The 72089-nt window shown below is 37.8% G+C and overlaps 2 protein-coding genes, 2 long non-coding RNA genes and 2 other non-coding genes across 6 annotated transcripts; 5 read left to right on the top strand and 1 right to left on the bottom strand.

The window, feature by feature from the left end:
* The first annotated feature begins 11497 nt into the window (after nt 1–11497).
* LOC141637839 (uncharacterized) lies at nt 11498–12415 on the top strand. The gene has a single exon (XM_074447258.1). It carries the CDS (start codon nt 11498–11500, stop codon nt 12413–12415), a length of 918 nt encoding a protein of 305 aa, XP_074303359.1.
* Nucleotides 12416–42280: 29865 nt separating this feature from the next.
* Nucleotides 42281–42387, top strand: LOC141645273 (small nucleolar RNA Z107/R87). Its single transcript, XR_012544855.1, has one exon. It is a non-coding gene; the product is annotated as a small nucleolar RNA Z107/R87 (small nucleolar RNA).
* A 332-nt stretch (nt 42388–42719) lies between these two features.
* LOC141645459 (small nucleolar RNA SNORD96 family) lies at nt 42720–42815 on the top strand. Its single transcript, XR_012544941.1, has one exon. It is a non-coding gene; the product is annotated as a small nucleolar RNA SNORD96 family (small nucleolar RNA).
* Nucleotides 42816–44657: 1842 nt separating this feature from the next.
* On the top strand, nt 44658–46168 carry LOC141637813 (uncharacterized). The gene is made up of 4 exons (XM_074447241.1): nt 44658–44969; nt 45042–45267; nt 45354–45750; nt 46015–46168. The coding sequence occupies exons 1-4, from the start codon at nt 44658–44660 to the stop codon at nt 46166–46168; spliced, it is 1089 nt and encodes a 362-aa protein (XP_074303342.1).
* Nucleotides 46169–55121: 8953 nt separating this feature from the next.
* On the top strand, nt 55122–56637 carry LOC141628961 (uncharacterized). The gene is made up of 2 exons (XR_012537208.1): nt 55122–55444; nt 56256–56637. It is a non-coding gene; the product is annotated as an uncharacterized LOC141628961 (long non-coding RNA).
* A 2217-nt stretch (nt 56638–58854) lies between these two features.
* Nucleotides 58855–68604, bottom strand: LOC141628957 (uncharacterized). The gene is made up of 2 exons (XR_012537207.1): nt 68319–68604; nt 58855–59280 (listed from the first exon to the last, which is right to left on the bottom strand). It is a non-coding gene; the product is annotated as an uncharacterized LOC141628957 (long non-coding RNA).
* Nucleotides 68605–72089: the final 3485 nt, after the last annotated feature.

The following is a 72089-nucleotide window of genomic DNA, read 5'->3' as shown; positions in this document are numbered from 1 at the left end:
GGTGTGGGAGCCCAGATTGTCTCTCGGCTTCCCACCAATTTCATGTAAACTTTTATTTTTATTTTAATGAAAGCTGCGCGCATCCCTTCATAAAAAAAAAAATAAAAAAATAATAATAATAATAATAATTCCCTTCAAAAAATAATAATAATAATATTTAATAATAATAATAATAATAATAATAATAATAATAATAATAATAATAATCGGCTCCTTTCTCTCTCTAAAATCTCTCTACTTCTAAATCCTCTCTATTTCTGGTAACGCAGGGTGGTTCACCTTGGCTCTCTGAGCGGTTACCATGCCACGGGGCCGGCCGGCCAAGAAACCGGTTGCTCCACCGGTGGCTACTAATGAAGAGGTGGATGAGGAGGAGCAGTATGTAGCCCCTTCTATCCCCTCTAGGGTTACGCTTTCGGAAGTTGTCTCGCACGCTGCATCATCGAGCACGAAATCGGTACCCCAGAAGGAGACTACGAAAATTCCACCGCAGAAAACCTACTCTCAGATGTTGAAATCATCTACTAGTAAAGGTATGAGCCTGTCTTTCATTAAACCTGGTGAGAATGGTGTTGATATTGTGGAATCGGATATTCAGGAAGAACTCGAGTATTGGAAATACACACTTGTTGGGACTGTTTTGGGGAAATCTACTTCTGTTATTGAGATTGATACACTTGTGGGTAAGTTCTGGAATCATGTCACTACTCCGCAGGTTTTGTATTTTGCGAAGGGCTGGTTCTACTTTAGGTTTTTCTGTGAGGAGGATATGAACCTGATTAAAAATGATTCTTGGAATCTTAATGGCTTCCCCCTGGTTTTCAAAGATTGGAGTCCTACAATTGTGGAGGAATTAACACAGGTCTCCACTGTTCCCATCTGGGTTTTGTTTCCCAATTTAGACCCATGTTTTTGGTCTGCTGCTGGGCCTAGTAAAGTTGCTAGTTCGGTGGGTAAGCCTCTTTGTGCTGATGAGGTTACTACTGAAAAAAGTAAGCTTGCCTTTGCCCGAGTCCTTATTGAGGCAGATATTTCTAAGGAGTTACCTGGTGCTATAGTGAATACTCCTTTTAGAGGGCGTATCTTACAAAAGGTGGTGTATGAATGGATTCCTTACTTTTGCACCAAGTGCAAGAAGATTGGTCATACTGTGGATAAGTGTAGGGTTGGGCAAGTGGGTAGGAGGAATCAGGTTTACAAGCCTAAGCCTACTGTCCCACAACCTGCTCCAGTGCCTACTGTTGTTCTTGAGGAGGTGCCACTGCCGACTTCTTCTGGGATCTGCTGCGTTGCTCTGCTGAAGCATGCCCATCGACTCCTGTGGCTAAAGGTGGAACTGTGACTAGTCGATACTCCCCCGATTCTCATTTGGATGAGGAGGGGTTTGGGAAGTCTCAGGCAACAAGTCAGGTGCTCCCGCATAGTAAAGCAAGTGTCTCTGTTAATTTGGGCAATAGATTCCAGGAATTAGCTGTACCTGAGCAAACTGAATCTGGTCAAGTTTTGGGGTTAAGTAATGGTGAAGAGGCTACTATTCTGGTTGATCCTGGACCTGAGGGAGGCCAGGTTCTCCCTGCCCAATGAATATCCTTACATGGAACATTAGGGGGTTGAATGACCCTCTAAAGCAACATGAGGTGTTAGACCTTATGTTGGCTAATAAAGTGGATGTAGCTTCTATAATTGAAACTCATGTTAGGGATGTTGCTATTCATAGAGTCTGGAAGAATAAGTTAGCTAGATTTCAGTTAATTAATAATAATGACTGCCACTCTAATGGTCGTATCTGGGTGCTTTGGAATCCTTCTACTGTCTCTCTTAGGGTTTGTGGGAAGACTGCTCAACATGTTCATTGTCAGGTTGTGCACCTTCTCACCCAGAAGTCCTATGAGATGACTTTTGTGTATGCGTTTAATCTGGGAGTTCACAGGAGATCCTTGTGGTCTACTCTCCAGCACATTGCTGCTAATGTCTCTCACCCTTGGTGCTGCCTAGGGGACTTCAATGTTACTCTTAGTGCTGAGGAGAGGCTGGGAAGTGAGCAGGTGCATTATGGGGATATGGAAGAGTTTAAGGATTGTTTGGATTTGTGTGGGCTTGTTGATCACCCTGCCACTGGATGCTCCTATACTTGGTCTAACAGGCAAGGGGAGCAGCTGAGATGGGCTAAATTGGATAGGGTTCTTGGCCATCATAGCTGGTTGTCAACTATAAGTTCTACTGCTAGTTTTCTGCCTGCTGGCATTTCTGACCATTCCCCTATGCTAGTTCAGGTGGACTTGGGCATTCAGAGGAGGGGGAGCACCTTCAGGTACCTTGAGTGTTGGTCTCTTTCTCCTCACTTTACTCCCTGTCTGCTTAGTTGTTGGTCTGGTCAGGCTAGGGGAAGTAGGATTAGTGTCTTGTTTCAACAGCTTAAGGCACTGAAATTGGGTCTTAAACAGTTGCATAAGAAGGAGTATAGTGGCATTAGGGGTAGGATTAGGGATGCTAAGGAAGCTTTATGCTCTTGGCAAACTCAAATTCAAGCTGACCCCCTTAATCCCACTTTGATTGACCAGGAAAAGCTTTTAATCCATAGTTATACTGTTTTGAGAAAAGCTGAGATAGGCATTCTGAAGCATAGGGCCAAGGTGGAGCATAATAACTTCAGTGATGATAACACTCGCTATTTTTATGCCTAGATTGCTGAGAGAAAGTCTAGGAACACTATTGGTTCTCTTAAGGATGTGGATGGCAGGATTTGTAAGGGAACTGAGGAGATTGGGAGTGCCTTTGTTGGGTTTTATAAGAGCCTACTTGGGTCCTCTTCACCTGTTCAGCCTATTCCCTCTGATCTTTTTACTGCTGCTGTTCTGGACTCCACTCAGAAGCAGCAGCTGGTGCTTCCCTTCTCTGATCAAGAGCTTATGGATGCCCTTAAGTCCATTGACAGGTATAAGAGTCCTGGGGTTGATGGCTTTAGCTCTGGATTCTTTCTGGATGCCTGGGAGACTATTGGTACTGATTTTAAAGCAGCTGTCCAGGAGTTCTTTGTGAAGAGAAATATGCCCAAAGCTGCAAATGCTACTCTTCTTGTGCTTGTTCCTAAAACTGATATACCTTCCTCTGTTGTGGACTATCGCCCTATTGCCTGCTGTACCACGTTCTACAAGGTCATCAGTAAAATGCTGGCCAACAGACTAAGGGATGTGCTCCCTAATCTGGTAGGATGGGAACAGGCTGCATTTGTCAAGGATAGAGATCTGTTTGAGAACTCTGCTTTAGCCCATGAACTCACTGCAAAGTATAGTAGAGCTCGCCTGACACCCAGATGCCTGCTGAAAGTTGATATCAGGAAGGCGTTTGACTCAGTTAATTGGGATTTCTTATGCAACTGCTTGGGTCTTTTTGGTTTTCCTGAGATTTTTGTGAAGTGGATTAAAGCTTGTATCACTACTCCTTTCTTCTCTCTTGCTGTGAATGGAGGGGTGGAGGGCTTCTTTAAGGGTCAGAGAGGGCTTCGTCAGGGGGATCCTTTGTCTCCCTACCTTTTTGTCCTTTCAATGGAGGTGCTCTCTAGGATGCTCAGGAAGCTCCCTTTTTATCCTGGGTTCTCCTATCACCCTAAATGTGTGCAGCTTCATCTTACTCACTTGGTTTTTGCTGACGATCTTCTTGTGTTTACTAGGGGTGATCTCCCATCTGTGGTTGCAGTTGCTTCTTGCCTTGATGAATTTGCTGCTATTTCAGTCTTGCTGCTAATCCTCTTAAAACTTGTGTTTATTTTGGAGGGGTCACCAGCAATGTTAAAGGTCTTATTATGGCTGCTACTGGTTTTAGTGAGGGAGAATTCCCATTTAGATACTTGGGTCTTCCCCTTTCTACCTCACGGTTTACAGCTGCTATGTTCAAGCCTATGTTGGACAAAATCCGTGGTAAAATTATGCATTGGGCCAACCACACACTGAGCTATGCTGGGAAGGTTACTCTTCTAAATTCTGTGGTTTTTGGAGTACAAAATTTCTGGGGGGCTAGTATTCTTTTGCCTAAGGGTATTGTCAAAAAACTTCAGAAGATTTGTAAAGATTTTTTCTGGGGCATTGCTGAGGGTAAAAGAAGACTTGTCTTTAAGAAGTGGCTTGATTTTTGCCTCCCTAGAAGGGAGGGGGGTATGGACATTAAGGAAATTTTGAGTTGGAACAAAAGCCAAATGGTTCGTTGGGTTTGGAAGCTTGTTTACAAGCCTGACTGCCTTTGGTCAGCTTGGTTCAAGCATTATGTCTTGAAGGGGCCGTCTATATGGCAGGCTACTAGTACCATTTCTCATTCCCAGGTTCTGGAAGTCCATTATTGCCACTAAGGATATGCTTGTCCATCTTCTTTGGGTGACCAAAACGGGGAGGAGGTCTTGGAAGAGTGTACTCGACATGGCAAGTTTCAGGTGAGTCAGATCTATCATAGTATCAGGCCTAAAGGGAATATTGTTGGCTGGTATAGGGTCATTCATGACGGTTCTGTCTTGCCAAAGCATGCTGTTATTGGGAGCTTGGCTTGCCAGAATAAGCTTTCTACGTTAGATAATTTTCATAAAAGGGGTTACTGTTTGGCAAATAGGTGTGTGCTCTGTGGGTGTGAGGAGGAAACATTGGCTCATTTGTTCTTTTCTTGCTCATTCTCTGCTGAGGTTTGGAATGCCGTTTGTAGGTGGATGGGTCATTTTGATCCTCCTGTCCTTTTGGCTCAGGTGCTGCACTGGTTCTCTTTGTATAACCGTGGGGCTGCTCGTGGGAAGGTTCAGAGGAGATGTTTGCTAGCTTGCACTATCTATGTGCTATGGAAGGAGCGTAATGATCGCATTTTTAAAGATAAGAGGTCTGACTCTAGAGGGTTATGTCGTAAAATTTGCTATCTTGTGGCTACTAGAATGTATCATTTAGCTTAGTTGGCTTGTATGGTTTCTTTAATTAGATGGCTACATGGTAGCTGTCTTCTCTGGCTGTTTGGAATTAGTGGGTCTGTAATGTTTTCCTAATTATTAATGAAAGATCCCTTGCATTTTCTGCAAAAAAAAAAAAAAATAATAATAATAATAATAATAATAATAATAATAATAATAATAATAAAGAAATATAACTAAAAACACAAATAAAGATTATAAAATACTTTATTTATATAAGTTAATATTTTCGTACACATTACCTAATACATAAAAATAAAAAGTAAATCACATCACTTTTTTTTTCTTTCTAATCATCTAGTTCCATATTATCATCTTCCTCGTCACTTTCTTCATCTTCATTTGAGCTCACCCCGTCAAATCCATTGCCTCGCCAAATGTTCTTGACTATGTTATTTCGCACCTTGTACATAGCTTTTTTCCGCTTCTTATCAAACATGCCTAAATCTTTTGTCCCTAGAACGTTCTCATGTTGTATAACAGGTATCCCATGAGTGTGCATCCGTATAAAATTATGAAGCGTGAAATTATACTTAGGTGACATTTGAGGCATAACTTTTAACACCTTCCACCTTTTTTTCAATTGACCAAATGCCATTTCAACTTTCATTCTCAATGACGAATGTCGGTAATTAAAATGCTCTAACATACCTTCGGGGGATAGGTAAGAATTCGGTTTTAAATAAATGTTTTTTTTTTGAAAAAATTATATAGAATAATAATTAATCTCGGATTGTTTATACAACCGATTTGAACGAAAATTGTATCTATTTTTTAAAACTCGTCAATATTATGAAACTTATTATTCTGCTTAACTTTTCTGAACTTAATTTTGCTGAACTTTTCTGAACTTAATTTTGCTGAACTTAACTTAACTTAATTTTGCTGAACTTTTCTGAACTTAACTTAATTTTGCTGAACTTAACTTATAGAGAGTGACTTTAAGTCCAAAAGAACAGGGCCTTAGTTGTAAATTATCTGATGCTACCTAGTCGAGTACCTTACGTTGTTACTTATAGAACATTATAAATTATTCTTTTACCGTTGTCAAAAAAAAATTGTATCCCCTCATAATACTCAATTCTTATACCATACACCCAGGTGTATGGTATTTCCTACTCTCACTAATAAAATTAAAATAAATAAAATTAAAAGATAAAAAAATCACTCACAATATTAAGCAGTTAACAACGCTTATCATAAACCCTTTTTCCTCCCCTTTCATACCTAGATCTTTCATACTTGCAAAAAAAATTATGCATAAAATTTAATTTTTCTTCCAAACCTATTAGTTTTGAAATCTTAGATTTGGATTTGGATTGATTATCTTCTAACCTATCAGGTAAGTGTTTGATGAATACATGTCATCTAGCGTAATATTCATCATATGACACTATTATATTCAATTTGAGTTTAGTGAATATGAGAGTAAAATTTGATGAATATGTATTATGGAATGTCATATTCACAATATGACACTATTATATTCACTTTGAATTCAGTGAATATGATAGTGTAATTTGATGAATATGTATTATTTGGTGTCATATTCACAATATGAGACTATCATATTCACTTTGAGCTCAGTGAATATGATAGTATAATTTGATGAATATGAGAGATTTAAAGTCATATTCACTCAATGACCCTATTATATTCATTTTGATTTCAGTGAATATGGTGGTTTAATTTAATGACTATAAATTATTAACTTCGTAAATTTGAGTACGACCAAATGAAACTATATATTTGATGAATTTTATATGTTTTTTAAATTTATAAGTTGAGTAATTTGGAAAATAAAAAGAAACGTAAATTGAACAAGTAGTGGGTAGTTATTCATCTACTGGGTAGTTAACTATTTTCTTCTTATTTTATTTTTTTAATTTTTTTATAACTTTTATGGGAGTATCTTACTCCCTACACCTCGGAGTAGGATATAATTTGTCCATAATACTTGGGTGTTAATTAAGACTCTTCGTGTTATAAACACGGAATATAATTACCTAGGTGTTTTCGTGTTTTGATACTAATCCCTTCTTCCAGTTTTTATTTTTACAATTGATTTATATATTGATTTGTTCCAGTTTAATTCACCATTTGCAAATTTAAAATATCGGTCGTGTATAATTGGTCTCTTTTAAAACGGATATACTTATTTTAAGATTAAAATGGGTCAAATAACATCCCACTTAGTTCACAAATTCTTGTTTCAGACGGACACTTTTCGTCTTATTTTTCAGACGGGTATATGTGACCATTTTATAGTTAAATGTAACCACAATTGTATAGGCAGCGTTACAGCTTATGGTAACTGGTTTTTCAATAGTAATCACATTTAACTGTAAAATGGTTACAAAATCCCGTCTTATTATTTCAGACCAAAAAGGCCATCTGAAGCAAGACGCATTGCACTTAATTAGATAAGACAATTATTTTACTAGTCTCTAAAAGCTTTGCTTTTGTCCTTTACCTTTTATTTGACTCATCTTAAGTTACCTTCTATTTGACTCGTCTCAAGCAAATGAAAAACACAACTTCCAAGGAAAATGTTGGACCCTAAACGGGTCACCAACTATCTTGGGCCCAAATCTTAGTTAACCGACTTGCATGTGTTTGTAGAATTTAAGGAAAAATGCAATTCTTTCATAAAACCAAACTTGAGATAAATAGTAGATCTAAAGGAGGGTAATTAGTGAACATGGGTAAATAGGGTGAGTTGTAATCTTGTAAAATATGATAACTTGTTTGTCTAAATAATACTTCCTCCATTCCATTGAATTGTTTACGTTTGTTTTTTGGACACTATTCATAAGTGAGAAGAATTTTCAATACAATTGCTAATGTATAACATAAAAGATAGTCATGTGAGATCTTGTTTAAATCGTATTACCGAGTGCATTATGAAAATCAATTTTTTATAATTTTTAATGATATGTAACTAAAGATATGAACAAAATAAAATAAGTATTGGCATACGTGCATAAAGCAAACGTAAACTATCATATGGAACAGAAGAAGTATTGTAGAAAGCCACATCGAATCCACGTCAATGCCATGTCGGCGTATTTTAACCATGTATAACAGGTGAAAAAGTAAGTATATTTCGCGAATCTACATAGTATAAAAGTTGGGTTTTTCTTTGGCCTCTGATTGGCCGATGGTTTTGAGAGAATTTGGTGTATATGGGACCCCCCATGATTTATTCAACATTTAATTACTCTCTCTCCTCTCCTCTCAATTTCTATTTATTAATCTTATTCATATATTCATATTCATAGGTTAAAAAGTTTATGATAAAAAAAATTAAATACAATCAATCTTACACTAAAGATAAAATAAATGGAAAATTATACAGAAAATTAATACAAACTGGATAGTTACTTTTTTCCAGAAACTTTTACTTTCATTTTTTCTAAAACTTTGTAAAACTTTTTTCTAAAACTTTTATCTAAAACTTTTACTCCCTCCAATTTCATTTATTGTTCCTCTTTCCCTTTGCATCCATTTTTTTTATTGTTCTCTCTTTCCTTTTTTGTACAACTTTGTGTGGTCCAAAATCAATTTGATGTGGGGTCATGTATATTGTGTGGTCCAAATTGATTCTCTTATTTCTTATGCCAAAAAGAAAGGGGAACAATAAATGAAATTGGAGGGAGTAGCATTCATGACGATAAATCAAACAAGATCTCACATGACTATATTTTGTCTTTTAGATTAAAAATAATATCGAAGGAAAGGAAAATATCAAACAAGTACTTCATTAATATAGAAAAAAAACTAAATATAAAAATGCTAAAAAGGAAAAAAGTCTTTAAAACAAATTTTAATATTTTCTCGGAACAAAAATACAGCGATGATTTAATACTAACAAGAGCATCAGATCTACAATAAATTGGGATAAATTAAAATTGAGAGAAAATAAGAGACACTTTTAAATGCAAATAATAAATGAGGGAGAAAGAGAAGAAGTACACATAGGCGGCAACATAAGTAAGGAAATAATTTTTTAGGGTTTGTTTTTGTTTGCACAATATATAGATGTACATTAGTATGTAATTCATAAATGGGCTTTGTTTTTGTTTGTAGTGGTTGTAATTCATCATTTACGTCATTTATTATTCAATTAGTGTTGACCGTTTTATACAAAGGTAGAATAAAGAAGGTTGAAAACATTTGTTCCTCAAAAAAAAAAAAGTTATTAAAACGAAAATATTTGTTGGTGAATAAAAATAGTTACTAAAACAATGCGTTCTAATAAACTTATGTAGAACCGTCTATTTCAGTGTACACATTATATATACAGTGGATTTAGGGGGGGCTAGCAGGAACGCTCGCCTACTGGATATTAAGAATTTAGATTTCTTAGTTAAAATATTATAAATTTTTCAAGGTTTTACTTTATGACATTATCAGTTCGCCCCCGCTCAGATTTTCGTGCCCCCCTAACGGAGAATCCTAACTCCGCCACTGATTATACATCACTCATTTTACATGTATATTTTCTTTTGACTGGAGAAAGAAATATATTATATGGAGTAACAGGAATGTAACCATTAAACTAAATGTATACATTTAAAATATAATAGGTATATGAACCAATAAACTGCTCCTAGGGTTTCGCCTATGGAGATTTCGGTCTAAGCTCGTCTTTGTTCTTTCCTTCATCTCTTGGGGCTTCTTCCTTCCGTCTCGACGTGAGGATCTTTCTGGTGATAACGGTTTTTTTCTACTTCTTGCTTTTCGTTTCGTTTTTGTTTTCTTGTATTGTTGGCCTGTTTCGTTTTATCTTCGGCTATGAACCCTAATCGACGTGCGGGAAAGGAGATCATGGGGTGTGATAGTGGTGATTCTGGTGGCATTTTCGAGTGGGAACCGGGGGAAGGAAGGGAACAACAAAAACATAACCTAACCCTAGTGGGGAAACTATGGACGGCGAAAGGGGTAAATGCAAAGGCGGTGATTGATACTATGACCAAAGTATGGAGCTCAACTAAGCCGATTATAGGGAATATTGTTGATGCGAAGGAGAAACTCTTTATCTTCAAATTTCCTGATATCCGTGAGAAGGAGAAAGTGCTTGAAGGCCAGCCTTGGCACTTCGACAAAGCAGTGTGGTGCTTTAATGAACCCAATGAAAATGGCAAGATGACGGATGTGCCACTGTATCATCTACCTATATGGGTTCGTATTTATGACTTGCCCATTAGTGGGAGGAGCAATGAGAGTAATATCCAGAGGCTATGTGGACAATTGGGGACTTTTGTTGCGAAAGGGGAGGACGATAGTGATGGTGTGGATAGGGCCATAAGGATACGGGTGCTACACGATGTTCGACAGGCAGTGAAAGCATCTGTCACCATTAAAATGCGTGGAGGTGAGGTGGTTCGGTTTGATGTAAAGTATGAGAGGCTTCCCAATTTCTGCTATGGGTGTGGGTTGATGGGACATGGGGAACGAGATTGTGAGGAGGGTCCGTATGAGGAACACGAATTGCAGTTTGGGGATTGGCTGCGCGCTTCTCCGAGGAAGATAATAAAGGCTGCGGGCTCGGTATCTATGAAAGCTGCTAGGGATTTAAACTCTGTCTTTGATGCGGAGAAGAGGAAGAAAGAAAAGCTCGATATTGAGGCTATGATTAATAAATTACAAAATATTGCGGTATCGCTGAAACATAAGAAAGCTCAAAACCGAGATGAAGGAAGAGATGGTGAAGGTGCTGTGAGGAATGTGAGTGGAGGACAGGCGGAGGAGGGGGAGGTTTTGTTGATGTCCACTAGGGCTGCTGAGCAGGAAACGGGGAAAAGGGAGGAGAGCTTGAGGCAGGAGGAGAGGAGCTGGGTAGAGAGTCTTATGGGTGTGGCAGGGGGAGGCAAATGAATCCGCAGGGTGGCAAGTGGACGAGAATCCCGCGCACTGAGGTGAGGGAGGGGGGAAGAACGAACACAGATGAAAGTGGGGAGGGACATGGATCAAAAAGGAGAAGGGATGAGATGGTGAATGATGAGGAGGGTGTGGCGAAGAGACTTCATATTGACATGGATGTGTGTTCATCTGAGGCGGTGGTTGAGGACACTCAACCCCGCCGGGCCCAATGAGTTTTTTGAGCCTTAACTGCAGGGGTTTGGGCAACCCGGCTGCGGTAGGCGGTCTCTGTAACTTACTCCGGAAGGAGGCCCCGAGTTTTGTTTTCTTGTGCGAGACAAAACTTCGTAGTACAGAATTGCACAAACTTAGGAGGAGGTTAGTCGACTATGAAGGGTACGCCGTTGATTGTGTGGGAAAGTCTGGGGGCTAGCGTTATTGTGGAAGAAGTCATATGTTTGTTCGATTCTTTCTGTGATGGTGCACTACATTGATGCGGAGATTGGGGAAGGGGAGGAGCAATGGCGGGTTACAGGTTTTTACGGGTGGCCGGCGGTCCAAGACCGTCATTTATCATGGCAGCAGCTGAGAATTCTTGCATCGACATCTTTATTGCCTTGGTTGTGCTTGGGGGATTTTAACGAGATCCTTTATTCTACCGAGATGAAAGGGGGCTCGCGTATGCAGAGGTAGATGAATAATTTCCGGGATGCGGTCGATGAGTGTGGCTTAAGGGATCTCCCATATGAGGGGTACGCTTTTACGTTTGACAATGGCCAAGCAGGAGATGCGAATAGGCAATGTAGGTTGGACCGAGCTATGGTTAATGGGGGGTGGTCGGACAAATTCCCTTATGCTAAGCTGCTTCATCTTGATAGAGAGTGGTCTGACCACGCACCTATCAAGGTTCTGTTTAATGGGCGTGGGGAGTCCGAGGGGAGGGCTCCTAAGATGTTTCGTTTCGAACAAATTTGGGTAGGACAAGATGGGTGCGAAGAGGCGGTTAAGAGAGCTTGGGAGGTGGATAATAGAGAGCTCCTTAATTCCCTGCAGCGATGTGCGACTGAGCTTAAGGAATGGAAGGGAGGGACTATTGGAAAGGTTATGCGTGACTTACAAAAGAAACGTAAAAGATTGAAATTCTTGAATGAGGGTAGGCGGTCAGCGAGAGAGGTCGAGGAAAGGCGGAAAATTGTTCATGAAATTGCGGACCTACTGAGACAAGAAGAAACCTTTTGGAGACAAAGATCTAGAGCTTTATGGCTGCGTGATGGCGATAGAAATACAAAGTTTTTTCATCAAAAGGCAAGCCAAATAAAGGAGAAAAATAATATTGCTAAACTTATTGATGAGAGGGGCCGAGTGGTGAGTGATAGACAAGGGATGGCGGCATGTGCAGTTCGTTATTTTCGGGGATTGTTCACATCTGATCAACCGGAGAACTTTGAGGAGCTGCTCACAGGTGTGGAAGGGAGAGTGACGGAGGCCATGAATGAGGGCTTACAAGAAGAGTACCATGGAGATGAAGTAGTAGAAGCACTAAGCCAGATGCATCCTCTGAAAGCTCCAGGTCTTGATGGTATGAACGGTCTTTTTTATCAAACTTATTAGCATATCGTGGGACCTGCTTTGACCCGTTGTGTGCTGAATATCCTCAATGGAGCGCCGTTCCCGGAAGGTATGAATGAAACGAATATTTTCTTAATACCTAAGAAAAAGGCGCCGGATAAAATGCAAGAATTTCGTCCAATTAGCTTGTGTAATGTGGTTTATAAATTAGTTTCGAAGGTGCTTGCGAATAGACTGAAGAGATTTCTGGGGAATATTGTTTCGGAGAATCAAAGTGCTTTTACCCCGGGTCGACTTATTACGGACAATATTCTTGTGGCTTTTGAACTTTTCCATTATATGAAGAACTCACGGAGTAACGGGGGGCATATGGCGCTCAAGTTAGATTTGGCTAAGGCATATGACAGGGTAGAGTGGCGGTTCTTGGAGGCGGTATTGCGGAGCATGGGTTTCGATGGGAGGTGGGTTGATCGTGTGATGAGCTGCGTGACGACGGTCTCCTATAGAGTTTCGGTGAATGGGTCACTGTCTGAGAATTTTGTCCCGGAGCGAGGTATTCGACAAGGTGATCCTTTATCTCCCTACCTCTTTATTCTTTGCGCGGAAGTTTTGTCGAGCATGATACGAAGGAGTGTTGAAGCTGGGACTATTAAAGGGATTAGGGTGTCACCCCAAGCACCGATTGTTTCCCATTTATTATTTGCAGACGATAGTATCATTTTCACGCAAGCTAAGGAGGAGGAAGCGATTATTGTTCGTGACATACTGCGTGACTATGAACGGGCATCCGGACAGCAGGTCAGCCTCGACAAAACAACTATCTCCTTTAGTCGAGGTACTTCCAATGGCAGGCGTGAGCGGGTCCTGGGGATTTTGCAGGTTCGGGAAGTTAGGGAACAGGAGCGGTATCTCGGTCTTCCTACGGTCGTAGGGAGGTCGAAACAGGAGCTCTCCAAATTAATTCGGGATAAGATTAGTAAGCGGTTACAGGGATGGCGGGGTAAGCTGCTCAGTAAAGCGGGGAAGGAGATACTCATAAAGGCTATAGGCCAAGCAGTTCCAACTTTCGCGATGAGTGTTTTTAGATTGCCGGCTAATTTCTGTAACGAACTACGCTCACTTGTTTCGAACTTTTGGTGGGGCACGGACAATGGACGTAGAAAGATACCGTGGGTGGCATGGTCTAAAATGTGTCGGCCTAAATATCAGGGTGGCATGGGCTTTCGTGACTTCCATAAATTCAACCTGGCTCTCCTTGGAAAGCAAGCTTGGAGATTAATGACGGAGGATAGCTGCTTAATGGTGCGGGTTCTTAAGGGGAAATACTTCGATGGGAGGGACTTTATGGATGCTGATCTTGGGACTAATCCTAGCTATACATGGCGAGGAATATGGGAGGCTAAAGAGGTGATCCGTTTAGGAGCAAGAAGGCGTATAGGAGATGGCTTGAGCACACGAGTATGGAGTGACCCGTGGGTCCCTGGCACGAGTTCTATGCGTATAATTTCACCACGTGGAGCTGCTGCGAATGAGGACATGAGAGTGGCCGAGCTGTTTAAAGTCGATGGGCAAGGATGGGACCCGGATAAGGTAAACAATCTGTTTCTTCCTTTTGAAAGTGCTCGAATTCTACATATTTGCCTTAGTGATACTAGATCGTCTGATGATTGGTGTTGGGAGCCGGAGAAGTATGGAGAATACTCTGTGAGGTCAGCCTATCGGCTCTTGATGGCGGAGAGCCACAGAGAGGAGGCGGGTCAGTCGGTTTTTGAGAAGGAGAAATGGCTTTAGGGTAAGATTTGGAAAACACCAGTCTTGCCGCGAGTCAAAGTGTTCTTCTGGCAGCTATGCAACGATGCTATAGCTACCCGGAAGAATATAGCAGCCCGTATGGAATTGACGGATAATTCTTGTCCTCGATGTGCAAACTGTGTGGAGACTTGTCTCCATGTGGTTTGGGATTGTGGGTGGGTGGAAGGAATTTGGGAGGAGTTGGGAGTGGATGTCTTACCGGGGTCGGGATGTGGAGAGGTGAGGGAGTGGGCTGAGGCCGTTTTCAGAGGCTCGGATATGAGGGAGTGTGGGGTATTTATGACGGGGTGCTGGGCAATTTGGGAAAAGCGTAATAAGGTTCTCTTTGATGGAGGTGAATGGCGAGGTGATGAGGTCGTTCGGAGGACGAGGAAGATTTTGTGGGAGATGGAAGGTGCAATAGAGGGAAGGGAGAAGGGAGTGGGGAGGACGACGCAGGAGGATGGTGGGGGACATTGGGAAAGGCCAAGCGCGGGGTGGTGTAAAATTAATGTTGATGCGGGTGTGGCGGAGGGCATGGGGACGGGGTTAGGAGTGGTATGTCGGGATGACTCGGGTAGTGTGCTATGGGGGGTGGTTGTTCAAGAGGAGCGTGTGGTTTCCCCGGAAGTTGCTGAAGCGATGGCGGTTCTACAAGGCCTAAAAGAAGCCAAGCTCGCTGGAATTCCCTTTGTCGTGATCGAGAGCGACTGTCAAGGGGTGATCGAAGATTTGAAGAACCAACGGTCGGGAAGGAGTGAACTGTTTTTAATTTATCAGGATATTTTGCATCTTTGTACTTCGTTTAGTTCTATTTCTTTTACTTTTGTTCGTAGAAACTTCAATAGGGTGGCACATGGCCTTGCTCATTCTTTGCCATGGGCTACTGGTAGACGTAGATGGACTACGGACTTCCCGGACTGGTTGTTATCTTTGGTTTGCGATGATTTGAAAGTAAGGAATTAACCCTTATGGGTTTTTATCAAAAAAAAAAAATGTATACATTTAAAATACAACTTTAAACATTTTTCTTAAATAAATATAGTGTAGTCTTAAGATTTTTCACAAGTTTTTTATTAGTTAAGATTCAAGACAATAGTAGGAGTATATTGTATTTGACTTATTTAGTACATCCACGATCATTGTAGAGTTTATAATTTTCTCAATATAATGTTGTGCTACTGATCGTGTCATTCGGGTTACGAGTTAAACTCAGATCGTCAGTTTAAGTGTTGATTTGGGTATAAGTTGAGTCATTTAGGTCAAGTCAAGTTTTTTAAGTATATACTCATCAATTTAAACTGGCAAACAATTTAAATAAAAACAATATAATTGAATATTTGTAATTTTATAACATAATTTATATTATGTATGTTGGATACTATTAATTGTTTAAATTATAACTATGTGATTTTATTTTTAACATGTACGCATTTAGTCAAATTCTTGAATATTTTATCCCGTGCAATTTTTGCACGGGTTTAAAACTAGTTGGGTATATAAGGTTGGATTTATTTTGAATTAAAATATAATTTGGATTATTTTAAGAAAAACCCCTATAATATAGGATATTGTGCTAAATAATCCATATAAATATATGCAATTGTTTGGAAAATAAGAAATAAAATTAACATAGTACGATATTATCGCAAAACATTTAAAATGAAGTTTTGTCAATATACTAATGAGATGATAATTTTTTTTGTTCAAGTGAGCGCACTTATCCCGCGGGTGAGAATCGAGTTGGAGTAAAAAACTCTTACCACTTGAGCTAACTCTAGTTCTTCCTAATGAGATGATAATAGTTCTAGACGGAGTATAATATAGCATAGACGATGTATGTATAGGCCAAATATGTATTTATCTTATCTTAATAAAAACAATAACATTTAAAGGATTTCTATGCGTCCATGTCATCCAGCAAGTTTTTTTTTAATTCCTGAAATGGGGGTCCCACAGAAAAAAAAACTACGGAATTAATTAAAAAATAACGACTGTTTTGAAGTGTTGCGAAATTGTTCGGGACGTACTGATTTAATTATTCGTGACGTACTGATTTATTCGTGACGTCTGTTTTTTTTTCTGAATCGTGAAATGCGGGACCCACCACAAATAAGAATTTATTAAAAAAAAATAACCGTCACTGTTGCTATTTTGTATGTTGTTTTGGATATAAATGATTACGTTTATGATTTATACGAAAATATTTATGAATAATTTAACGAATTAACTATATATTAACGAATAACAAATTATGAATAATTAATATTATAATAAACAACAACAAATTACAGCAATTTACATTATAATAAATAACAGCAATTTACAAAAAATTGATACAAATACAAAAAAAAAATTATTCATAAACTACTTGAAAATACTATAAAAAAATATTCAGAAAAAGATAAAATGACGTTTAAAAAGTTCGACTTTCTAGATTTACATCTTTAATGATGTATTCCGTAAGAGCGTGCATAAATCATTAAGAGAAATACTTAAAATAATAGTTTACAGATATTCAAACTGGAAAAATTACTAAAAATAACTCATTAATATAAAATAAACGTGAAAAAAATGCTTCTAGAACGGAAATTAATTTAAAATGAGAATATTTGCTTGGAAAAAAATCTCAAAACATTAGATCTCTGAAATTAAAGAGTACACCAACAAAAATAAATTTTAAAAAGTGAAAATATCCTCAAAAACGGAAATTTCGACATAAAAATAATTATTTTAAATATTACCTTTTACAAAATTTGATAGACTTAAATATAATTAGCCAGCAGATCTATAATCTTCGAGTCAAAACAGGGAAATGAATGAGTATTCGGACCCATTGTGTTATATTAAGTCTTAATTAGTGAAATATGGAAAGATATTAGATTGAGTGGAGTGATTGTGATTTTTATTTTTATTTGGTCCTTGGAGTGGTTGTGATTTGTGAATGAAGAAGGATGAAAGAGAATTTCAGGTTGGTGAGCGAGATAGAAGTGAACAAGGTGAATTGTATTAGGGTGGAATTACATAGCAAGCTGCTGAACACAGAAAATGTCTAGGCCGTTTAGGTTAGTGGAAACGCAAGTTTTGGGTTTCTAATGGTTAGGTTATTATTTTAGTTGGGCCGATTGTTTAGTAAGGACTAAGTACCGACTATTTACATTAGGGTAGTACTCTATGTTTGGACTAGATTTCTCAAACGGGTTGGACTGGTCGGGTCCTGGGTCAAGCCATACGAATTTGATTGAAGTACGGGTCCTAACGAATACGGGTCTGGTCAAGTACGAATCAGTTCATACTGGTCATGGGCCGGTTTGGATCAGAATAGCGGTTAAAAAATAATTTCTAATACCTTTTTTAAAAAAATAATAATAATATTTTTTTTAAAAAAAAAAACCTATTTAAAATTAATATTTTAATCATATTAAATTCTTACATTAATTATATTTACACAATAATAAAAATAACATTTTTTATAATTATTAAATATTATAAAAGTCATATAAAATTGTTTTTTAATTGTATTTGTAATTTGGAGTACTTAAAATAATATTTTTTTTAATTATTTTTTCAAATAAAAAACATAAGCATTAATATTTTAATAAAATTCTTGATTTATCTTTGTCCCACAGGTCGCCCCGTTCAGGTCGGGTTTTAACCCTAAAAGAAGATGTCATTTCGGGTTCCTCAAAAAACGGGGTCACATCGGGTCAATATTTTAGTTCATTTGAGATATCGACTGCATAAAGATCATCGATAAATTACCACGCGTCATTGGTAAATTTTAAACCTTTTTCCCTGACTTTAAAACACCCCTTTATCTCTCCATTTTCACTTTTTAAACCAAAAATCAACGAATTAACTTAACAAACTACAAATCATTACTACAAATCCAGGCAACTACAACGTCCCTTTAACAACGCTTATTCACGAAAATCGCCATAAGACGTTGTAGAATGGATGGCGCGAATTTTACTAAACTTAATGACAACGGTTATGTGTTGATAACCGTTGTTATAGGTTTTAACAACGGGTCCAACTTGCACAACCGTTGTTAATATAAAAACTAATAACAACAGTTTACTCTGTAATACATTATAACCGTTGTTAATAATTTGGCGCAAAGTTAGTGAAAAGTAATTACAACGGTTATATATAAACCCGTTGTTAATACTTTTTAACAACGGTTTTCTAAGGACCCGTTGTTAATATATTCTCTAATGACAACGGGTTTATGTGTAAAAACCGTTATCAATACTTTCCATAATATAAACCACACAAACACAGATCAGCTACAGCCACAAACAAAAACCTAACACAAACACAAACATACACAAACACAAACACAAACACAAACACACACTTTCTCATCGTCTCTTTCTCTCTTTCTCATCGTCGCTTTATCATCTCCATCACTATTGTTGTCATCGTTTCTTACTTTCTCTAATTATCAGGTAAATATGCATGGTTTAATTTAGGTTTTGTCATCTCAGTCATTTTTTTCTTTCTCTAATTATTTCATTTGCATGTGTTTTTATCGATCATTATGTTCTTTCTCTAAGTATTATTCGCTTAATTAGTTTTGTCACTTGTTTTTTTCGTTTATTAGCTTGTAAAACAAATTAAATAAAATAAAACAAAGAAGAAGATGATGGAGAGGAATGCATAATAAACTTAATTAATATATATATATATATATATATATATATATATATATATATATATATATATATATATATATATATATATATATACATACATACATACATAAAAAAACGAATTACATTGCTAAAAATGCAGTTCTTAGATATGCATAGAGAGTCTTATTCTCTTCTCTGATATCCATCCTCTCCTCCTTTGTTATTTGGATGTTTCGTTCAGCAATAATTGCTATATCGTCATATAGCTGCAACATCTGCTGCTATGTCAAGCCATTTTGTTTGGCGTCCTTGAGTGCGATCCGAGCTTCCTCAAGGTAGCTCCTGAACTTGCCCTCGATGTCCAGCAACCGGCGGATGAAACTCTTGTTGTACTCGGTCATAATGCATGTATGACGGATGGTATCATTCATTGTTGAAGGAAGTTTGGAGTTTGTTTTAAAGATTTAGGGTTTGGAGTTTGTTTTAGCAGTTTAGGGTTTGGAGATAGTGAGATAATGGAATGGTGATTGAGATAATGCATGAATTTATACTTAGTAATGTGTCGTTTGAGTTATTTTTTAATTAATATATGTTTAGGAAGTTGTGCCATCATATCTGCTTCAAATCTCCCTTCTCATTCCATATATTGTCCTTTCATATGCAGGGATTTGGCAGTAATAATGCATGCATCGGAATTATAAGGGCCGTAATAATGCATGCATCTAGTAATATATAATTTAATTTTTTTTTAAAAAAAAAATCAACAACGGTTTTTTCAACTGTAACCATTGTTATATCTTTCCCACCAAAATTTAGTCACACTTTCCACAACGGTTTTTTCTACTTTAAACCGTTGTTAATAGTTTTCACAACGGGTTACTTAGAAAAATCAACCATTGTTAAAACCTTTAACAACGTCCGCTTTGTTATATAACAACGGTTTTTGACCGTTGTTATAGCCTGTATCTATAGTAGTGAATCTATACAAAATTAATGACACTTATTACTTTAATTTGATAATTACAAATAAAAAATTATGAATTATGAATATATTTCAAACCCATTATAATTAACGGTTCAATCAGCATAAAACCTTCATTTTTCACTATCCGACATTAGCAATGGTACGTTAATTACTCATATTGATTTATACGTATTCACACAAATGGTCTATAATTTGTGTTAATTTTTATAATATTTTTATTTTATTTTATCGGTGTCGTTTTTTTTAGATACACAATTACAAGGTTGAATTAGCATTTCATACTTTTCTAACTAAGAGGAAAGACCATATTTCAATAATATTCGAGGAATTTACCCTTATTCATAGTTGAAATACTACGGGTTGCTTTACTATATAAAATAAAAACAACAACCTAATATTGAGGTGTCAATCTCATATCTCATATTAAAAGTAGAGAACGTTTTGTGACTAAACAAAATTTTGTTTAAAAACATTGAATAAAGTTATAACATATAGGTGTTTTTTTTTTCAACTGAGATTTATAATTAACAGTCTTTAATATATAAACTTGATATAAAAATAGCATACCCGTGCATGAAATTCCGCTAAGCTTTTTTTATTAAAGAAAAAACATGATCATAGTGTCGTATTATGGAAACTCACAGAAACATTTCAAGCAAATACCGTGCAGCCACGTTACCTTATTACAATTTTTACACGTGTTTTAACCTATTATCATTATAAAAGAAATATAATGCTCCCTCCTATTCTAAATAACCCTCCCTATTTCCTTTTTCGTCTATTCACAATACTCTCCCTATTTCCTTATTTGGCAAACTTTTATACTTATTTTAATCACCTTACCCCACAACAATTGTTATACTACGGTTTTATGAGTCTCTGGGTACTCTATCGAGTAAGGGTGAGTTGCGTTTTTAAAATAGTTTCTGACATGTTGGGTACTCGATCGAGTAACGTTGATACTCGATCGAGTAAGGGGGCACTCGATCGAGTACCTCAGCTACTCGATCGAGTAGCCGGTTTACGGGGGATGATTTCTCGGGTTTTGTTAATAATGCGATTAAGTATATAATTACTTCCATCACTTTTATTTAAACACTTTTACAACCTAATTACTTTCAAAAGAGAAATCAAACTACGTTCTTCGCATCAATCGCATTGTTGGCAAATCCCGGAGCGTGGAAGGTCGGATTTTACCTTTCTTTATACCGTTGTGATCCTTGCGTCGAGGGTAAGATCTACGTACCGTTTTTATAGTATTTAGTCAAAGTTGGTTAAACCCTAATATTGGGATTTGGGGGTTTTGTTGTATTTTGTGATTGGTAGTGATTATATGTTTATATGTTAGGAGGAGGATTCGTAGAAGAAGCCTTTTGATATCAGCTGTGAGACCGTCTGATTGTGTTGCTTTCCAGGTAGGGTTTCCCTACTTAGTATTAGTCCCATAATGTGTTGGTGATGATTTGTGATTGTTGATTATTGTTATACGAGTATTGTGACGGTTGTTGGTTTGATTGCTGTTTAATGGTTGTGATTGTTTGTCTCTGGTTCTCGAGATGCGTTCTCGGCTGAGTGGAGTCACTTGCGGGAGTGGCTTCACGCCCTAGTTTCGCCCTCCGTGAAACCCGCCACGGGAGGGGATGTGCACATTAATGGGACAGGGTTATCGCTCGGTATGATGAGCGGGGCTTAGGTGGGAACGGCAGTGCGGTCCCCCACGACAGTGGTGGTCCAAAGGACGATCGGTGACGGAGATTGATTGGAGTGGATGTGATTGTGTGTGTGACCGTTTGAACTTGCTTGTTTCTTGTGTTGTTGGTTATATAAATTGTGTGATTAGTCTTGACCCGTTTAATGTTTTAAAAACTGTGGTGATCCATTCGGGGTGGTGAGCGATTATTGAGCGGTATGATATGACGCGTATAGGATAGCTGGGATGAGTCATCACGTGGCAGTTAGAAGTCTTCCGCTGTGTCAGACGATGTTTTATAGCTTTGATAGCTTTAGCAGTAGACCGTCTGAGAGTCTTGTATTTCTTTTTATCAGTTTTGGAGTTGGTATGTAATCACTTTAAACATTATTTACTTTTTAAGTATGTTTCGTTATTTTCTTATGATTATCATTGTCTCGGAGAACCGAGATGGTAGCACTTCCATACCTTAAGTGGTCCTGGTAAGGCACTTGGATTATGGGGCTGTTACAAAATGGTATCAGAGCAACGATCCTGAAACCTGTAACCAATGAACCCAATGAATATAGGGAGTCAAATAAAATGAACCCGGGGTAGAAGTTGTAGGAGCTAATGCAAAGACTTGGGAGACGTCCTAAAGTCGCGAACTCGCCCTACAATTTTGAACCGGTCACCATGGGATATGAGTCGGGATCGCTATGTGTTTATTTTGTGAATTGTGTACCAATATAGTGATGTGTGGCATGAATAAGTGTGATTTTGTATGTTGTTGGTTGAAAGCATGTTAGATGATAGTTGGTTTACCATGTTGATTGGAATAGTTGGAAAGGTATGTGAGAATGACGAATGATGTGGTGGAAAAAGGAAGTAGTTCATATGTGATAATATGTGATGAATAATGATGTTGCAGGATGAATGGTTTATAATGTGTATATACTAGTAACTTGTGATTAGGGGATTTGATATGATTTTACATAATTCGGTTTGCGTAAAGTTAGATAATAAGTTCATATAATTGTCTACTGTGGTATCATATGCACTTGTAAATGAAGAATGTGGTTGAAATAGATGAACTGATTGGAAAAGATGGAGTGTCAATTGCATGAGAATATGGATTTTGTGAATATGAATATGTTTAGATGACGAAGTGGAGTTGTAATATTGTTGTGTTAGTAACATGGAAATAGGATTTGTAATTGTATGAGTATGTTTTATTTTACGAAAAGTCATAAAATTAAAGCATGCGGTTAGTACACGATTAATGAGTTAAATAATATATGTGCATGATGGATGACTTTGAAGATAGTAACATGTGATTAGCAATACTGGTTTTATGAGTACTGAGTTGTTTTTGTCTACCTTGTTGTTGTTTAAGTCGTTTGGAAGTAAAAATCAAGTAGTTGTGTTTTTCGATTATAAAGAGGTCGTCTTTAAACTGTTATAACTTGAGATGTATAAATGATTTTAATGTGATTCCAATTGGAGGTGATAGCTTGTTGTTTTACGATTCTAATGATAGGTCACACGCCCAAAACGAACAAGAAATGAGTGAGTTATGACCGTTTTACGAAACCTGGACAGTGCTGAGAAATGCGTAGGGTACTCGATCGAGTGGGCCTTACTCGATCGAGTGCATCTTGGTACTCGATCGAGTACACCCTGGTAAAATTTGTTTTACGTGCTTCTGACCTTCACCTACTCGATCGAGTAAGTCCCTTACTCGATCGAGTGGCATGTACTCGATCTAGTGACCCCTATTTTGGGTCATATGCTTATCTTTAGACTTTGTTGCATATCATGTTTAATTCAAAAGTGTTATTTTGCTTCTTTATGCATTGTTTTACATGTATGTTGGTCTTGATGCGTAAGTTACCCAATATTGTGATGTAAGGAGTGGCATCTGTGGTGAGTATGAGTTCGGTGGGAGGACATGAGTTATATGTGGTTGTGATAGATAGTGGAAAAAGAAAAGAAGGATCGTTATGGCTTAATTGAGACATAGAGCATGTTCTCTGAGATGAGATGAGTGATATGATTGTGTGTTGAGTAACGTAAAAGCAAGTGAATATGGGCAAGGGATGATGTGAGTCTAAGGAACGTGAGAATGAAAGGATTGAGAGTAAGGATGTGGATAATGGCAACTTGAGATGTGTAAAGAATTATGGAGGAAGATGGTTAGGAGTCGTGTGGGTTAGGAGTATGCATAGTGAAAGTTCGTTTAAAGGGGTTGAGAAGAGTAATATATAGTGAACTTTGTGGAGACATGTCGCGAGGTGGATTTGTAGACAGTGAGTGAGTTTGGGAGATTTGGTTTATTAAGAGATGAAACTACTGTGTGATTTCCTTGGGTAATTAACGGTATGAAATGAATTCTGATTTCTAGAGAGGTACAAAGGAGATGCAATTGTTTGGACAGTGAACGTTGATTTTATGGATAGATTAGTGACAAGTGTGAGTGATAGCATAATAAGAGAAGATCCATGGTAAGAAAGAGTGAGATGATATCGGTATAAAATAATGGAATTTGAGTTTTGGAGCAACGAAAGGGTAATTGGATTACTAAAGAGTTAGCTAAAAGGAATAAGGAGTTGAACTATTAATTGGTATTGTTGAGTGTAAAGAGAAAAGAAGGATAAAAGTAAGCTGAGAAAAATGTTGACCAGAGTTATGTGATATAGAAGTAAGGAATCATCAAGATTTATGATATTATCATGAGGATATTAGTTAAGGGTTACATAGGAATTTCAGGACAACATGATTAATCATAAGTTTCGAGGAATTAAGGGAGTATGAAGTTGGTGGGGTATTTGCAAGATACGAGATTTTGGTGGAGAGTTAGATGATGATACAATTAAGGATAGTATTGGGAAGAATGTTGAGGTAATTGTGTTGATGGATTTGATGTTCGTTGTTTGGGATGTTAACCAAAGATAGAAAGAAATCGCGATATTTAGAGATGAGTGTAAGAGGTTTGATGTCCGGACAGCGGTAGTGTTATGGTTTGTGACTAGTGGTTAAGGGTGGTGATATATTAGAAAGGTAGTAATTCTAATGAGGTTGATTTTGTAGAGACCAGATTGATATGTATGGTTGTGAGAAAGTATAAGATGTGGTTATATGAGGCGGTTGTTAGTAGTTGAGTATTAATGGTATGGTTACAATTGGCAGGGGGTGATGGATATGCGAATGGGAGAATATGTTATGAGGGATATACGAGTTAAGCTCGGGTGAGGGGTAACTTTTATCAGGTGGTAACTTACGTGATCAGGATTGACTGGTTGTATGTGATTACGGGTCTGTGATATATATATAAATGTTTGTGTGAGGTTTTGACCTCACAAGACGTGATATGGTGTGGTTATCATAAAGTTGTTAGTTGAATGTTCTATAATGCATGTTGAGTACGCTAATCTACTTGAATGATGATTAAAAAGATAATAAATTGAGTGATCTGGCATGAATGGTTATACTTGTATGTATTCATGATACATGTCAATCTGTGATATGGTAAGGGGATGATATTCATGAGGTTATTACCTGTTTAATTCATAAAATATGTTGCGTTGTGATTTAGTAAAGTGGATTTGAGTAAGTTTTTTTTTCTTGTCAGAGAAGTTATTCTGAGTCAGCGTTTATGGGAATTGTATGCAGTTGTGATGTCTATCGATGTGGTTGTTGTGCCTCGGGTGGTGATCCGGGCACGGTACATAGTGTTGTGATGCGGGTATTTTCGCACCGCGCGGTGTGGTTTGTTGGTGGCGGTGTTGCGATGCCGTCACCGGTTGTGGTGGAGTAGGCGGGATGATTATGATACGAGTTGTCAAAAGTACATACCAGTCATACATAGATTGTTATTTTGTTTGATGTTGCTTCCTGTGAGTTTCAGTTTGTACAGATAGACAGTTGTTTTGTTATTGATGTTTCTTACCAGTTAAGTTTGGGAATCAGGGTAGAGTATGATATGAAATAGGGTTGTATATGTTTTCGTTGTTGTCATGGTATAATGATATTCTGTTGATGAGACACGGTTGTGAGAGGTTGTTACAGTAATTTTGATCTTGTTCTAGATAAGGCTTTAGTGGATATGGTAATGGCAAGTGATTTGTAAAACATGTGTGGTAATGACCTGAAAGATGCAGGTGGTTCATAATCCTTTGTTGAGACAGTGAGTGTAGGGTGTTGGGGGAATTAGTGTCATGTTAAGTTGTGTTTTTCGATTATAAAGAGGTCGTCTTTAAACTGTTATTATTTGAGATGTATAAATGATTTTAATGTGATTCCAATTGGAGGTGATAGCTTGTTGTTTTACGATTCTAGCGATAGGTCACACGCCCAAAACGAACAAAAAATGCGTGAGTTATGACCGTTTTACGAAAATTGGACAGTGTTGAGAAATGCGTAGGGTACTCGATCGAGTGGCCCTTACTCGACCGAGTACATCTTGGTACTCGATCGAGTACCCCCTTACTCGATCGAGTAACCCTGGTAAAATTTGTTTTACGTGCTTCTGACCTTCACCTACTCGATCGAGTAAGTCCCTTACTCGATCGAGTGGCATGTACTCGATCTAGTGACCCCTATTTTGGGTCATATGCTTATCTTTAGACTTTGTTGTGGGAAATAATCTGTATACTTCCCTTAATTTAGAAGGATTATAACGAATTTAACAATGATGATCAAAGGTCATAAACAAAATACATAAACAAAGTATAAAGGATTCAGAATTAACCTTCGGTCCTAGCAAAATTGGCCTAAGAACAATATCAAAATTGATATTCGCCTATCAGTTGCACCCAAGACGATATGAGATATGCCCTATTGATTGTGCTAGAATCGATCTAAAATTTTCTGTAAATTTTTAGTTGTTTTGTGTTTTTTCTGATGAGAGAGAGAGGCTAGGTCAAGAAAAAGAATTAGGGTCGAATAATTCTCTCCCTTTCTTTCTTATACTGGCCGGAAATTAGGATGAATAATACTTTCCTATTTTCGGCCCAACTGACCGAAATAAGGAGTATATTCTCCTTATTTTTGGTCTTTCTAAAAATATATAATATGTGTTGAATTGTCATCTAGTGAGGATCGAACCCAAGACCTCTTGGTTTGTGTACCCTCACTATTACCACTATACACATTCATCTTGTTGATATTAAATATAACTGATTATATTTAATTACGAATTAACAGATTAATTCGTCCAAGCTAATATTACATACATTTAATTAAATATAACTTATTATATTTAATTTACGAATTGACAGTTAATTAGTCTCAACTAATATTATTTAATTTTCATTAAATAATTATCTCATCAACACATTGACTAACTTTTTAGTCATTTTGGGCATCAATGTGATTATATTTCTATAACCACATTTCTCAAACACATCCTATAGGTGTGACCTTTAGGGACCAGTTGATCACCGCCATCTGTATGGTAATAACGTCAAACTTTCTAGCAAGCCAACCGTTATTACGTAAACGTTAATCAACTGATTAAATATACGAAGTATACCCTTGTGAACCTGTAAGAGATTTACAAATGTTATCACACTAATTTGTGGAGGACACAAGCTCCAACAAACTCCCACTTGTCCTCACAAGTGTATGTGCGATAACCGATTCTCATATCTTAAAATTTCTCCCACTCAATGTAAAACAATTTGCAAATCCGAATTTACAAAGGTCGTATTTTACAAGCGATCAATATCAAGAGTGGTTTCCCCGACTAGAGAGTAACTTAACTGATAAACGAATCAACATTCGAGCATGGCCATGCATTTCAGTTACAACTCCTCGAGTGGCCCTGAGAAATAACTATACCTGATAAGGGTTGGATATTTTCCTCAACTCGAATCCTGCGGATGTAAGCACAGTATGAAATGACCCAGAAAAAATCTACTTAGCCTCCAGTTATGGCAGACCGTAAGAAAGACACCAAAGTCACCCAAAACTGCCTTAATCTCAAGAGACAGTCGATAGTCAAAAGAATCGAATCTAGGAACACAATGGATGTCCTATCCACGACCTGGCACTGAATGTTCTTAAACATTTAGGACTCCATTACGTTGTCACAAAAAGTTGTCCTCCGAGGTATCGTCATAATCTCGTATCTGTGATCGATCAGTCAACCGTTTGACTTATGGCTCGTTGAACCCACCATCAATCGACTGCACCATATAATAGCCGGAGTTATCAGCTCACATTGGCGATTACGGACCAAAAAAAATATAATGTAATTCAGTTCACTTTGTGGCGTTCAATGTTGTCAGTACAATCCACATGAAAAACAAAAATATTATATATATAAAACGATGAAGTTATAAATAGTATATGAAAAAGATAATGTATCAAATCCATAATCAAGTACTACAACTCAGGAACATGTTTAATTTCCATGGAATTAACATGCCCTACATGCTTATCATAATTCAACGGTTTGGTGAGAGGATCTGCGATGCTATCATCCGTCGCAATATTGTCAATCACTATCTCTTCTTGCTCCACGTAATCACGGATCAGGTGAGCCTTCCGAAGTACATGTCTAGATTTATTGCTAGACTTTGGCTCCTTAGCCTGGAAGATGGCAACTCTATTGTCACAATAGATGGTGATCGGGTCATTCGAACTAGGAACTACCGAAAGCCCTTGTAAGAATTGACGCATCCATATCGCTTCCTTTGCTGCCTCCGAAGCGGCATAGTACTCGGATTCAGTAGTAGAATCTGCTACAACACTCTGTTTTGGAACTCTTCCACTGACCGACACCATTAAGAGTGAAGACGAACCCGGACTGAGATTTTGAATCATCTCGATCCGTTTGGAAGCTAGCATCTGCGTAACCGGTTGCGCATAGCTTAGTATCGCCTCCATAAGTCAATACCCAATCCTTAGTCCTCCGTAGGTACTTGAGGATATTTTTGACTGCTATCCAGTGTGTTTCACCTGGAGTCTTTTGGTACCGACTCGTCATACTCAATGCATATGCCACGTCTGGACGTGTGCATATCATGGCATACATGATCGATCCTATTGCTGATGCATAAGGAACACGACTCATGCGCTCAATCCCTTCAGGCGTCGTGGGTGACTGAGACTTGCTCAACTGCATCCCAGTCGTCATAGGAAGGTTCCCCTTCTTGGAGTTGGTCATGCTGAACCTCTCAAGAACCTTATCTAAATAAGACTCCCGACTAAGTGATAACGTCCGTCGTGATCTATCTCGGTCGATACGGATTCCCAAATTGCGTTGTGCCTCACCCAGATCTTTCATCTGGAAATGGTTCTTCAACCATTCTTTAACCGAAGAAAGGAGAGGAATGTCATTCCCAATCAAGAGTATGTCATCGACATACAATATCAAGAATACAATCTTGCTCCCACTCGACTTGATATATAAGCATGGTTCTTCGACCGATCGAGTGAAACCATACTCTTTTATCACTTGGTCGAAACGATGATTCCAACTCCGAGAAGCTTGCTTAAGTCCGTAAATGGAACGCTTAAGCTTGCATACTTTCTTAGGATGCTCAGGATCTATGAAACCTTCGGGTTGCACCATGTACAACTCTTCCTCCAAATAACCGTTTAAGAAGGCGGTTTTCACATCCATTTGCCAAATTTCATAATCATGAAATGTGGCAATCGCTAAGATTATTCGAATGGAACGTAGCATGACTACAAGTGCAAAAATCTCATCATAATACAATCCTTGCACTTGAGTGAAACCTTTTGCCACAAGTCGTGCCTTATAGATATCTGGTTGCGCGTCTACAGAACGCTTTATTTTGTAAAGCCATTTGCACTGTAGAGGTTTTACCTTATTAGGTAAATCAACTAGATCCCATACGTTATTCTCATACATGGAGTCCATCTCGGATTCCATGGCTTCAAGCCATAGCTTTGAGTCGGAACAGGCCATAGCACCTTTATAGGTTGCGGGTTCATTACTTTCTAGAAGTAAAACGTCATTCACCTCGACCATACCAATGTATCTGTCCGGAGGATGAGAGTCTCTACCCGACCTCCTAGGTTCCTCAGGAATATTAACCGTATCATCAGTTGGAGGTACAGCTTCCTCCATCTGTTCCTCGGTTGTTGGTTCTGGAATCTCCGACAGCTCGAAGGTTCTATTACTCGACTTGTTCTCGAGAAATTCTTTCTCTAAGAACGTCGCACTAGCCGCAACAAAAACTCGATGTTCGGTAGGCGAATAGAAGTAATGACCAAATGTTCCTTTTGGATAACCTATAAAGTATGTCTTGACCGATCGTGGGCCGAGCTTATCCTCGTGTCTCCACTTGACATAAGCCTCGCAGCCCCAAACCCGAATAAAGGACAAGTTAGGGACCGTTCCCTTCCACATTTCATATGGAGTCTTGTCGACAGCTTTAGACGGACTTCGGTTAAGTATAAGAGCGGCTGACAAAAGAGCATAACCCCATAATGAATCAGGCACCACCGTGTGACTCATCATGGATCGAACCATATCAAGTAAGGTTCAATTTCTCCGTTCGGACACACCATTCAATTGAGGTGTTCCAGGTGGAGTTAACTGCAAAACGATTCCACAGTCTTTCAGGTGTTGATCAAACTCATTTGAAAGATATTCGCCACCCCGATCTGAACGGAGTGCTTTAATCTTTCTACCCAGTTGGTTCTGTACCCTATTCTGGTATTCCTTGAATTTCTCAAAGGACTCACTTTTATGCTTCATTAAGTAGACATATCCGTATCTACTCAAATCGTCTGTGAAAGTGATAAAATATCTATAGCCATCTCTAGCGGTAATTGACATAGGTCCACATACGTCCGTATGTATGAGTCCTAATAGGTCAATAGCGCGCATTCCAACACCTTTGAAGGAAATTCGAGTCATCTTGCCAATGAGACATGATTCACACGTGCCATATGTAGAAAAATCGAATGCGGGAATAGTCCCATTATCGACGAGTTTCTTCACGCGTTTCTCATTTATGTGTCCCATTCGACAATGCCATAGATAGGTTTGATCTTTGTCACCAACCTTTAATTTCTTATTATTCATGTGTAATACTTCCGTGGTTTGATCTAAGATGTAAATTCCATTCATGGAAACTGCTTTGCCATAAATCATTTCATTAAAAGAGAAAATACAACTATTATCCTTTATTGAAAATGTAAAACCGTCTTTAGCAAGTACGGAAACAGAAATAATGTTCTTAGATAAACTGGGTACATAGTAACAGTTATTTAAAGATAACTCAAAACCACTAGGGAGTTGGATTACATATGTCCCCTTCGAGGCGGACAACTCGTGCTCCATTCCCGACTCGCAGGTCCACATCACCTTTTTCGAGAGGTATGATGTTCTTTAGGCCCTGCAAATGATTACACAGATGAGAACCACAACCAGTATCAAGTACCCAAGTTTCGAAACTTGCATGGTTAATCTCAATCATATGAATATAAGATGACATACCAACAGGAACGACGCGGCCTGCCTTGATGTCCTCAGGGTAGACGGAACAGTTCCTCCTCCAATGTCCAGTCTTGTAACAATGGTGGGACTCTATGTCACCGCCCTTGCTCTTTGTCTTGCTCTGTGAGCCACTAGTCTCACCAGACGCACTCTTACCGTTTCCTGGCTTCTTGAACTTTGGCTTACCTACAGCTAGGTCGCCATGAGCCTTGCCCTTACCTTTACTCTTGTTGTGAATCGTGAGAACATCCTGCTTCATGCTCCCACTCAATTTCATATCCTTCTCGGTCTGTACGAGAAGGGAGTGTAGCTCATGAGGACTCTTTTTTCAAGTCATTCATGTAGTAGTTCGCCCTGAAAAGGGCAAAACCATCGTGAAGAGAATGAAGCATTCGGTCAATGACAATGCTCTCACTGATTCTACAATTCAGTGTCTCCAGTTTCTCGACATTCTCAATCATGTGAAGAATGTGTGGGCTAACTGGTTGGCCCTTCTGGAGTTTCGCATCAAAGAAGCGACAGGTATGCTCATATGTAACGATTCTCGGTGCTTTTGAGAACTCGTTAGTGAGCGTAGTGAAAATCTTGTTTGCACTTTGGGCAATGAAGCGTCTCTGCAAATTGGTTTCCATTGGAAAGATGAGTACGTTCTTTATCGCACCCGCTTCCATAACGAAGTCACTATAAGCGAGTGACTCGTTGACTCCTGCATTTGGGCCTGGGTTGACCGGTATTGGCTCAGTTAAATACCTGAACTAACCGTCAGTAATGGCAGCATTCCGTAGTGCCGCCTCCCAGTCCGCAAAGTTGGACCCATCATTCTTCAGTCGCGTGGACTGATTCATTTGGTCCATGAACACTTTTAGCCAGGATGAACGATCTAGTGTGGCACTAGGCATTGGGATTGCGTTGTTTCCAGCCATTTGTTGTAACAGTATTATTGATAATAAACGTGTTCTACACTGCGAAAGAAGAATAAAAATAATAAGCATGTGCATCGTTTTGATTTTAAGTCTAATGAACTAATGTCATAACGCGAAGACTCAAAACATTTATACAATTGACCTCCCTCAAGAATTATATAAATGACCCCAAGACTCAATTCTCTGTAAATTGAAAGCTAACCTTTTAGCTAATTCTACCGTTAGAATTCTTGGTCGATAAATTTCTGTAAATACTATCTTTAGTCCATCACAATCACGAGAAACTCTTCGAACTATGATGTTGAGGTAAACTAAGTCAACACAACTACTTACCCAACGTAGAAGGGGTCATATTAGGCCTACCGACGAAGAAGGGATTCATAGTTGTTTGCCCTTATAAAGACTAATCTCAATTTCCGTTTTAGAGGAAGATCCCATCAACTTTATTTTAATTCATTTTAAGTGAACTATAATCTAGCATGCGAGAATGAATAAACTAAGGTGATGGCTTATAGACTGTGACATCTGCATGTCCATGAAAACTAACATACAACCTATATGAGTCAATTTTCATGCATTTTAGAAGTAGGTGGTTTGGTTTTAGGTGGAATATGATGCAATTACTAACATGTGAATGAAACGCAATAATAATGAAAAACGTAAAAAAAAAAAAACAGTAAAAGTCCTAATGTGGCCTATCCTATCAAAATGAACAATAAATACAAGTTTGGAATCCATCCTTGGACCCGAGAAGCTTGTCTTGATGTTCCATCTTGATCCATGTAGCGGGAGTGAGCTTGAATCTTCATCTTTAGTCTTCTTTGAAATTACAATAAATAAAATTACATAATTGACCTATTTATTACATTCTAATTTCAAAACCCAAAACTAAAATAAAGGAGATTCGAGATCTCATAATTACATAAAAATCATGTTTCCTTCATTACGAAAACATAATTTGACTAAGGCCACACTTAGTATTACAAATTACAACCGATTGCAAAATTAAATACGTAAATAAAATTCATTCATTCGATTCATTCAACAAAATTAAAAGCATCAACTAAAAATAAATTAAACATACATGACACAATTCCTTAATTATGTTGATTAATTTATCCAAACCACCTATTTAAATTTAAATTAAGTGACAATTCCGCAATTAATCACATTAATTTCATTCTTAATCCATATTAAACTTGTAATATGAATTCTATCCGTCAAAATTTTGATCTGCTTTAAAATAACTCGTTATCTTTAAATTGTGAACCGATTCACAATAACTAATTGGCCAAAATAAAAATAAAAAAAACAACCCTTTTTTTCTTGTTTGGTCTCGGCAGAACCAAACAAAAGAAATTTTTTTTTTTTTTATTAAAATCCCAGCTCTCGGCTGGAAAAAGAAAATAGCCAATTTTTTTTTTTTTATGTATCCGGCAATAAAAATAAAAAACTTCCCCCTTTTTTTTTATGCGGCAAAAAGAAAAAAAAAACAAAACTTTCCTTTTCTTTTTCTGATTCGGTAAATCAAAAAAAAATTCCTAAAAACTGTTTTTTTTTTTCTTTCCAACGGCAAATCCTAAAAATTGAGCCGTCAAAAAAAAATATTTCCCTTTTGCGGCAATATGCCTTAATTCAAAGATTTTATGAAGAAAATGTTTAAGTTGCTATTAGGACATGATTTAGCAAATGCATTAATAAACATGATTAATCGTATATGCTAAAACTATATAGCAAAAACAAATTCTTACATCAATGACATGATGATACTATATGTATTTTAACTTAATCTGCATTAAATCAACATCTACCAATTCTCATATGATAATTTTAACCGATTAAAACAATGATATGATCTAAAGAAATTGGATATAAATCATCAAACAAAAGGAAAAACGAAAGAAGAAAAAAAAAACAGGCCGAAAGATAAAAAAAACTCGGCCAAAAATTTTTTCAGCCGAAAAAAAAAACGAAACCCTAATTTTTTCGAGAATTAGGTTATTGTTTACATACAATTTTTATGAAAATCATCAATATCAAAAACGTGGCCTATTGCTTTGATACCACTTGTGGGAAATAATCTGTATACTTCCCTTAATTTAGAAGGATTATAACGAATTTAACAATGATGATCAAAGGTCATAAACAAAATACATAAACAAAGTATAAAGGATTCAGAATTAACCTTCGATCCTAGCAAAATTGGCCTAAGAACAATATCAAAATTGATATTCGCCTATCAGTTGCACCCAAGACGATATGAGATATGCCCTATTGATTGTGCTAGAATCGATCTAAAATTTTCTGTAAATTTTTAGTTGTTTTGTGTTTTTTCTAATGAGAGAGAGAGGCTAGGTCAAGAAAAAGAATTAGGGTCGAATAATTCTCTCCCTTTCTTTCTTATACTGGCCGAAAATTAGGATGAATAATACTTTCCTATTTTCGGCCCAACTGACCGAAATAAGGAGTATATTCTCCTTATTTTTGGTCTTTCCAAATATATATAATATGTGTTGAATTGTCATCTAATGAGGATCGAACCCAAGACCTCTTGGTTTGTGTACCCTCACTATTACCACTATGACACATTCATCTTGTTGATATTAAATATAACTGATTATATTTAATTACGAATTAACAGATTAATTCGTCCAAGCTAATATTACATACATTTAATTAAATATAACTTATTATATTTAATTTACGAATTGACAGATTAATTAAATCCTCAACTAATATTATTTAATTTTCATTAAATAATTATCTCATCAACACATTGACTAACTTTTTAGTCATTTTGGGCATCAATGTGATTATATTTCTATAACCACATTTCTCAAACACATCATATATGTGTGACTTTTAGGGACCAGTTGATCACCGCCATCTGTATGGTAATAACGTCAAACTTTCTAGCAAGCCAACCGTTATTAGGTAAACGTTAATCAACTGATTAAATATACGAAGTATACCCTTGTGAACCTGTAAGATATTTACAAATGTTATCACACTAATTTGTGGAGGACACAAGCTCCAACATTTGTTGCATATCATGTTTAATTCAAAAGTGTTATTTTGCTTCTTTATGCATTATTTTACATGTATGTTGGTCTTGATGCGTAAGTTACCCAATATTGTTATGTAAGGAGTGGCACCTGTGGTGAGTATGAGTTCGGTGGAAGGACATGAGTTATATGTGGTTGTGATAGATAGTGGAAAAAGAAAAGGAGGATCGTTATGGCTTAATTGAGACATAGAGCATGTTCTCTGAGATGAGATGAGTGATATGATTGTGTGTTGAGTAACGTAAAAGCAAGTGAATATGGGTAAGGGATGATGTGAGTCTAAGGAACGTGAGAATGAAAGGATTGAGAGTAAGGATGTGGATAATGGCAACTTGAGATGTGTAAAGAATTATGGAGGAAGATGGTTCGGAGTCGTGTGGGTTAGGAGTATGCATAGTGAAAGTTCCTTTAAAGGGGTTGAAAAGAGTAATATATAGTGAACTTTGTGGAGACATGTCGCGAGGTGGATTTGTAGACAGTGAGTGAGTTTGGGAGATTTGGTTTATTAAGAGATGAAACTACTGTGTGATTTCCTTGGGTAATTAACGGTATGAAATGAATTCTGATTTCTAGAGAGGTACAAAGGAGATGCAATTGTTTGGACAGTGAACGTTGATTTTATGGATAGATTAGTGGCAAGTGTGAGTGATAGCATAATAAGAGAAGATCCATGGTAAGAAAGAGTGAGATGATATCGGTATAAAATAATGGAATTTGAGTTTTGGAGCAACGAAAGGGTAACTGGATTACTAAAGAGTTAGGTAGAAGGAATAAGGAGTTGAACTATTAATTGGTATTGTTGAGTGTAAAGAGAAAAGAAGGATAAAAGTAAGCTGAGAAAAATGTTGACCAGAGTTATGTGATATAGAAGTAAGGAATCGTCGAGATTTATGATATTATCATGAGGATATTAGTTAAGGGTTACATAGGAATTTCAGGACAACATGATTAATCATGAGTTTCGAGGAATTAAGGGAGTATGAAGTTGGTGGGGTATTTGCACGATACGAGATTTTGGTGGAGAGTTAGATGATGATACAATTAAGGATAGTATTGGGAAGAATGTTGAGGTAATTGTGTTAATGGATTCGATGTTCGTTGTTTGGGATGTTAACCAAAGATAGAAAGAAATCGCGATATTTAGAGATGAGTGTAAGAGGTTTGATGTCCGGACAGCGGTAGTGTTATGGTTTGTGACTAGTGGTTAAGGGTGGTGGTATATTAGAAAGGTAGCAATTCTAATGAGGTTGATTTTGTAGAGACCAGATTGATATGTATGGTTGTGAGAAAGTATAAGATGTGGTTATATGAGGCGGTTGTTAGTAGTTGAGTATTAATGGTATGGTTACAATTGGCAGGGGGTGATGGATATGCGAATGGGAGAATATGTTATGAGGGGTATACGAGTTAAGCTCGGGTGAGGGGTAACTTTTATCAGGTGGTAACTTACGTGATCAGGATTGACTGGTTGTATGTGATTACGGGTCTATGATATATATATAAATGTTTGTGTGAGGTTTTGACCTCACAAGACGTGATATGGTGTGGTTATCATAAAGTTGTTAGTTGAATGTTCTGTAATGCATGTTGAGTACGCTAATCTAATTGAATGATGATTAAAAAGATAATAAATTGAGTGATCTGGCATGACTGGTTATACTTGTATGTATTCATGATACATGTCAATCTGTGATATGGTAAGGGATGATATTCATGAGGTTATTACCTGTTTAATTCATAAAATATGTTGCGTTGTGATTTAGTAAAGTGGATTTGAGTAAGTTTTTTATTTCTTGTCTGAAAAGTTATTCTGAGTCAGCGTTTATGGGAATTGTATGCAGTTGTGATGTCTATCAATGTGGTTGTTGTGCCTCGGGTGGTGATCCAGGCACGGTACATAGTGTTGTGATGCGGGTATTTTCGCACTGCGGTGTGGCTGTTGGTGGCGGTGTTGCGATGCCGTCACCGGTTGTGGTGGAGTAGGCGGGATGATTATGATACGAGTTTTCAAAAGTACATACCAGTCATACATAGATTGTTGTTTTGTTTGATATTGCTTCCTGTGAGTTTCAGTTTGTACAGATAGATACTTGGTTTGTTATTGATGTTTCTTACCAGTTAAGTTTGGGAATCAGGGTAGAGTATGATATGAAATAGAGTTGTATATGTTTTCGTTGTTGTCATGGTATAATGATATTCTGTTGATGAGACACGGTTGTGAGAAGTTGTTACAGTAATTTTGATCTTTTCTAGATAAGGCTTTAGTGGATATGGTAATGGCAAGTGATTCGTAAAACATGTGTGGTAATGACCTGAAAGATGCAGGTGGTTCATAATCCTTTGTTGAGACAGTGAGTGTCGGGTGTTGAGGGAATTAGTGTCATGTTAAGTTGTGTATGAGTTTTGAGGTAATGAAAGAAAGAACTTGAGGATCTAGTGTGAGTATACGTACCGAATGTGGATCGTGAGTTATGCTTTTGGGACATAGGTGCTTTACATAGAGAGGTATGTTGTTTTGCAGTAATAATGGAGAGTTAGTATGGTGATTTTGCTACGAGTTTTATGGTATAGGTTAGGTGGTGTGGCGAATGAGTTGAGGTATGAGAAGTGTTTAAGTAAGAGAGCCTTGGATATATGCATGGCGAGTGTTTAGATTATAGGTGGTTATCTTTGACATGCGGTGGTGATGAGGATAATGAGACGATATAGCTCGGATTTAGTATTAGTGAGTTACGAGGACGTAACATTTATCTTAAGAGGAGTAGGATGCGATAAAAGAGATTTTGATGGTTGTGCATATGGTGGTATATTCGCAGTAGAGTGTTGGTGTAGCATAAAGAAGGGAGTTGAATATTTCACTAGTGTTGACAGTTGGATGATGAGGTTATGAGTGTGAGTAAACTTCGAGGACGAAGTTCCTTTTAAGAGTGGTAGAATGTAACATTCCGTTTGATGTCTATGAGTGTCTTGATATTGGATTTGATAGTGGATGATATTATGGAGCTAGCAGCGTTAGAGGATGGGAGTTGGTTATGTATGGAGTTGGTGTCGTGAGAGATATATATGTGGTAGATACGATATCGTGAGTCATGTTGTGTAAGTAAACATAGTTGGTGGAGTGGGTGTTAAGAGTTCATGGTTTATGTTTGGTCGAGTTCTTGAGTTCTTAGTATGTTGTTGTGTCTTGGTCGAGTTAGTATGGTTGTTTTTAGGTATGGGTTGAACTTCGGGGACGAAGTTCTTTTTAAGGAGGGAAGACTGTAATACTACGGTTTATGAGTCTCTGGGTACTCTATCGAGTAGGCCTTACTCTGTCGAGTAAGGGTGAGTTGCGTTTTAAAATAGTTTCTGACCTGTTGGGTACTCGATCGAGTAACGTTGATACTCGATCGAGTAAGGGGGCACTCGATCGAGTACCTCAGCTACTCACTTTAAACAGTATTTAAAGTATTTAAAACCTCTTTTTACGGATTTCCAGTAGATAATCACTTTAAACAGTATTTACTTTTAAGTATGTTTCGTTATTGTCTTATGATTATCATTGCCTCGGAGAACCGAGATGGTAGCACTTACATGCCTTAAGTGGTCCTGGTAAGGCACTTGTAATATGGGGGTGTTACAAAAATACCCCACAATACTCATACTTTATCTTACTTTAATCACCTCACCCCACAAATAATACTTATTTTAATCACCTTAACCCACAACAATACTTATTTTAATCACATAATACCTTCCCTCTCTCCAATCTCCTACCCCACTACAATACTTTACCATATAATACTCACCTCCCTTAATTCTCGTGTCCTCCATGAAAGAGGAGGGTTATTAAGAATAAGAGGGAGTATAAAATATTCAATTATTTAGGTTAACATTTTTTAAATGTTAATCATTGTATCAATGTTCTTAAAAACATACCCGTGCAAATTACACAGGTTGAAAACTAGTATGTCTAAAAACAGGAACAAGCCCACTTCGTAGTCGTACGTATAAGAAAAACTGCCAAAAATGTATGTAATGGAGATTGAACCCTTGTCCGTTGAGGCTTAGCTACAACATTCAAACTTAGGACAAATTAAATTCCTCCTTTAGCATTCATCATTTGTTATTATTATTTTTATTTGGTACTACATGTTTTACAAAAACCCGAGTTATCCTTCTCTAAACTCTCTCTCTAAAAAAACCAAGAAAACCCTTAATCCCTCTTTTGTTTCCACCGCCTCCTCCATCCACACACTTCATCCCCTTCCACCCCTACCCTATCGACGGAGATAGTGTCTTTCCTGGACTTATCTCCGGCGATCGCTCACGCCTCCTCCCTGATGCCGTCCTCTACAATTCGATCCCACTCCCTTTTTCTGTGATGGTTCTTGATTTGATCGTCTGGTTGGCTGGTTGATGTTGTATGTCGGTCACTCTGAGGTTGTTCTGTTCCGCCATCCCCTTGTCCTGTCATTGAAAGCATTACATGCAGCCCAAGGGTGTTTCCTCTCTCCCTCTCCCTCGCCCCTTTCCCCACCCCTGGTAAGTTATCTGGTTTATTGAGTTTGTCGATCTGATCGACTTGTTTTTCTTCTTTGGTGTCGCGTTTTGTTTGTAGTGGTGGTGTTGTGACTATCTGGCCCCCTTCCCCTTTCCCCACCTTTTGGTCCCAACTCCTGGTTTTTTATCAGTCTAAGTTGTTCTCGTGGTTAGTTAGTTGCATGTTTGCCGATGGTCTTGGGGGGTTTCGTCTGGAATTTGGAGTCTCAGAGGCTCTTTGGGTCCTGTTGATGTTGTGTCTGTTGTCACGGTTGTGGATGGCTGGTCAAGTCCGTCTTTTTTCTTGGTTTGGAGTGAGGTCTTGCTATTGGGGTTCTTTGTTGTTTTTTTTTGGCGTGATTGGTATGGTGTATTTGGGTTTTTTTGGCAGTGTCGTTGGTTGGGTTGGATGCGGTGATTTTGTCATCTTAAGAAATGTTTGATCCTTTTATTTCGTTTTTAGGTTTTTACCGAATAATAACCTTCTCTAGGTTTATCCTCCCGTCTTCGCCATGGCGGTTTTGGGTGTCCCGTCCCTTTACGTCCTATGGTTTGTTTGCGTCCGTTGTCGGGTTAATAATGACGATTGTAACTTTACATTCGGTTCGTGTTGTGACCATCTCTACCCAGTGTTTAGAGATGGTCTTGGTTTTGGGTTTGGTCAGGGGGTTGTTGAAGTTGAAGTGGTTATCGATTTTGTCAGTGAGTGAAGTACTCACTTTTACGGGTGACGAGTTTTTGGTTCATAGGGATGGTGTCCATAAGTGTAGGAGTCTTTTCTCCTTTGGAGACAGATTTTTTTAGTCTGTTTTCCGCTTTCCTTTTCTACGTCCGTGTGGCGTAAGTACACTTGGCTCTCTCTCACTGGATCAAGAGTTTATTTGGCTCCCGGCTGCTGTGTATCATAGCCAAGGAGATGAATCTCCGAGACACTCTTTTGGGTCTTGTTGCAGGTATTTCTCTGAAGCTGTGTTTTTCAAGACGAGTGAAGATTTGGTCTATCAGTTGACCAGCTCGGTTCGTACCCTCAAGAGGGTTGAAGATGAAGTTTTTGGAGTCCGTTTACAGTCTGCCGCACGCCATCAACATGTGTATGTTAACCGATATAATTACTTTTTTTGTCTTAGATTACGACTTTAGTAGTATAAGTGAATTGGACCATATGAGTCCAATGCCAATTGTGTAAGACGAAAAAACTTTCTTTACCGTTGCCAAAAAAAAGCATTCATCATTTATTGAGTAATCTAAAAGAGTTACTATTTGTTATGTCTCTTTAAAAATCGATTTGAATTCTAATCAATTGCTGCCACAATTAAAAAGAGTCTTTCATTATTTCGAAAGCTTTAGGCTCCGTTTGGCAAGTATTTCAGGTACCTGATTTAGTCAAAATAGCTTTTATTTGACCAAAATTTCAGGTACCTTATTTTTTTGTAAACGTTTATCAAGTAGCTTATTGGCTACCTGAAATGAAATGCTACGTAGAGTAGAATTTGAGATTTCAGGTACCTGATCTAGTATGATTTTCCGTTTTTAGCCTTTAAATATATACTATTAAATAATTATCATATCCTTTTACGTCATTTCATCCAAATCAATTACTTTTTCAATTAGTTTGCCAAACATTTTTTTATATAATCGGCTACCTTATAAGTTCTTAATTTCCAGCTACCTTATCTACTACTTAGATGCTTTCAGCAGTTATCCGCTCCGCACTTGGCTACCCAGCGTTTACCGTGGGCACGATAACTGGTACACCAGAGGTGCGTCCTTCCCGGTCCTCTCGTACTAGGGAAAGGTCCTCTCAATGCTCTATCGCCCACACCGGATATGGACCGAACTGTCTCACGACGTTCTGAACCCAGCTCACGTACCGCTTTAATGGGCGAACAGCCCAACCCTTGGAACATACTACAGCCCCAGGTGGCGAAGAGCCGATATCGAGGAACTTTTCATGTTTCAGTTAGTTTTTCAGTTTTCAGCTACCTTTTCAGTTAGTTTTACCAAACAAAGTCTTAGCCTTATTTTTTTGAATCATTGAGTTTAGACATTACTTCGTTGATTTTTCATCCTTTCAAAAATGAAAATGACAGCAACATACATTTTTGTCATTTACGTCTATATCAAAGGATCTAATCATATGAACGAGGAATTTTCGCACGATATATAAATATCAAATTAATTGATGAAAAGGTTTTATCAAAATGTTTTGTGGGATTTCACATTTGCTTAAATTTTTATCCTTTTTATTTTTTTCGTCAAAGATACCTTACAAAATTGCTTCAATTGGAGTCACTTTTTGAGCAGCCTTGATAGGAAGTCAGTTTAACAAATCACAAAATCTCATTGAAGACGGCATGTATCCGTTACTTTGGAGTAACGGATACCATTTTCTCTCACAAATGACCCAAATAGAGGAAATAGGGAAGCACATGGGGTGCCCCACCTTGTCCCCTCTATCCGTTTTGTGAGTAACATTACCCGTCACTTGCTCCGACCCATCTTCAGCAAGACTAACTGTTAACAAATAGACTGATGTATAGTGAGTCTCTACCAAAAATCTTTTGGCTGATTTCCTGAGCGAACCCAAAGTGTCCAACTCCTCGAATTAAAACCCTAATTCCAACCCAACGCCCCTTTTCACATTCCTATATATTTGCCTCAAACCCACCCAATTAATCATCAGTCATCTCCGCCTGATGCCCTTCATACACACTCTCTTTCCTCTCGTCTTTTGTTTTGTTCGCTTTAATCACCCTAATAATCCTTCTTATTCGATTGCTTTTATATTTGGCGTTGTGTTTATCATATTTGTGTTTTTGATAATATTTGAAAGAGAAGAAAAATGGTGACGACTCGGAAAATTCAAGCTCAACAGACCGGAATGCAGTGGGTTTCTTTTTTAAGATTCCCTTTGCGTGTCGATTAACCCGCTGAACTGAGTTTTTCTCCTTTTTTATTTCATTTCATTGAATTCGTTTTTCAAAAACAGTTATTGATTGTTGATTAGTTATTTCAATAATGATGGGGATTTTGTCCGAAAAATTCCAATTACGAAAGGGGCAAATCGTCGATATTTGTACATCCCAACGTAAAACGTCACAAAATGAGTCGGTATAAATGTTGACGTCTCCTTATTAAGTTAAGGAGACTCCATGGATCGACGGTCTCATATTCCATCGCCTTGGGTAGCGGCGTCGCTGCTATAACCAGTTGGGAATTGCCATGAGACATATATGTATATTTATTTTATTATATATAATTTAGAATTGAAAGAAGCTGGCCAGTGATGAAATCAGAATAAAAAACACCATCTTTCGGGACTGAGTGGTTCTTTGCTTGTGAACCTTGATGTTTCTTCTGCAATTCTGAGCCTTTTCTTGAGTATTTTATTCAATTCTCAGAGTTTGCAGTAGTAATCCTAGTCTATTCATTTGTTTGCAGTAATGTAATAAATTACTGTACATTATTCCTTTTTTGAATGTTCGAATATTTTGTAAAACTCGCCTCTCTCCTTCAATCCAAAGGTAATATAGAAATGAGTTCATATTATTTTTGGAGTGGATGGGAGGGAGAATATACAAGTGTTATTTAAGTCACTTTTGTTAAGTAAATTTCTAAATAAAATGTGTTTTTACAATAAGCGGAAGATGGAGAGTATCTCTCTCACAATATGTATGTGGAGGGTAAGCGGTGGGAAATAGAACACCCCATGGATAATGCCACTTGCATATTGTGACTTGTGAGAGAGGCACTATCCGTGTTCCGCTTATGACGAATAATGCCCGTCTTTAATGAGAATTTGTGAATTTTATAATCCTAGTCTATAGACGTAGATGACTCTGCAAATAACATCCCCTATAAACTAAAGGTTAACACATCTTGTTAATCCCGCTCAGATTTCCAGCTCAACTCCCTCCTATCCTAGTGCTCAATTTCATACACTATGGTAATTATTGTAAATTTATTTTTAGAAAAAAATAATTTCGAATTAATATTGTCACCAATTTATCTCACTATTTAATATAGTCTATTTTCAATTTATGGTATGCCTAAGATTTTCATAAATATTGTTAGAATTATATATCTCTTTTTCTAATTCTTCCTATTCATGCATTATTTCCACCACAACTAATTAGCTACACTAATCCCCCTTCCCCTATATACTAAGGCTATTAGTCTAGCTGAAGACGGGTCGGAGCAAGTGACGGATAATGCCACTCACAAAACGAATAGGAGGGACAAGGTGGAGGCACCCCATGTGCTTCCCTCTCTCCTCTATTTGGGTCATTTGTGAGGGAAAATGGTATCCGTCACTCGAAAGTGACGGATACGTGCCGTCACAAATGAGATTTTGTGATACTAAGGGGGTGTTTGGTTGGGGTAATTAGAAAAGGGTAAGAGAATACGGGGTGATGATTCCCTTTGTTATTGTTTGGTAAGCAAATTAATGATACCCTTTGCCAATCTATCCTATTAACAAGCCTCCTAATAATTCTAAACTAATACCACTACTTTAGAATTTCATTCCCTTCCTTACCCATCTTTTTTTCTCCTTCACTCATAACAACGTAACTTTCAACAAAAAAAAAAAAAAACCAACGTCGCTGCCCTTACTGCTGCCGCTTCTCCCTTCTCTCTTCAATATTTGTCCTCTTTTCTTTCTACAAAATTCATCCTTTTATATTTCGTTTTTTATTTTTAATCTTTGCTTTTGTTAAGTATAGATTTATTCATGTTTAATTTAGGGTTTTTATTGTTCAATTTTTCTTATTTAGGGTTCTTATTGTTCAATTTTTCTGATTTAGGATTTTTTAATGTTCAATTCTTCTGATTTAGAGTTTTAATTAATCTTCAACGCGAATTAAATAGCGCTTGACATTATTATTCTTCCATTTTTTTCTATTTCATGTTAGCTACAATGGGGTCTTTTTGTAAATAAATATAGTTGTGGGTATGTGTTAGACAAATGATATGATATTGTTCATATTTTTTTGTCTACAAAAACGGCTCGTAGTGATCTTTCTTGAGAAGGAGGAGAAATTTGGACTTTATACGATATGTTATTATCATAATAAAGTGTGTTGTATTGCTACATTTGATTTGGTATACCATTAGGAAGAGCATACATGACTCTCAATATTTAACATTAGATAAACGAACTAGAAGAAAACGAAGAATGTATAATTTGAATAGAATGATTAGGGAAAGTGACACTATGTGTAGAAACTTTCTTCGTATTGATCGTGGAACATTTGGTGTACTTTTAGAAATGATTAGAGATGTGGGGGGTCAAAGTGGAACAAAAAACATGAGGTTGGAAGAAATTGGTGTAGGTTTCTTATACACAGTGGCACAGCATAAAAAAAAAAATAGAATGATAGGTGCATATTTTTATAGAAGTGGTGAAAGTGTTAATAGACAATTTCATGCTTGTTTAAAGGCAATATTGAAGTTACATGTTGTGTTGCTTAAAAAACCTTCACCAATAGCAGAAGATTGCGAGGATGATAGATGGAAATATTTCAAGGTGCCATAAATATCTCTTGTATTTAACCATAGTAGACATATAACTTCATTTTAAATTTTTTTTTTCATGTAGAATTGTTTAGGTGCACTTGATGGTACAATGATTTATGTAAATGTACCTACCGCGGATCAGTCTAAATATCGGATAAGAAAAGGTAACCTTACAACGAATGTACTAGGAGTATGTTCCGTTGAAATGGAATTTATATATGTCTTACTTGGTTGGGAGGGATCGGCACATGATGGTCGTATTCTTCGAGATGCTATTTCTAGGCCCAATGGTTTAAAAGTGCCAAAAGGTAAGTCAATTAACAAAATATATTTAATTAAAATCCGAGTTACATTAATAATTACATAATTAAATAGCATTTTTTAATGTCTTAAGGTTATTATTACTTATGTGATGGGTACACTAATGGAGATAGATTTCTAGCATCATTTAGAGGTCATCTTTACCATCTTAAAGAGTGGAATAGTGGTCCTCATCGACCTCAGACCGCCGAGGAATATTTCAACTTAAGTTATCCACAAGCTAGAAACGTGATTGGACGATGCTTCGGGTTACTTAAGGGAAGATGGGGAATACTTAGAAGTCCTTCTTGGTTTAGTTTACAAACACATGGCCGTATTGTACTTGCATGCGCTTTATTACATAATTTGGTGAAGAGATATATGTCTCCTGAATCATCTGATGACGATGAGTTATATGAAGAAATTGAGAGTGATGGTGATGAAAGTGATGATGATGATGATGATGAGCTGGAGTACATATCTCCATTAATGTAACCGACTCATGGACAGATAAGAGAAATTCATTAGCTCAAAGTATGTTCAATAATTGGAGAGCTAGAAATCGGATTGACTAATTTGTATTTTCATTCTATTTGGAATACTTGGTGTTAAGTTTCTTTACTTTATATCATTTGGATTGTATGTTATGTTGAATTTCAAATTAAACTTATTAATGTTTGTAATATTTAATGTTGTGATTTTTTTTAATTAAATTAGATTGATGTTGCCTACTTTCTGTTATAATGTTTTAGTAGGATGGATGAAAGTACTGCTAGTGGATGTGCTATTGGAGTTGCTAGTGGAGGTACTAGTGAAGGTGGAAGAGGCAAGAACAAACGTTTTTGGACCAAAGAAGAAGATAATGTTTTGGTAGCGGCTTTGTCTGACATGAATGTCGATCCACACTAGAAATGTGAAAATGGATTTAGAAATGGTTACATGGTGCGGTTAGAAGAAATTATTAGCAAGGCTATTCCTAGTTGTGATGTGAAAGCTTTGCCACACATTGATTCTAGACTCAAGACACTTGTAACCAGATTTAAAGCAATTGTTCAAATGTTAGGTACAAGTGGCTTCAAGTGAGATGATGAGAGACAAATGATTTTGGTGGAGAGATCGGTGTATGATGAGTATTGTAAGGTAATCTAAGTTTACAGTTATTTTTTTATATATTGTTTTTTTAGTTCAAGAGCAATTAATTTGGTAATTAAATCAAATGTGTAAAATTGTTAGGTACTTCCAAACCAATTAATAGATTCTACAACCAGTTGTACCCGGTTGTATGTTCTAAAACCCGAGCTATATAATAAAGTTTTTGAGTTTTGTTTTAAAAAAGTCGAGCTATACCATAAAATTTCTGAACTCACTCACTTAAACATAAAAAAAATCAACTTAAAGAAAGCTCAAAAAAAATAACAGATAGGCTCGGTAAGATATAACTTGGTTGTATGATGCTATTGTACCACTGGACGTATAATGTTATTTGTGCATCCAAACTGCAAAAATTTCTATGGACATGCTTTTCCTCACTTGGAAGTTTATGGCAAATGGAAAACCGGCTGAGGGTTTTGTTGAAGCTATTGATAATATGGAGAAATCCGCTACCGTGCAAGTTATGCTTGATTCAAGTGATGAGAAGGATGCTATTGCTAGTGGTAATACAGAGTCTGCCCCTCCATTAAAAAAAAGTGAAGCGAGAACACACTTTTAAGCACAAGGGAGGTAAGAAAGAATCTGGAAGTTCTAGCAATTTTGAGTTAGCTTCTTTACAAGGTTTTATGAAAGACATGAATGTTCATCTTTCTACCATGGCTAATGTGATGTCCCGAGCTGATGAACGTGAGCAAGAAACGAGCGAGAAGGGTGAAAAAGTGTTAGATGTACTGCTTGCTTTGAAGGTATTACTCCGCAAGAAGCTCTGGAAGTAGCTCCGATCTTGACGGCCCAGCCAAATAAGCTCATGATTTTCTTCAAGTGTCCTGATGAATTGAAATGCGTATATGTCAAAAGTCTTTTCGCTTAAAATGATGTCGATGTTCAAGTCTGTTAAAAACTAGTAGGTTGAACTTATAATTTTTTTTTGCTTTTGAACTTTTTTATGGTTGTCATGTGGGACAATGTTTCGTGTTTTGGACAAGAAGTAATATTTTGCGTTGATAAATAAAGTTATCTCGGAAAAAAGTTATTTTAAAAAAAATATGTTTACTTAAAAAAGGTTGCATAACAAAAAAAATATTGAATAAGATAAAAGAAAAAAGTTGTTGAAAAAAAGTAACAAAAAAAAATCACAAAAAAAATGGACAGGAAAAAATAGTTGGGAAGTCGTAACAAAAAAACGTGTCAAAAAAAATTGTTTAGAAGAAAAAATCGTAATATTAGATTGATTAATTTCTTTAACAACCAAACAACCACAAAGGGAATAAGGGGATAAACAATTCCCTACAGGATCATAACCAAACAACTAGTTTAATTCAAGATAATTATATACCTTACCCCTTATTTCCCTTTCTTGATCTAAGAGGATGATCAATCCTCTTCAATGTGGACGCTATTACTCTTGACAAATTCTAACTAATGAAGTAAATGGATTCACTGTTAATTTGATCCATTAATTTAGTTCCAATAATTGGCAAAAATCTCACTCAATGTTATTCTCACTAATTCTTTCTCACTAATCGGATTGCATTTATTTAGTAAATTTATTACCTTAAAAATCAAGATATATAGAGATGTAAATTGTAAGATTTTTTAAATCTTTGTCAGCATTCTATTTCTAAATATTTTTTTCAAATTAACCTCCTAAAAAAAATATCAATCATCTAAAATACCTTTTTATATAATTTGTAACCAGGCCCGTCTATTAATGGGCGCTCTATGTGCATTTACACTGGGCCTCAAATTTTTGGGGCCCAAATTTGGCAAACCTCTATACTAATTGAGGAAAAAAAAAGGTAAATTTGTGAAATCAAAACACGGTATACTAACTCTCCAATTTCATACTCCATATTCAATCCCTAATCTCATCTCCTTCCCCAAATTAAATTTATTTTCTTTCCCAAATTAAATCTTCCCTAAAATTAAATTAATTTCCTTCCCAAAAAATTAAACTTGCTCTGTAATCTTCAACCTATGTAACGTTTTTTTTTTTTTTTTTTTTTTTTTTTTTTTTTTTTTCTAATCTTTAAATATGATTATTCCAAATAAATTCATCACAAATCATTCAAAGTTTTCAATTAAAGATATTATAATCAAAACTTTGTCACTTTGTCAGTTTCAATCGGCTGCCAAATTCTCAGATTTACATTTGAGTTCCAAAGAAATCGAAACAGGTAATATTTCGTCTTAACATTATATTCTTAATGAATTCTAATGAATTTAATTATAATTTTAATGAATTCAGTGATAATATATTTGCAGTTATTGGAGGTAGGAATCGGAGATTAGTAGATCGGATAGTCGTGACGCGGACGTTTGTTCTGGAATCCGGCAACAAAGCATCAATAAGGTTGTTTTGTTTCATCATATATCTCTATTTTTAGTTTCATGTTGCCTAAAATAAGAAAATTTGATTCTGGATCCGAAAACCAGAAGAAAAAGAAGAGAATAGAACACTTAGTTCAGTCTCAAAAAGGTGCACTCGATAAATTTTTCACGAAAGGGTCTACTTCTAATAGTGAAAATATTAATGATAATGAACCTGTTGTTGCGACTGAAACTGGCCAAACTGCTGTAATTTTTGCTAATCATGATTCTTGTGATTTTGACATGGCTATAGAGAATAACGATAATAAAATTGATGATGAGGATAACAACAATGATGATAATTTAGATATGAATGAGAATGATAGTGATGAGAACAATGATGGTTTTGATGTAGGAGGAGAAAAAAATGATGTCGAAAATGGTAGTCATATGAAAAATATTTTTGATATGTTTGACCCAATAAATTGGGATTCACTTAATTCTGATATGATTAAAATTTTAGCAAAAAAAGGTCCTAAGAGAGATTTATCTATTGAAAAGGGTCCTAAAGGCCAAAAGGGGAGAAGATTTAAATCAACATGTTATACAAGAGTTTTACCAAATGGAGAAAGGTGCGATAGAGATTGGCTTTTCTATTCAAAATAGCTTGATAAAGTATTTTGTTTTTGTTGTAAATTTTTTAGAAAAGCTAATCTTAAAAGTCAATTAGCTAACGATAGTCTTTCAGATTGGTCTCATATTTGTGTTAGACTTAAACAACATGAAATGACGATTGAACACATAGTTAATATGATTGCTTGGTATCATTGCGTGAACGAATTGAAAAGAGTCAAATAATTGATAAAAAGACGAATAATGCATTAGATAAAGAGAAAGAACATTGGAAAAAAAGTGTTAGAAAAAATAATATTTGTGGTGTATTTAGCAACACATAACTTGGCTTTTCGTGGTAGTAATGGGAAGTTATATCAAAAGAGCAATGGAAATTTTTTAGGATTATTTGAAATGTTAGCGAGGTTTGACCCTATAATTCAGGAGCATGTGCATCATATAACCAATGACACTATTCATAGTCATTATCTTGGTCATAACATTTAAAATGAGTTAATTCTTCTTGTTGCATCCGCTATTAAATATGAAATTATTAAAAGTGTGAAAAAAGCAAAATATTTTTCAGTGATACTAGATTGCACTCCCGATGTTAGTCACCAAGAGCAAATGTCATTGATTTTGAGATATGTTGATGTGTCTTCAAGTTGTGTTTGCATTAAGAAATCTTTTTTAGGATTTTTGAGTGTAAATGATACAACTGGACAAGGACTTTTTGATGTTTTATTAAATGAATTAAAATCTCTTGATCTTGATGTGAATGATGTAAGAGTACAAAGTTATGATAATGGGTCAAATATGAAAGGGAAAAACCAGGGGGTACAAAAAAGACTTTTAGATGTGAATCGTCGAGCATTCTTTACTCCTTGTGCTTCTCATAGTCTTAATTTAACATTGTGTGATATGGCAAATAGTTGTGGTAAAGCTAAATACTTTTTTTGGAGTAATACAACGAATATATACTATTTTTTGCAAATTCTAATAAAAGATGGGAGATATTGAAGAATAATGCAACAAAATATACATTAAAGCAACATTCATCTACTTGTTGGGAAAGTCATGTTGATAGGGTTCAAGCACTAAGGTTTCAAATTGCAGTGGTATGTGATGCTTTGATTCAAGTAGGAGAAACTGATAATGATAGTAAAATTAGAAGTGAAGCTAAATCCTTGGCCATGATCCATGAATGAACTTGGCGACTTTGAGTTTTTGGTAGCACTTGTTATTTGGTATGAAATATTGTATAGAATTAATTTTGTTAGTAAACAGTTGCAATCAAAGAATATGATTCTTGATGTGGCAATTGATGATATTAAGAAGTTGGTTTTATTTTTCGAAGATTATAGGGAATCTGGATTTAATGACACCGTTAATATTGCTAGGGAAATTACAATTGAATTAAATGTTGATCCCCTATTTCCAAAGAATCGTGCTATTTGAAGGAAAAAACAATTTGACAAGAATCAAAATGACACATCTGAAGTAGTTTCCCAAACTAGTGAAGAATCTTTTAGAGTGAACTATTTTTTATTTGTTGTTGATCAAGCTATTGGTTCACTTACAAAAAGATTTGAGCAATACGAAGAATTTCAAAATGTTTTTGGCTTTTTGTTCTCTTCTAGTAAGTTGCACACATTAGACAATGCTGAATTAAAGTCTTGTTGTGACGATCTTCAAGTAGCACTTACAAGTGGTGAACAATGTGATATTGATGGGAATAAATTGTACATGGAATTAAAGTTGCTTAAAGATATATTGCCTAATGAAGAAGAGATGGAAGCTATTGATATTTTGAAATTTTTGAAACGTAAATCGTATTTTCCTAATGTATTTATTGTGTATCGATTATTGTTGACTATTTCTGTGACAGTTGCATCTGCAGAAAGAAGTTTTTCCAAGTTAAAGTTGCTGAAATCTTACATGCGGTCTACAATGTTGCAAGAGAGGCTTAACGGATTAGAAATAATTGCCATAGAAGATGATTTCTTGGAGAAAGTCGATTATGATTGTTTGATAGAGGAATTCGCTTCAAGAAAAACTACGTGAAAGAATCGTTTTTCAAATAATTTGTAGTTTGCATTAATATTTTATATAAGCTTTCTTTTATTTTGTAAATTTTGGGCCTATTTTTTTTTTTTTTTTTTTTTTTGCACCAGGTCTCCACTTTTCTTGAGACGACCCTATCTGTAACTCACACATATGTCAAATTCCATAAAAACATAAAAAATGAATTTGAAAAAAAAAGGTAAAATACAACTTTCTAATGACAATATTTAGTTGGAATGAATTTGAAAATACCTTTTTATATATTGCTTTGTTTTAAGTTCAAATGCTGTTTTTTCTTCTAATTATATTTATGATGCTGTTTTTTCTTCTAATTATATTTATGATTGCTTTTATATTGTACTTGTATTTGTCAAATTAATTTAGTTGGAGTTGTAAATTTAGATTATGCTGGGAGTATATATATGTACTTAATCCTATTCAGCTTATAGTTCTCATTTCTTTAATATATGTGAGGAATATTATAATGGAAGGGGAACAATAAGCTGAATAAATAGGAGTATATATTAAAACATGAATCGCAATTTTATAAGTTAGTTCCTGCAATCCAACGGAATCGTCGGTTTGAAGAAATTTGTGCACGTCGCCAAGTTGCTACTTCATGTAATACGTACATCACAAGCTTCTTCTTTTTCAATTTAAGGTTTAGCTCTTGGCTAACTAGAATATTAATTGGAAGGTTTATCAAATTTAGGTTGCGTTCACAAATTTTTAAACATGTAAATTTTTCCGCTCCTGATGGTAGGATGGTGGGTGATTGTAGTGGTTCCACAGGCAGTGGCGGACGCAGGACTCAAAAGCTGGGGGTGCACTTTTTAACAAAGATGATCGACCTCTATAGAATAGTAGTGAGTGTCTTTTAAGACGGGTCAAGTACATGTCACTTGGTATATACGAATGCATAGGGAAAAACGATATATTTGTCTTATATACACAAGTGGTATGATACTTGACCCGTCTTAAGTTTAAGACGGATAATTTTATCTTAAATGAAAATTCGTGTATAGAATATACTCAAAAAAAATTGATTTGAACAATAGAAAATAAAATTCAAAGTACTCTCTCCCCATACAAATTGAACCAAATTTTTATTGGTTTGAAATAAGCTAAAATTTTCAATCATTTTTATGGGAGGAAAGTGATACGGAGTAATAAATATCATATTAACTTTCGCAGATTTAAAAAAACTCGAAGACTTTTGTATTTCTTAATCAGTTTTAAATGAAACATAAAATCTACGGAGTATAACTTATAGAGTTGGATTAAGAAGTTTTTTTTTAGTACTCAAAGTTGGACTAAGAAGTTCACAACAAAAAAATAAAACAAAAATATTGGTAGATGAAATTTATCAAAGAGAAGTGAATATTAGATAGATTACAAAAATGGCAAGTGAATATTTTGTATTGAGGCCTTCAACAACTAACATTGAATAATGTGTGCTTTGAATTGTAAAAAAAAATTATTAGAAAAGGAGACTGGCAAGGTTCGAACCCACACCTATCAGTGATACCACTCAGTTTCTATCCACTGGAGCACGCACAGTCTTCATACGCTTATGACAAACAAATTCTATAACAACTTTGCATACAATTATTAAAAAAAAAAAAAAACGAGGGTGCGCACGTGGGGTGCTGTGCGCACCCCCAGGTCCGCCCCTATCCACAGGTTGATGTGATTATAAAATGGGCGTTATTACTGTTAGGAATATATTTCATTTTCTAATATACTATTTATTTATGGGTTTTCCTTGCTAAGATGTACAATATCTAATTGGCTACAAGAAATTGTGCGATTTTATGGTGATAACTGAAAGCGAAGAATGGTTGATCGGCTACAAGAAACTTTGTGATTTATGGTGATAATTGAAAGCAAATAATGATTGTTATGTACGCTTCCTATCATAATCGTGGTTATCCATTGATCATATTTTAGGTGGTTTTGTTTTGATCTCTTCGTAGAGTTGTCTACTACTTGTCCTACATTTATTTCTTAAATCTTATTTCCCAATTTTAGTTAAAAGGAAAGTGTCATTCAGTCGCATATAAGATGCAAACGATGTGGAAAGAGTAAGGAAGATGAAGGAACGAGAATGAGATTAAGGGAGGAAGAATGAAGTGAAGTGACAAGATTAGTTGTTGTATGCGATTATCTATAAATATTATTAAAAGCCTAGACATTAAAAGCCACGTAGACAATGCCATATTGGCAAAATTAAATGTGACATTGCAATAATTAATTGTGACGTGGCGAAATATAGTCCACGTGGAAATACTAGCATAGTAGTATACATGAAAAAAATTATCAATTCTACATTTAAAAGTTACTCTCATAATTAATGGTAAAAAAAATAAATGTAGATAATTATGAAAAACATTAAAATTTCACAATTTACCCTTTCAACCATCATGACAATAATCCTTATTTTTTTTTATCATTTATATTTTATTTTTTTCAGGTGTTGAATAATTTTTAACCGTTATTAGGTGATTGTTGATCTCAAAATAGAGATCTTATAATATTTCTTTAGTCTATCAATAAATAGTATTTAAAGGCATGCTGATGACCTAATTGACAAGGATTCTACATTTTCGTTCATTTATTTAAAAGTGATACAAATAAGTACAAAAAATTTCAAAAATATTAGTTGCAAATATAAATTAAAAAAAAAAAAACTAAATCTCTAATACTAAATTAATACAAACTTTATGGTTTCCTCTCATAAATCTATACAATTTAATGAAAAGGCTACTTAACACATTTAATTTTAATTCACATGTAATTTTTCTATTGATTAATACTAATTAATCTACACAAATATAATTAAAGCCTACCTATAACACATTACTCAATCACATCACATACTCTAAATCCCTCTCCTAACTTATTAAACAAATTATTGTGAAAAATAATAATAATTCAAAGCTTAAGCAAACTAATAATTACCCTTTTTAAATGGCATAAATGACAAAAAATTCCAAATGGGAAAACAATTTAATTAAAAGGCTACTTAACACATTTAATTTTAATTCACGTGTTATTTTTCAATTGGTTAATATTAATTAATCTACACAGATATAATTAAAGCCTACCTATAACACATTACTTAACCACATCACATACTCTAAATCCCTCTCCTAACTTATTAAACAAATTATTGTGAAAAAAAATAATAATTCAAAGCTTAAGCAAATTAATAATTACCCTTTTTTAATGACATAAATGCCAAAGAATTCCAAAGGGGAAAGACGAAAATAAGTTGCTATAAAATTTTGAATTGATTACATGGCTTCTTGAAAGTAAGAGTAACCACTATTATTTCTCAATTCCTATCAATTTCTGATTTTTCCTCCATGATTTGTACTTCACAGATGCATATTACAATCTTTGGAGTTGTCATTTCATGAAACCACTTTAGACACTTTTATTTTTGGTAAAATCTCACATCCTTCGCAATAAGTAAGTTTGTTTTATTGATCATTGCATTTACATATTATACTTTGTAGTTAATTTAATAGACTTTGCATTGCATATATAATGGGTGATTGTTTTTTTCTCTTGCAGATTAATGTTAGGGGTACTTTATCTCAAGATTAAGCTATTCAGTCAATTTTATAAATTTGACAGATCATTTACGCTTTTGTTATATCATATATCAATAAGACTTGCTTGTGACGGGTTATCCGTCACAAGTAAGAGACGGGGCAAATAGTAGTGTTTTAGTGGAAACGGGTTGAGAGTTGATGTTTGATGGATGTACAGTTGTGCATGGGAAATGACAAAAAATATTTAAGAAAAAATATTAAATAATATCCCTTTCCCAAGACAAGCAACCGTCCACCAATTTTGAAAACCCACCCTAATCATCATTATTTACACATTTACCGTCATATTCATTCATCTTCCCCTCCCCTTTTCTTCTCTCTTAACCTTCTCTCTTCCTATTCTCAGAACATAAACGCCTAAAATACCCACAAATCAACCAAAGTTCCAAACAAAGTTCCCAACATAGTCATCATAATGAAGGAAGCGGTGATCTCTTGTTCATATATTTGTTTTGGTTTGTTTGTTTATGTTTTTTCGTTTTTTTGTTTGATGATTGACACATGCAAGTGCTCCATGGTTGTTTCGGTTTATTTTTTTGGTTTGTTTTGTTTTTTCATTGATTTACATCAATTTTTTACATTCATGTCAGGCGGTTTTGGTGATTTTCATTGATTTTGGCTCAGAATATTTTCAGTTGAAATGGTCACAAACTGAGTTAAAATGTTTACAGTTTTTTACTATTCATAACTTAATATGTTGTGGTTTTTGTTCAAAATATAGATTTCAATGTTTCATAGTTGTAATGGTTACAAACTGACTTAAAATGGTAACTGTTTTTGTATATTTCTGTAGGTAGGTAACATTGTTCATTAACATAGGTACTTATAATGTATTTGGACATGTGTTATTTGCAAGGGACGATGTCATAGAAGATGATCCATTTAAGACAAAATGTAACCATTTTTAGACAAAAAATTATTAGAGCAATTATTTAAGCTATAACAGTGTGTCGTTAAAATGGTCACATTTGTCGTTAAAATGATGACATTTGGTCCGTCTTAAATGAGAATTTGTGTTGCACATTTATTTGTATATTTTACTTTTTGATTTTTGTTTATGGGCTCATGCAAGTGATTTGTTCTTTTTGATGTTATTTGTTTGTGGTTTAATAATCGACACATGTTAATTTTCTCAGTTTAATTGCTTAATTGTGTATTTTTTTATTTTTATTTTTGTTTGATTTTGATTTTTGTTTATGGGCATATGCAAAGTGATTTGTTCTTTTTCTCGTTGTTAGATGCTGACGAATTGGTGACAACTGAGCCGATTGAGCAGTCAAAGCCTCAAGGAAAGAAAAAAGTGGTGGTTGAGAGGGTGGGTGGCTCGTGAAATGGTCATTGTTTGGCCATGTTTGTGGGTGATCCGTGAAAGGGTCACTTTTTGGGCATAAACTTTTGCACAATTGTTCCTATAATTTATCAATATGTAACCTGCTATTGAAGGTTACATTTCCATCAAGAATATAAACTAACTAGCAATATATCTTGGTTATTGAGGACTATTAGAATGATTACATATTAAAACACAAGCGTTCATAAAATTAACACTTATGTTATCATCTTGTGTATGGTAACATATTTTTTAATAATGACAATGTATTTGTGTACATGTTAAAAACATATTGAGCATGCATGTCAATTCTTTACATTTTGATATTCAAGAATATGAACACAATTGTTTATAATTTAACAATTATGTTACCAACTTGTATATGGTAACATAATTTTCAATAATGACAACAGTTAAAGTTCATAGCCATAAGAAGTACATCTCGTAAATAAGTTCTCACTTTTCTGCTTTCATTCCCAATAGTTATTTCGAAAAATCTGCCACAAGTTGACTGGGTGACATTAATACAGAAAATATAGACATTCATTAGATATTCACTGCCAGGAGAGATATACCAGTAATGTCAAATGCTCCCATATTTACCCAGTATAATGTATTTGGACATATGTTATTTGCAAGGGACGATGTCATAGAAGATGACCATTTAAGACGAAATGTAACCATTTTTAGACAACAAATTATTAGAGCAATTTTTTAAGCTATAACAGTTTGTCGTTAAAATGGTCACATTTGTCGTTAAAATGACGACATTTGGCCCGTCTTAAGCTTAAAATGAAAATGACCCGTCTTAAATGAGAATTTGTGTTGCACATTTATCTGTATATTTTACTTTCACACAATTTGTGATTACATACTTCGACCCATTTGTTAACATGATGATATTAGGTGTAGCAAAAGGTTCACATTTTTATTAATAATGTTACCAAATTGTAAATGCTAACATATTATTCAAGAATGACAACATTTCCATTGTTCACATATTCAATTCATTTATTATTGTTCCGGGTGTAATTCCGGAGCAGGATTGTGACCACTTGAGCTTGTAGAATGATGTCGTTGCTCGTCTCTTCTTTTCACTCTTTTCTGTAAAGATGAACAAACTGAGGGCTCGGCTTGGGGCCGAGCGTACTCACTCCGACGCTCAAGTCAGTAAACTTAGAGAGATAAGTTGTATGTTTAACTTGGCAAGGTATATTGTAGAGAGATAAGGGAGTTTTATATCAGATTTTCCAGTTTATTTCTCAATGAGAGATGTGGAGTATTTATAGACTTTCACCTATTGTCACGTAGTGGCCAAGTGGCGTAGCAGGTGGAAAGACTGTCTTACCCTCGGCCGAGGGACCCGTGACAGGCCGGCAGGCCTGGTTGACTCCATGCCGAAGGGACTGGATGCGAGTATACGGATATGCCTCTCGGCCGGCTAGTTGCCGAGCCGAGACCCAAGTGACAGGCCGACAGGCTTTGTCGGTTAGGCCGTTTTTCTTTTGACTTGTTGTCTTTTAGTTTTGACCTTGGTCAGTATGTTGACTTGGTCAGCGGGTGCAGAATATGCCCCATCAATTTGACCCCAGCGTAGCCCATACAGTGACCCATCTTCTTCGACACGCTCCTTGGTATCTACTTGCCAACGGCCAGCTGATCAACCAGGCTTGGCAGCACCGGCCGGGGGCAATCAAAAGCACACGAAACTCCCAACCTTGGTCTCGGCCAGCGCCATTTCCTTTTTCACATTCGATGTCCATTACACAACAATGTGGAGGGGGGATATGGTACGGCCTTAACAGGACCAAGCCGAGGACGAAGTTCGACATGCGCAGAATACGCTCAACACGCATCGAAGGTCCATACCACGGCATAAACTACGCTGGCGGCAAATTGATGGGACATATTCTGCACCCGCTGACCAAGGTCAAAGCTAAAAGACAACAAGTCAAAAGAAAAACGGCCTAACCGACAAAGCCTGTCGGCCTGTCTCTTGGGTCTCGGCTCGGCAACTAGCCGGCCGAGAGGCATATCCGTATACTCGCATCCAGTCCCTTCGGCATGGAGTCAACCAGGCCTGCCGGCCTGTCACGGGTCCCTCGGCCGAGGGTAAGACAGTCTTTCCACCTGCTACGCCACTTGGCCACTACGTGACAATAGGTGAAAGTCTATAAATACTCCACATCTCTCATTGAGAAATAAACTGGAAAATCTGATATAAAACTCCCTTATCTCTCTACAATATACCTAGCCAAGTTAAACATACAACTTATCTCTCTAAGTTTACTGACTTGAGCGTCGGAGTGAGTACGCTCGGCCCCAAGCCGAGCCCTCAGTTTGTTCATCTTTACAGAAAAGAGTGAAAAGAAGAGACGAGCAACGACATCATTCTACAAGCTCAAGTGGTCACAATCCTGCTCCGGAATTCCACCCGGAACAATTATGTTAGCAAACCATATGTTCATGATATAAAAAAAACATGTCTATCTTAATAAATCATATGTTACCAAACAAATGACTGTAACATTCTGAATATAGATATGAACATAAATCGAAAACAGCTGTGAATGTTATTAGACACTAGTATAAACTGTAAACATAATTCACATAATTGTAAACATAACATGTTCACCTAACTAAATGTATTATACTAACTTAAATTGTTCCACAAGCTCTACTTACACCTTACATATCCCACAAAGGTGGTTACATAATATTGAACGTCGCAAAATGTTTAAATCGAAATATGGTTCTACATACGGTGATGCTATTAATTTGCTTCCAAAATCCATCTATGATATTTTTGAATCCCACATGGAACATGCTTTCCTAATACTAAAGACTACGGCCGGAGTGTTATTTATACATCTTCCATATGAGTTTTCACTTCTTCGTAGTCGATCCAACAATAGACCCTGAATAGTTTGTACCTGTGGAGGTTAACATGAGGACAAAATAATAAAAAAAGTAGACATTCAAAAAACAGTTACCAACATATTAAGTATAATTAAATTCAAAATAGGAATATATAAATGATGGGGCATATTCTGCACCCGCTGACCAAGTCAACACATTGAGCAAGGTCAAAGATATCCACAGCAAGTCAACGGCTTAGACAGCCTAACCGACGAGGCCTGTCGGCCTGTCAGATGGGTCCCGGCCGGGGCAACCAGCCAGCCGGGGCACACATCCGCGAACTCATATCCAAGACCCCTCGGCGGTGAGCCAACAGGGCCCGTCGGCCTGCCATGGGTCCCTCGGCCGAGGGTAGATCAGTCTTTCCACCTGCTAGCCACTTGGCCACTTGGCCACTACGTGACAAAAGGTGAAAGTCTATAAATACTCCTCTACTCTCATTGAGTAAAGGATCCCAGAATTTAACCTAAGAATCACTATTCAACTGGTAATATCTTCCTTATCTCTCTACGATATATTCTTCACCAAGTAACAACAACTTACCTTTCTAAGTTTACTGACTTGAGTGTCGGAGTGAGTTCGCTCGGCCCAAAGCTGAGCCCTCAGTTTGCTCATTGTTTCAGGAGACCGCAAGGAGGAGTCAACCAAAGACGTCATTCTACAAGCACGGGTGGTAACAAATAACTGCTCTGGAATTACACCCGGAACAATTGGCGCCGTCTGTGGGGAAAGATACTAGAAGCTAGTCACATTCATTCCCAAACAAAAAAAAAAACAAAACAAAAACCCACCCCAAAAGCTAAGAAGATGTCAAAACAACAAGAGGTATTCGTAACTGACGAAACCGAGTTCTGCCAAGACGATACCGTCCACAACTCTGGAGTTGCGCAGCCCTCCACCGGCCGGGTAATTCAGCCGGAGTACGGGATGCCAATAATGCCAGATACGCCGCTGCCCGCCAACCAGGTCACCATCATGGGACATGTGGTTGATGTAGCGAAACTGAAGCTACTCCTGGACCTCATTAGTAGTACGTCGGCTCACATTGTCACACCGACAAGAGCGGCGGAACCCGTCCAGGAGACCAGGGCCCAGAACGTGACTCCAAGAGACTTGAATGGAGCACTGGAAGAAGCTGGCCCCGTCAAGACGCCGGAGGAGCCCAGCGTGCCAGTGGTGGACCTAAGCCCTTCCCGCACCCGCGGGAGGACAGCGTCGCCGCGACACCGACGAGGCCTGCCTCAGAGGAGTGAAAGAAGTCCGACTCGTCAGAGTCGGAGGAGAAGCCCGACTTACCATAGTCGGAGGAGAAGCCCCACCCAGTACGAGGAGAGGAGCCGGACTAGGAACGCGAGGAGCCGATCGCCGCGCGTCATTCGACACGTGGTCAGACAGCCCCTCAGTGCCTATGTCCTTGACACCGCCGTGCCAACCAAACTAAAATTGCCGGCGTTCACATACAAAGGGGATAGCGACCCCACCGACCATGCCGAGGCCTTCGAGTCGTACATGTCGGTGTGGGAACAACCCGATGAAGTCTGGTGCCGAGTCTTCCCAACGACCTTGGATGGGATGGCTCAGAGTTGGTACAAAGGGCTGCCCGACGGCTCGGATATCTTTATTACGCCGACCTAAGGGACGCCTTCCTAGCCCAGTACTCTTGCAATAAGAGGAGGGCCGTGGAGACATCGGACCTCCTAACTATTAGGCAGGAGGGGGGCGAGTCTCTACGAAGCTATGTGAAGAGGTTCGATGCCAAGGTTCAGCAGATTCGAGAGATTAATCCCGAGCTGGCAGCCTTCGCGCTGATGAAAGGCCTCCCAAGGGGAGACTTAAAAAACGAGCTCATCAAGTCCGGAGGCCTGGGCTTAGACGCCGCCAGGAAGATGGCCGACCAAGCCATCAAGGTAGAGGACTATCACAAGACCTGGGTCGGCCACAGCGAGGCTGGGCACTCAGAGAAGAAGAGCCACCGGGAGGACAACCCGGATGAAAGACGCCGTGACAATAATAGGTCACGGTCTGATAGATCTGCGAGGAAGCAGAGCTCGGGGGCGCCGGGGAGTTCGAAACGTACCACCAAAGGCGGTACAGGTGATCACACCCCTCCGGTTGTATCTGCCGCCGAGGTCTTCGCCCTGAGCAAGGGCGAGGGCCAGAAATGGGAAAGGCCCCCCAAGCCGAAGGGGGACGGTGATACGAGCCAGTACTGCGAGTACCACGGCCACACCGGTCACCTTACTGACAACTGCCGCCATCTGAAGAATGCAATTGAAGAGCTGATCCGGAAGGGGAGCCTCGGCAAGTATGTTGCCAAAGGCCAAAAAACTGATGCCGGCGGCTCAAACAAGAAATCCGTCTTTGAACGGATAGGGGTCATCCACGTGGTCATCGGGGGCAGCGAGAACGGTGGGTCCGCTCATGGGCACAAACGGCACTGAATGAGTCAGATCGAGCCATCAACTTTGTGCCCAACACAGCGACCCCCGCTTCCAACATCCCCGATATAACTATCGGGAAGAAGGACTACGAGGGAGTCATCGCCCCTCACAGCGACCCACTTATAGTCCACTTGGACATATCCAACCACCTGGTCAAGAGGTGCCTGATTGATACAGGCGCCTATACGAACATCATGTTCAGGGAATGCTTCCTCAACCTCGGTCCGAAGGTCAAGGACCTAAGCCCTTGCACGAGTCCACTGTACAGCTTCTCCGGGGCCGGCCTAGTACCCCTGGGGTCAATCAGACTGCCGGTGATGTTCGGCAAAGGGAGTACGGCTAAGAATGTCCTAGCTGAGTTTGTGGTCATTAACGGCTCGTCCGCCTACAACGTTCTTATCGGCCGAGTCACTCTGAGCGAGGCCGACGCGGTGATGTCCATACGGGCCCTGACACTGATGTATGTCTCGGACCGGGGGGAAGCGCATAAGCTCGTCTCCAAGGACGAGAAGGACGAGGTGGTTAACGTCCAGATATCCGCCAGAGGATGCAACTTGCAATCCCTCAAAGCGGCAAAGAAGTCAGAGAGGGGGAAAAGCCCATCCTTACAACAGGAGGGCGACCTCATGGATGCAACTGACGGCTAACTAGGAAGGTGTGCCTTTAATAAGCCGTTAGAACACTGAGGATCTCAGAGAGTACCTTGTAAAGTGCCGGAGGTGCCCAAGACAACTGTGGGTACCCCGACACATGTTTATATCTAATGAGGAATCATCCAAGTTCTCCATCAAAGTGTTCATTTCCCAAATAGTCACTATCAAAAACAGGTACCGGCTCACACAGTCATACCGACAAGAGCGGCAGTCATCATCAAGAAGCAGGCGCCGTCGCAGTCACCCCAAGTAGTAGACGCTACGACAGTCACCCCAAGAGGTAGACGCCGCAGCAGTCACTCCAAGTGGTAGACGCCACGGCAGCCATCATCAAGAAGCAGGCGCCATCGCAGTCACCCCAAGTAATAGACGCTACGGCAGTCACCCCAAGAGGTAGACGCCGCAGCAGTCACTCCAAGTGGTAGACGCCACGGCAGTCATCATCAAGAAGCAGGCGCCGTCGCAGTCACCCCAAGTAGTAGACGCTACGGCAGTCACCCCAAGAGGTAGACGCCGCAGCAGTCACTCCAAGTGGTAGACGCCACGGCAGCCATCATCAAGAAGCAGGCGCCGTCGCAGTCACCCCAGGAGGTAGACGCCACGGCAGCCACTACCAGCACAGCTGATACTCGCAAAAGCAATCAACATTCCTTAGGAACGTTAAACAATTGAGATACACACTCTAGACTGCCTCGACCAGGCCGAGGCGAAAACAAAAGAGGCGCTCAATTAATAACGTGAGAAGACAACCCAGACGAAGACGAGAAAAGACCTCGGCCAAGCCAGAGGCAAAGTGAAAACGTTTATAGTTAAGACGCCCAACTACTAGCGCAAGAAGACAACTCAGAAAAATGGGGTAAAGACCTCGGCCAAGCCGGAGGCAAAAGAAGCAAGCTCTTATTAAAAATGTTCAACAGATTACAAGAAATGCAGACGACGGCCGTCCCCATAAGGATAAGCCAAAAGACAACCTACCAAAGTTGTACAAGATACAAGGAAAAGAAAGGCAAAAGGTTACAGATATCATCTAAGCGCCAAAAGATGGCAGGGAGGAAAGGCTTAATAATTGGCCCCCGAACAGCTAAAGCTATCCGAGGCGCCGGGAGAGCCTGATGACAACCGCCCGTCTCCCTATGCTCTGTTCTTGCTCGCCGTCGGCGCGTTAGCGGATCGTCCTTAATAGGCGACCCGAAGCTGTCTCGGCAGCCTCGGCTTTCTCAAGACCTCGGTGCCTTCATCCTCTCGGCTTCCTCTTTGGCTGCCCTAGCCTCCTAAGCAAGGGCCGCCTTCTCCGCAGCCACCTCCGCCTCCCTCTTCACCCTTGCTTCCTCCTTGGCCTTTTCCTTCGCCTCTTCCTCCTTAGCTTCGAGCTTGTCATCAAACAGCTCGTCAAATCTGTCCCAAGGAAAGGAGCCATCGAGAGGGAAGAGCTCCTCAATCACTTCCCTGGCAGCTCCTTCGGCCAGGTCCCGATATTGGGCGCACATGTTAGGGAGAAGAACGGTTTGGAGTTTCTCAATGTCCTCCTCCCTTTGGGCAATGATAGCATCCTTGTCCCGACCACCTTCCCCCGGGTCCGGAACAGTCCCTAAATTCATTCCTCTGTGTAAGGTAAAGGTCGGCGCACTTCTGAACAAAGTCACGCATCTCCCGCAGCTTGGCAGCTTCAGCCGCCGCAGCCTCAGCCTTGGCTCTCTCAGCAAGGACTTCCTTTTCAGCGTCCTCCCTAAGTTTTCTCTCGGCAAGACGGACGCCTCTTGACCTCCGCCTTGGCCCTCTTAGCCTCCTTGTTCGCGCGCGTCAAGTTCCGGCCTTAGCCGCTCGAGCGTGGGGCGGCCTCGGCCATGGTCTTCTCTTGCTCCATAATGTGGGAGCCGGCTCGCCGAGTCCACTTCGCCAGCCTCTTGGATATTTTGGCACCCTCGGCCACAAGCTCGACGGGGAAATCTTCGAGGTAGGGGAGCGACGGTGACATTTCTATCACCCGCCTTCTCAGTCGCTTCTCCAATTGCCGCACGGTGAGAACGGCGGCTGCCGACGGTTGATCTACAAAAAGTCAATTAAAACATCCGTGTCAGTATACATGGACATATCGGAAAGCCACTCATCAGGAACGCCCAATGAGCCGGCTGAGTTTGAGCCATAGGATAAATCGGTACCAGGCTTGGACTTCTTTGTCGGAGGGCCCATTTCCTTGCCGCCTCGGTAGCGGCGGCAACAAAGAAGCAGCAGCAGGGGTGGACCTTTTCCTCTTAAGGACGAGGGGAGATCCCTCCACATCAGAGTCCTCCCCGTTGGTGATGTCAACGATCTCCACCGGCAACTTCTGGACTGAAGGGATGAGAGGTGGAACGGATGTCGACGTCGTCGCCGCCGAAGGCTTTGTTTTCCGCGTTCGACGCGGCATGTTACTAGCAATCCTCGCCTGGGCCGCCTCCACATTCAGGCCTTTAAGCCGCTGCGATCCATCGGGTCATTCGGCGACGTCTCGCGATCACGGGCCGAGCCTTAGGGTGCAAATCAGCAACGGTCTTGTCCTTGTGCAGCCCCATCCTCTTAAGAATATCCTCGGACAGGTCCGCGCCAAAATGATCTGCAAAAGAAGCAAAGCAAGAGTTAAGCAAGGAATGAACCAAAATTCAAAACAGACAGAAACATTGAGAGCAGTCATGGGCCTCACACCGACCCCACTCACCCTGCGCCAGGGCCGGTATGAGGCCGACATGGCAGAAAGCGACTCATCCCGAAGGATGATCTGCGTCGGGGGGATCCATCTTTTTGACACCCCGCTCTTGTCCGTCTCAAAGAGCCTCATCGCCAGCCTCTCATCCTCATTAAGAGGGACCTTGTCGGCGTCCATCTTAAGTTTTTTCCGGGTAACCCATCTGTCATGCTCCGCCTTAGTCTCACACCGCAAATTAAATTGGTGCTGGAAGGACCGGGGCAGCGGATAGTCATCCGGCACCTCAACATACACCCACCGATCTTTCCAATCCTTGCAGGAGGAAAGCTTATCAACGGAGATGTACCCCGACTCCACTTGCACGCTATACCACCCCACCTTACCGGGAAACGACTGCCGAAGGTGGTGAAGCTGACGGAATAAATTAACCGTTGGGACCTCCCCCTTAAAGAGACAGAGCCAGACAAAGCCGACTATGGTCCTAACAGCCAACGGGTGAAGCTGGGCCACAACGACGTTCATGGCCCTAATGATGGCCATAACGTAATCATTCAGCGGAAACCGGAGCCCGTACTCCAGGTGCCGCATATATACACCGGTGCAACCCGGTGGAGGGCAACAGATGGCCTGACCCCTCTCAGGGATAACAATTTTGTATCCCCTGCCAAAGTAGAAATGGCCCTCGAAAAATGTCTCGCCGGAACAACGGGCGAACTTATGGGTCCAAGTACGGTCAGGGCCGACCTTACAAGGCTCGCCGTGATCCATGACGTACTGCCTCCCCTCATTAGGATGAGCCCTTTCAGCATCATCACCGAAATCGTCGCCGTCGTCATCAACATCATCATCATCCTCCCATTCCTCCAAAATTTGAGGATCAACTTCAGGGAGAAGGAGACCTCGGACCCCCGGACCTTAGTGGGACGGCGGCCAGTGCCTCCCCTTCATCCAGACGCGACGGGGAACCCCCCGGCGCAGGGTTACTAGGTCCGGCCTCAGTAGAAGACATGATAACAATAGTGATTCAACAAAATAAGAGATCGAGAAAAGTTTGTTTGTTTACCTTGAAGAAAAAACACTAGCCAAAGTAACGACACTGAAGATTAGAAGAGAGAAAAACCCTCGGAAATTTGGAGGAAAGAAAATTTTAAGAGAACGAAATTGGTGCCCAATTTCAAAAACTAACTGCCCTATTTATAGGAAAAAGCCCATGAAGAAGGACCAATCAGGGCACAGCCCATGAAACGTCAGCCAATCAGCAATCAGACACGTGTCAGACATGCAGCCACGGAATGTCAATCGTTGCAACAGTTGAATGTCAATCAATGCAACAGTGACCAAGCGTCTTCAACACACCCCTTCATATCTCTCTGCCTGTTCATCTTCCTCAACAAATTCCTAAGTGTCCGTTTCTCCACCGGCCACGTGATCAACCACTCCAGAAAGTACCGGCCAGGGGGCAATCAGAAACAACCGGCACTCTCCACCCTGGTCTCAGCCAGCGTCATTGCCTTTTCCACATCGGATGTCTATTACACAACCATGTGGAGGGGGGATATGGTGCGGCCTAAGCAGAGTCACGCCGAGGTAGAAGAAGCCGGGGCAGAACATTTTCACTTGCGCAGAATATACGCTCAGCATACATCGGAGCCCATACCACGGCATAGACTTTGCTGGGGGCAAATTGATGGGGCATATTCTGCACCCGCTGACCAAGTCAACACATTGAGCAAGGTCAAAGATATCCACAGCAAGTCAACGGCTTAGACAGCCTAACCGACGAGGCTTGTCGGCCTGTCAGATGGGTCCCGGCCGGGGCAACCAGCCAGCCGGGGCACACATCCGCGAACTCATATCCAAGACCCCTCGGCGGTGAGCCAACAGGGCCCGTCGGCCTGCCATGGGTCCCTCGGCCGAGGGTAGATCAGTCTTTCCACCTGCTAGCCACTTGGCCACTACGTGACAAAAGGTGAAAGTCTATAAATACTCCTCTACTCTCATTGAGTAAAGGATCCCAGAATTTAACCTAAGAATCACTATTCAACTGGTAATATCTTCCTTATCTCTCTACGATATATTCTTCACCAAATAACAACAACTTACCTTTCTAAGTTTACTGACTTGAGCGTCGGAGTGAGTTCGCTCGGCCCAAAGCCGAGCCCTCAGTTTGCTCATTGTTTCAGGAGACCGCAAGGAGGAGTCAACCAAAGACGTCATTCTACAAGCACGGGTGGTAACAAATAACTGCTCTGGAATTACACCCGGAACAATAAATAAAAATAATAAGAAGCACAATAAAAAATCACATGAGATGAACTAGCCAACAACTGCAATGAAGGCATGTTGACAGGGCAACAAAAAGTTTAAAACTACGTACATATTGATTCATCATAAAACACTGACTAAACAATACCTGTCACGGTTGTCAGAGTAACAAAAGAATGAATATACACACATTATCGTGATATATGGTTACATATTAATCGGTTACAATAAACATCTTCTAAACTTCCAATATGTCACTATTTTTGCTTTACATACAACCATTTCATTTAAGCATAACAATGTAATATGTCTCTACTTCATTTTAACATAGTAAATTAATATGTAGTCACTTCAATCTAATATGTTTACATCTGAGTACTACATTTTACCACATCAATACATTTTTGGTAAAAAAGAACACATCTAATATCATTCAATTTAATTATTTTAGCATGCATTAAAATATGTGAGTGCATCAGTGTATCATGTTACCACATAAATACAATATTATAGAAATCAACATTTTTCATATTTTTTTATATTTAAACTATTTCAATTCACTATGTTATAATTTTAGCATATGATGTCGCCATTGTAGAGGTATATATTATCATTTTTTAATCACTAATCATCAACATAAAATAATGTAATAAATATGTTACCATTCAATCAAAACAGTGTTACCATTCACAAAACAAATAAGAATTCAAATTTAATGGAACGAAGACAACCACCAAAACAAAAATTTTCATACCTTCAACAAGGGTTTTTCAAATTTTTTGTTGTTTTTATGTAATACTTTTATGTATGGATCTGAATAATAATGAATCTCTATCAAATTTGATGGACCAAATAAATTAAAAATTTTTTTTATTGATTTTTCCATACCTTCAACAAATGTAAAATAAATTATGATTCTTCTTTTGTATTGATTTTTCATACCTTCAATAAATGTAATATTTTGATGTACAAATTATAATAATAATGTTAACAATAAAAAATAAGAATACCTTTTGGGTGGGAGTAAAGTATCCATCGTCTTCCTTGTTATCGGAATGTCGATTTTTGACTGAAAAATAGATGAAGATGATGATTAGTTGAAGATGAAAGGGAAATTATTTGTGTTTTTGGTAGAAAAAAAAAGTTAAAAAGAGGAATTAGGGAGAAAGATGAACTTTGATGGAGGAAAATTAACTGATAAAAAAATCTTTTGAAATCATGGAGAGAAATTGATAGAAGTGAAAAATTGATAAAATAATGAATGAGTGGGTGTAAATCAAGGAAAGTAGCCGCCTAACATCTGCCATCATACCCCACTTGCCAATTTAATATTATAACAAGTACATGCTATTCGGTACCCGTTTCGTATAATATGGTATTATTTGACCCGTCTCTTATTTGTGACGGATATCTCCGTCGCAAATAAGAATTTGTGATCATATATATATGTAAGTAATTGAGCGTCTTGCTTTATAAGAGTATACAAGTATATAATAGACCAATGACTTACTTCTTAGTTTATATAGAGTATATTTTAGTTTTTTGAATTCTTATTAGTTTAGTACTTCGTATATACTTTGTCATACTTTTAAATATTAGTTTTGACACTTTTCAATTGTTGGACACTCCATTTGAAAACAAATATAAAAAGTCAAAAGTGTATGCAATCCTATAATGTGTATATTTTTCCGTTCTAAAAAGAAGTCAAAAGCGTAAGCAATCCTATAATGTGTAGTTTACATATTGCTTCGTTAACTCGAAATACATAAATTGACAACAATAGATATAACAGAGACTTTATCCTTTATTAATACATACAAAAACGAAAGTGAGCTTCATTTATATTTCTCATTACTTATAGATAGTGAATGTGTTTTGCTTTATAAAAACGGAGTGGCATGCCTTCACGCGGTTTGAATTCTCTCCATTTGTTTTTGATAGACAGTTCGAATTCGTTCGTCACGATCTAATGGTTGTAATATTTATAAAAGTAATGTTTATGGAAACAGAAACTATATTAAAATATTAGTGTATTAGAGAGAAAACACGAAGGAAAAAAATGAAGAGAATCCAAATTGCCTTTCACGTTGTAGATTTATTTACCAAATAACATGTCAGTGTATGATATAATAAGTTAAGAGGTTGTGAATCTCATATAAGGTAAAATATTTTTTGGTAATTATTACTTAAAACTTTATTTAACAAAAAAATTTATAAAGTTGTAAAAAGGTTACACCAATGTATTTGGACGTCAATTTTTCTTCATCATTTACCTCAAAAAATGTATGCAATATATTTAGGAGATTTTTATTAGAAGTTAATGTGGATTGTGGTCACATAATTCATAGTATTTAGTTATATATTAATGAATTATGTTAAATTAAGGACTTTTAATTGTCTTGGGTATTACTGTTTTATAAATATATTTTAATTTTAATTAACAAATGAAAGATTATGTATTTGCATAATAATTATATTCAATATGGAAGGTAAGAATTCTTCCTTTTTTTTCCTATTACTTTTACCGCTAATTCTTTTCTATGTAAGCATTTTGTAATTGATCGATTACAAAAATAAATAGATAGGGAGAAGGCACTGGAGTTTTATTCTAATATTCAACAAACGTTTACATTGAATGAAAAAGTCATTTCCTAAATAGATCAAGAATGTCATAAATTAGCGAAAAATTAGAATATTTCAAGTATTTTATTGGTTCTTCAAATGTTTGATTATGGAGTATGTGAAGTATTTACATGATTAATATGTAAGTGAACTGTTTATATTAACAAGAAGTTTCGATGATTGATTATCAAAATTTCTAGACAAATAGATAACTGTCATTATTGTAAAACATATTTTCATGATGGTTAAATGTAAAAAAGATTTTGATACCGCAATTTCAATTTCCTATTAGTTTTAATGGTGTAGTAAATGATCAAATTATTAAAATGTATAGCTATCTTAGTTTTCAGTGCGCCGTGAATTGATAGTGTTGTCCGATTGCACTTTAAATATACTTCACTCAAATTATGATAGTAATAAGGCTACTCAATTTTTCTCATCCTACCCAAACAAATAAGCACGGCTTAGTTTTCAGTAATCAAGTTGTATTTGATTTTTCTCAAAAAAATGTATCAATTTGAGAAAAGTGTGTATTTATTGATTAACGAAAAATGAAGCTATTTAAGGTTGCATTCCGGTGAGTTTCTAAATATGTTTCTGGTAAAAAAGAGTGGCTAAAATGACATAAATACTATCCTACAACCAGTTGTATAATAGCATTGTACAACCGCCTCAAAGTTGTTGAGCTCTTACACAAAGTTATTGAGTTATTTTACAAGTTATTGAGCTATTTTACGAAGTTATTGAGTTTAATAATTATTCTGTTAAGCTCAATAACTTTGTAACATAACTCGATAATTTTATTAATAAAGCTCGGCAACTTTGTAACAAAGCTCGACTACATTGAATAAGTTGTATATACAACCAGTTGTATAATACAATAACTGCTAAAATGATGTGTAGTAAAATATGTATGAAGCATGAAGTTTAATAATTTACTAACCATTAATTAAAATACCGAATTTCACCTTAATAATTAAAGCGACCCGTGCTTTTTGCACGGGTACAAAAACTAGTTACTCCTTAATAGGGAAAGAAAATTGCTCATTAAAGTAAAATATTGAGAATTGTTGCAACTGAGAAAAAATGCTAAGCGAATCAAGTAATTAAATTACATTGAATTCGTCGTCTTTAATGCGCCCTTACTTCCTCTTTAGCTCCACCACTGGTCCCACCATCGAAATTTCCTCCATTCCTCTAAGAAAACAAGGCTTCTAATATACATTTATCGAAAGGGTTTATCAAAATATTCTTAACCCGGGTTACTAAAGGGAGTAGCCAACCGTGAGTTGATGATCACCTTCATCTCCACAAAATCTTTCAAGCTCGGAGGAAGTATAATCTTTTCCTCTACCCAATCCAATTCTCTTCATTTTGCAACCTATTTATATCTCCACTAGACCCTTGAATATCTCGAACATAGGAATTTGTCACGCATGAAATATACTATTATTCAGATTAATTTCTCCATAAATTTGCTAATTCTTCATGATATGGTCAAACAATAGTGTTGAGCTTAATGAAAATATTTCATCGCTAGTAACTTCTACATAAATTTGTATCTGATTTACAAGCTCCTTGAATCTTGACGAATATTCTTTAATGTCTTCTTCGTTTGCATAATCTCTTCTTAGTCTATTATTGAGTCTTACAAGCCTCACTTTCTCATAACCATAATTAAAATTCCTCCAAATGAATGTTTCAGGCTTCTTTTACTGATGAACCCCGATTGATTTTTTGTGTTATGTTGTCTAAGACAGCACTATTTTTTTCAATTGTTTTTGTTCAAATGAGGGCTGTTTGGGCTAAAAATAGCACAATAAAGGGAAGGCCCACCTGATAAAATAAAAGACTATGGGAGGAGTGATAAGGAGGAAGGAAGCCCGTAATTAGAGAAGGGGGGAACGGGCTGGCGTATGCGGGAAGAAGACCAGGGGCCCATCAGAGCGGACGTCCAGATTAAGGAAAGAAGAGTTAGGGAGAAGTCAGGGAGATCAGGGAGAATTGGGGAAGACGACCAAATATGGAAAGAGTTCTTATGGAAATTATATTCCCTTTCCATAATCAAGGTAGGACATATCTAGGGTTCTCACCCTATAAATAGCCGAAGAAGCAAATCAAGAAGGACATTCAACACATCCACATATTCACACATTGAC

The sequence above is a fragment of the Silene latifolia genome, chromosome 2 (genome assembly GCF_048544455.1).
Source record: "Silene latifolia isolate original U9 population chromosome 2, ASM4854445v1, whole genome shotgun sequence".
Taxonomy (NCBI): Eukaryota; Viridiplantae; Streptophyta; class Magnoliopsida; order Caryophyllales; family Caryophyllaceae; genus Silene; species Silene latifolia.
The sequence above is the reverse complement of the archived record's forward strand: the minus strand, read 5'-3'. Positions and strand labels throughout refer to the sequence as shown.

Coding starts and splice junctions, on each gene's coding strand:
- LOC141637813 (XM_074447241.1), top strand. CDS start 44,658: ATGTGTAGAAACTTTCTTCGTATTGATCGTGGAACATTTGGTGTACTT. Junction 44,970..45,041: donor ATAGATGGAAATATTTCAAG/GTGCCATAAATA, acceptor TTTTTCATGTAG/AATTGTTTAGGTGCACTTGA. Junction 45,268..45,353: donor TGGTTTAAAAGTGCCAAAAG/GTAAGTCAATTA, acceptor TAATGTCTTAAG/GTTATTATTACTTATGTGAT.
- LOC141637839 (XM_074447258.1), top strand. CDS start 11,498: ATGAATAATTTCCGGGATGCGGTCGATGAGTGTGGCTTAAGGGATCTC.